The sequence below is a fragment of the Cordyceps javanica genome, chromosome 7 (assembly GCF_051103115.1).
Source record: "Cordyceps javanica chromosome 7, complete sequence".
In the NCBI taxonomy this organism is placed as follows: domain Eukaryota; kingdom Fungi; phylum Ascomycota; class Sordariomycetes; order Hypocreales; family Cordycipitaceae; genus Cordyceps; species Cordyceps javanica.
Window position 1 is genome coordinate 1,695,001 of NC_139301.1, and position 52,642 is coordinate 1,747,642.

At 50.6% G+C, this 52,642-nt stretch overlaps 15 protein-coding genes across 15 annotated transcripts; 9 read left to right on the forward strand and 6 right to left on the reverse strand.

Annotated features, from left to right (window-relative positions):
* Nucleotides 1-597: 597 nt before the first annotated feature.
* Nucleotides 598-2,008, forward strand: V2A60_010018 (5'-methylthioadenosine/S-adenosylhomocysteine nucleosidase family protein; the record flags this gene model as incomplete). The annotated part of the gene is made up of 3 exons (XM_083261279.1): nt 598-1,540; nt 1,591-1,912; nt 1,975-2,008. The coding sequence occupies 3 exons, from the start codon at nt 598-600 to the stop codon at nt 2,006-2,008; spliced, it is 1,299 nt and encodes a 432-aa protein (XP_083117405.1).
* A 1,891-nt stretch (nt 2,009-3,899) lies between these two features.
* On the forward strand, nt 3,900-4,259 carry V2A60_010019 (uncharacterized protein; the record flags this gene model as incomplete). Its single annotated transcript, XM_083261280.1, has 1 exon — nt 3,900-4,259. The coding sequence occupies one exon, from the start codon at nt 3,900-3,902 to the stop codon at nt 4,257-4,259; it is 360 nt and encodes a 119-aa protein (XP_083117406.1).
* A 7,122-nt stretch (nt 4,260-11,381) lies between these two features.
* V2A60_010020 (uncharacterized protein) lies at nt 11,382-12,119 on the reverse strand (the record flags this gene model as incomplete). Its single annotated transcript, XM_083261281.1, has 1 exon — nt 11,382-12,119. The coding sequence occupies one exon, from the start codon at nt 12,117-12,119 to the stop codon at nt 11,382-11,384; it is 738 nt and encodes a 245-aa protein (XP_083117407.1).
* A 2,544-nt stretch (nt 12,120-14,663) lies between these two features.
* V2A60_010021 (S8 family peptidase) lies at nt 14,664-16,047 on the reverse strand (the record flags this gene model as incomplete). The annotated part of the gene is made up of 3 exons (XM_083261282.1): nt 14,664-15,169; nt 15,228-15,672; nt 15,766-16,047. The coding sequence occupies 3 exons, from the start codon at nt 16,045-16,047 to the stop codon at nt 14,664-14,666; spliced, it is 1,233 nt and encodes a 410-aa protein (XP_083117408.1).
* A 2,304-nt stretch (nt 16,048-18,351) lies between these two features.
* Nucleotides 18,352-20,225, forward strand: V2A60_010022 (uncharacterized protein; the record flags this gene model as incomplete). Its single annotated transcript, XM_083261283.1, has 5 exons — nt 18,352-18,802; nt 18,871-19,165; nt 19,222-19,583; nt 19,644-19,710; nt 20,168-20,225. The coding sequence occupies 5 exons, from the start codon at nt 18,352-18,354 to the stop codon at nt 20,223-20,225; spliced, it is 1,233 nt and encodes a 410-aa protein (XP_083117409.1).
* A 2,937-nt stretch (nt 20,226-23,162) lies between these two features.
* V2A60_010023 (proteasome core particle subunit beta 4) lies at nt 23,163-23,873 on the reverse strand (the record flags this gene model as incomplete). The annotated part of the gene is made up of 3 exons (XM_083261284.1): nt 23,163-23,364; nt 23,466-23,715; nt 23,777-23,873. 3 exons carry the CDS (start codon nt 23,871-23,873, stop codon nt 23,163-23,165), a joined length of 549 nt encoding a protein of 182 aa, XP_083117410.1.
* A 440-nt stretch (nt 23,874-24,313) lies between these two features.
* Nucleotides 24,314-26,116, forward strand: V2A60_010024 (ribosomal RNA-processing protein RRP9; the record flags this gene model as incomplete). The annotated part of the gene is made up of 1 exon (XM_083261285.1): nt 24,314-26,116. The coding sequence occupies one exon, from the start codon at nt 24,314-24,316 to the stop codon at nt 26,114-26,116; it is 1,803 nt and encodes a 600-aa protein (XP_083117411.1).
* Nucleotides 26,117-26,662: 546 nt separating this feature from the next.
* Nucleotides 26,663-29,419, reverse strand: V2A60_010025 (SUMO protease ULP2; the record flags this gene model as incomplete). Its single annotated transcript, XM_083261286.1, has 4 exons — nt 26,663-28,370; nt 28,425-28,681; nt 28,955-29,338; nt 29,402-29,419. 4 exons carry the CDS (start codon nt 29,417-29,419, stop codon nt 26,663-26,665), a joined length of 2,367 nt encoding a protein of 788 aa, XP_083117412.1.
* Nucleotides 29,420-31,124: 1,705 nt separating this feature from the next.
* V2A60_010026 (signal peptidase complex subunit SPC3) lies at nt 31,125-32,040 on the forward strand (the record flags this gene model as incomplete). The annotated part of the gene is made up of 3 exons (XM_083261287.1): nt 31,125-31,267; nt 31,381-31,662; nt 31,767-32,040. 3 exons carry the CDS (start codon nt 31,125-31,127, stop codon nt 32,038-32,040), a joined length of 699 nt encoding a protein of 232 aa, XP_083117413.1.
* Nucleotides 32,041-32,438: 398 nt separating this feature from the next.
* On the reverse strand, nt 32,439-36,796 carry V2A60_010027 (XRN 5'-3' exonuclease N-terminus-domain-containing protein; the record flags this gene model as incomplete). The annotated part of the gene is made up of 4 exons (XM_083261288.1): nt 32,439-36,211; nt 36,276-36,585; nt 36,642-36,735; nt 36,792-36,796. The coding sequence occupies 4 exons, from the start codon at nt 36,794-36,796 to the stop codon at nt 32,439-32,441; spliced, it is 4,182 nt and encodes a 1,393-aa protein (XP_083117414.1).
* A 660-nt stretch (nt 36,797-37,456) lies between these two features.
* Nucleotides 37,457-39,041, forward strand: V2A60_010028 (WD40-repeat-containing domain protein; the record flags this gene model as incomplete). Its single annotated transcript, XM_083261289.1, has 6 exons — nt 37,457-37,493; nt 37,543-37,596; nt 37,658-37,709; nt 37,760-38,275; nt 38,325-38,810; nt 38,867-39,041. The coding sequence occupies 6 exons, from the start codon at nt 37,457-37,459 to the stop codon at nt 39,039-39,041; spliced, it is 1,320 nt and encodes a 439-aa protein (XP_083117415.1).
* Nucleotides 39,042-39,459: 418 nt separating this feature from the next.
* On the forward strand, nt 39,460-41,361 carry V2A60_010029 (uncharacterized protein; the record flags this gene model as incomplete). Its single annotated transcript, XM_083261290.1, has 1 exon — nt 39,460-41,361. One exon carries the CDS (start codon nt 39,460-39,462, stop codon nt 41,359-41,361), a length of 1,902 nt encoding a protein of 633 aa, XP_083117416.1.
* Nucleotides 41,362-42,782: 1,421 nt separating this feature from the next.
* Nucleotides 42,783-44,923, reverse strand: V2A60_010030 (3'-5' exonuclease family protein; the record flags this gene model as incomplete). The annotated part of the gene is made up of 4 exons (XM_083261291.1): nt 42,783-43,745; nt 43,821-44,527; nt 44,648-44,705; nt 44,768-44,923. The coding sequence occupies 4 exons, from the start codon at nt 44,921-44,923 to the stop codon at nt 42,783-42,785; spliced, it is 1,884 nt and encodes a 627-aa protein (XP_083117417.1).
* Nucleotides 44,924-49,099: 4,176 nt separating this feature from the next.
* Nucleotides 49,100-50,357, forward strand: V2A60_010031 (uncharacterized protein; the record flags this gene model as incomplete). The annotated part of the gene is made up of 2 exons (XM_083261292.1): nt 49,100-49,116; nt 49,955-50,357. 2 exons carry the CDS (start codon nt 49,100-49,102, stop codon nt 50,355-50,357), a joined length of 420 nt encoding a protein of 139 aa, XP_083117418.1.
* Nucleotides 50,358-51,843: 1,486 nt separating this feature from the next.
* V2A60_010032 (uncharacterized protein) lies at nt 51,844-52,279 on the forward strand (the record flags this gene model as incomplete). The annotated part of the gene is made up of 3 exons (XM_083261293.1): nt 51,844-51,876; nt 51,953-51,994; nt 52,070-52,279. The coding sequence occupies 3 exons, from the start codon at nt 51,844-51,846 to the stop codon at nt 52,277-52,279; spliced, it is 285 nt and encodes a 94-aa protein (XP_083117419.1).
* Nucleotides 52,280-52,642: the final 363 nt, after the last annotated feature.

Genomic DNA, 52,642 nt, shown 5'->3' on the forward strand with positions numbered 1-52,642 from the left:
GTCAACGTTCAGAAGTTGGGTGTTTTACGGCGTGGCCGCGTCGGGTTCCCGGTGCGCGTTGGAGTACTACGCAGAGGTCGCCGCGGACGGGCCGCCACTGTATTTCGGGGCCGGCGGTATGCTGCCGGTCCCCAACGCCGACTCCCCCGAAGGGGTGTCGAGGGTTGAAATGACGCTCGAACAGGCATGCCCGCCAGAATGCTGGCGGGCGCAATGTGCGTTCAAAGATTCGATGATTCACTGAATTCTGCAATTTTCTCCGGCGTAGAAACCAGGCCAATCGTGCCAGAACACGCAAACCTTCCGCTACAAAGTCGAATAGAAATATTATGTCAGAAAATGAAAGTGCGCTAGCTAGTCTCAACTCGATATAGTACTCAGTTCGAAACAGCTCTACAAGCATGTCTTGCATCCGAAGCTCAAATATGGAAACGAGGATACCCTTGGAAAGGATGCGGGGGGAACGGAACGGGAAATCTTAATTCCGCGCTAATATCATTCCCATCTGGTCTGAACAAAAAGCTGAGCCGTCAACCCAAGCTCCGGCTCCCTGTATTCCACCCCGCTCCTCCACCTTTCTCCTCCACAAGCTAGGCAATGGTGATAGAGCTAGACCCCAAAGTTTACACTATCGCGTGGATTGCGCCGCTGCAGATCGAGGCCCGCGCCGCCGCTTGCATGCTTGATCGCGCGCATGTTGGACGCTTCCCTATGCAGCGCGGTGGCGACTATGTTTACAAGGCTGGCGAGATCTGCGGGCATAATGTCGTCATCGCGACGCTGCCAGCGGGCCAGGAGTATGGGACGGGCTCGGCGGCCGCGCTTGCGAGTCAGGTCAAGAGATTCTTCCCCAACTTCTGGTTCGGACTACTCGTCGGCGTGGCAGCCGGTCTGCCTAGGCTGACGCGACCTTCGCCGCGCGATATCCGACTAGGCGACGTCCTCGTGGCGCTACCCGAGGGAGACAGCGCCGGACTGATCGCGTATGACCTCGGCAAGGAAACCAGCTCAGACGGCTTTCAGTCACTAAGAGGTGGCTATGTTCTGGCGATGACAGAGACAGTTGTAAGGGCAGCCATCGGGAGCATTAAAGAGCAAGCGCCAGACGATGCTGACCTGATTCTCCCATACTACAACAAAATCAGGAATAAGCAGCACACTAGTGGGACTTTTGCGGATCCTGGACAGGATGCAGACCAACTCTACAGGACCGACGCGGGGGGAAAGCTGATTATCGAAAGACGAGAGCCTCGATCGGCCGAGCGACGTACGCGCATCTGGTACGGGTCAATTGGATCTGGAGAGAAGCTGATGAAGAATGCATCGAGGCGAGACGAATTGAGGGATCGGTATAACATAATCGGGCTCGAGATGGAGGCAGCAGGAACGATGAATCGCATTCCTGTCGGTGTGATTCGTGGTGTATGTGACTATGGCGACGAGCATAAGAACAAGGAATGGCAGCCATATGCAGCAGCAATGGCGGCAGCCTACGCTAAGGCTGTGTTAGCGCAGATAGGCCCGTCAAGATCAAGCAGCGGTTCGTGGTTAGTCTCTACTCAGTTGATATCCATATTAAATGATCTCTAGTTTCTTATATCCCATTTCGACGCAATCTTAACTTTGCGGGCCGCCGAACACAGCTAGATCAGCTCGAGCGGATGCTCTTCCGCGAGAAGAGAGAGCGAGTGGCGGTGGTGGGACTTGGGGGCATGGGCAAGACGCAGATAGCGTTAGAACTGGCGTACCGAGTGCAAAACATGGAAGTGGAGGATGTGACGAGTCATTCAGTATTCTGGCTGCCGGCGCAAAGCATGGCGGCTCTTCACAAGGCGGCAGTAGATTTGGTGCAACGGCTCAACATCCAGTGTGGCGATGACGACCCGAAAGAAGCTCTTCGGATATACCTTGAGTCAGATGCGGCAGGTCATTGGCTTTTGGTGGTTGACAATGTTGACGATGCTAACGTACTAGACGGAGTACCCGGCCAATCGACTGGACTGTCTAACTTATTGCCGCAAAGCCGCAAAGGAAGGATTCTCTTAACGACGCGTCAGTTCTCAGTCGCTGTGGACGTCGCAGGCAGCGACGTGATTAAGTTATCGCCCATGACGGTTGATGAGGCATTTTCGCTAATGGGGATACTACTGCTCGAGAAAGACCAGGTTCAGGATGTAGAGAGCACCAAGGAGCTGTTGGAGAAGTTGATGTACTTGCCTTTGACCTTGGCACAGGCGGCGGCATATATGAACAAGAACCGGACACCTATTGTTCGGTACTTGGGACTGTGCCGGTCGGCCGACCAGAATATGATCAATCTTCTTAGCAGGCGGCTCCGTGATAAGACGCATCACAGCCAAGCGCAAGGTGCTGTGGCAACAACATGGATTGTATCATTCGACGCGATTCGCGAGACAGATATAAATGCAGTTTATCTTCTGTCTTTTATTCGGTGGATTGAGTCGAAGGCAATACCGATAAGCATATTACCTACAGTAGGATCCGAGATAGGTCTAGAAGACTCGTTAGGACTATTGTGTGGGTATGGGTTTGTTAGTTGGCGTGAGGACGGCGAGATGCTAGATATGCACAGCTTAGTGCATTTGGTCTTGCAATCGTGGCTTGATCTGGAGATAAATGATTTTTTAATGAAGGAAGATGCGGCAATTGAGCATCTCGATAGGATCTTTCCGTCGGACGAGTGGGAGAAGAGGCTAGTATGGCGGCAGCTCTTGCCGCATGTTCTGTGTCTTATAAAGAACGCCAGGCTGCGAGGAAACAACGTATCGCAAACGTTGTGTCGTAGAGCGGGGCTCTGCCTTCGAGTCGATGGGCGGACTACAGAAACGGTTGAAGTATTTGAGCTTCTTGTGGCTAGTCTGGAGGAGACACTGGCAGAGACTCACCCGTCTCGACTTTCATCGCAGCACGAGCTTACACTAGCATACAAGGACAATGGCCAGATCAAGGAGGCAATTCAGATGTTGGAGTATGTGGTGGCTGTTCGAAAGGAAACACTTGCAGAAACTCATGCAGATCGGCTGGCATCGCAACACGTGCTAGCAGGCGTATACCAGACCAACGGCCAAGTCAAGGAGGCGATTGAGTTACTAGAGCATGTGGTAGCTATTCGAAAGGAGACACTAGCACAGACTCATTCATCGCGACTAGTATCACAGCATTCGCTAGCACTCGCATATAAGGACAACGGCCAAGTTAAGGAGGCAATTAAGATACTAGAGCATGTGGTCGCTATTCAGAAAGAGATACTAGCGGAGACTCACCCACATCGACTAGCTTTAGAGCATGTGCTAGCAGGTACATATAAGGACGACGGCCAGGTTAAGGATGCGATTAAGATACTAGAGCATGTGGTAGCTATTCGAAAAGAGACACTTATAGAGACTCACGCAGATCGATTAGCATCACAGCACTCGCTAGCAAGCGCATACCAGACTAATGGCCAAGTTAAGGAGGCGATTGAGTTACTGGAGCATGTCGTGGCTATTAAGAAAAACACCATGGCAGAGACTCACCCTTATCGGCTAGCTTCAGAGCACATGCTAGCAAGTGCATATAAGGACAATGGCCAAGTCAAGGAGGCGATTAAGCTGCTAGAGTATGTCGTGGCCATCGAGAAAAATACAATGGCAGAGACTCACCCTTATCGGCTGGCTTCAGAGCACGTACTAGCAGGTGCATATAAGGATAACGGCCAAGTTAAGGAGGCGATTAAGATACTAGAACATGTGGTGGCTATTCAGAAGGAAATATCAGCAGAGACTCACCTATCTCGATTAGTATCGCAGTATTCGCTAGCACTTGCATATAAGGATAACGGCTAAGTTAAGGAGGCGATTGAGCTGCTAGAGTATGTCGTGGCTATTGAGAAAAACACAATGGCAGAGACTCACCCTTATCGGCTGGCTTCAGAGCACGTACTAGCAGGTGCATATATGGATAACGGCCAAGTTAAGGAGGCGATTGAGATACTGGAACATGTGGTGGCTATTCGGAAGGAAATATCAGCGGAGACTCACCCATCTCGACTAGCATCGCAGAACTCGCTAGCACTCGCATATAAGGATAATGGCCAAGTCAAGAAGGCGATTGAGATACTAGAGCATGTAGTGGCTATTCGAAAGGAGATACTGGCAGAGACTCATCCGTTGCGACTAGCATCGCAGAACTCGCTAGCACTCGCATATAAGGATAATGGCCAAGTCAAGGAGAGCGGCCAAGTCAAGGAGAGCGATTAAGGTGCAGGAGCATATGATAGCTATTCGGAAGGAGATACTAGCAGAAATTCACTCGTCTAGACTAGCATCGCAGTACGTGCTAGTCCGAGACTTACATAACAAGCGTCGCTTTAGGTAGTGGGGAGAACAAGTCATGCATCATGCCCAAATATCCATTAACACGGCGTTTGTCTTCACACGTTATAGACTTGTTTCCTGGTCAATCTTCAAGCCTTGAAATGAGCCTAGAAGCACATGCTAGTATGTATGCTACTTTAAGGAACAAATTCAACTGCACCTAGAAAGGTTTGCGAAAGGAGGTAGGTGCATCAAGCGGATATAAAATTTCCGTACTAGTAAAGTATATATTGCGCAAACCACCCCAGTTCATACTGTGTGGATCGCTCTATCATCTCGACCGATATTTGGAAAAGCGTCAGGCATTTTTGCCCGCGACTGTATGCTACCCAACTGCCAAGAACTCACCGGGCACAAAGCAGCGGGATGCAAGAAGCCTCGAGTCTGTGCCAGGTGTGCTCGGGAAGGTCACCATCATAGGGACTGCACCGAGATGACGGCCAAGTGTGTACCCTGTGGTGGCCCACACGAATCGTTCAGCAAAATCTGCAGGTTGCTCTATCCCGCTAGGAATGAGTAACACGTTGCGCATCATTCAACTAAACGTCCACAAGCAAGGCGAAATACACGACAGTCTGATGAATGACGAGGAGATTGCTAATGCAGCTGTCGTGGCCATTCAAGAACCGCACGCCCGTCTGATCCAAGGCCGGTTGCTGACAACCCCAATAACACACCACAAGTGGACCAAGCTAGTTCCTACGGTATGCAATACGGCGGGAAGATGGGCGATTCGAAGTATGATGTGGATAAGGAGGGACCTTGAGGTGGAACAAGTGGCAGTAGAATCGTCGGATCTGACGGCCGCGGTGGTTACACTCCCGGAACGTAAAGTACTGGTTGTCTCTGTCTATGTACAAGGGGTAGACAAGCAAGCATTGACAGATGCATGCGCTCTGCTTAGGGCCACGATTGTGAAAACGAGACGGGATGAGGGACAGATTGTTGACGTCGTCTTGGTCGGAGACTTCAATAGACATGATAATCTGTGGGGAGGTGAAGATGTGTCGATGGTCAGGCAAGGAGAGGCGGACGAAATTGTTGATCTTATGAGTGACTATAGTCTGAGCAGCCTGCTCCCCAGAGGAACGAAGACATGGCAAGGAGGAGAGTATGAATCGACGGTCGACCTGGTTCTGGCCTCGGAGGGGTTAGCACAAAACCTCGTTAGCTGCAGGACATGTAGCACGGAACATGGTTTAGACCACAGAACCATCGAGACCTTGTTCGAAGCTACGACAGACAGGCCGCACGGGCAGGAGAGACTGCTGCTGAAAAACGCGCTGTGGAAAGAGATTCGGGCGCGGATAGCGACGAACTTGAAGGACGAGACCGGTGGAACTGTGCAGGAAAGGATGGATGAGCTAGTATTTTAGTGTTGGAAGCGCTGCATACGCTGACACCAAAAGCGCGACCGTCACCATACACGAAACGATGGTGGACGTCTGACTTAACGCAGTTGCGGCGAGTGTACACGTACTGGCGCAACCGAGCAAGAGCGATGAGACGAGCTGGGTGTACTGATAACAATATCCACGACACAGCCAAAGCAGCAGCTAAGCAGTACCATGATGCCATCCGGCAGCAGAAGAAATCACACTGGGAGGGTTTCTTGGCAGACCACGACAACATCTGGCAAGCTGCTAGGTATCTCAAATCGGGCAAGGAAGCGCCATTCGGCAAGGTGCCACGGCTCACTCGAGCGGATGGCACGTGTACAAGTTCCAATGCAGAGCAAGCGGGGGAGCTCCTGACTACTTTCTTTCCGCCACTACCGCAGCATATTGATGAGGAAAACGAGCGTCCGCAGCGGACGGCTGTGTCCATGCCGGATCTGACGCTGGAGGAAGTACAGCGTCAGCTAATGGCAGCTAAAGCGTGGAAGGCACCGGGTCAAGATAGACTCCCAATGGTGGTTTGGCAGCAGGTCTGGTCCGCGGTCCAGAGTCAGGTTCTAGCGTTGTTCCAGGCCTCCCTCGATGAGGGTATGTTGCCACATAAATGGCGACACGCGAAGATTATCCCGCTCAAGAAAAGCAACAAAGAGGACTACAGCATTACAGGGGCGTAGCGGCCAATATCACTACTATGCATATTGGGCAAAGTACTGGAATCGGTCATCGCTAAAAGAATTTCTTACGCAGTGAAGACATTTAGTTTGCTTCCCACCAATCACTTTAGAGGGCACAAGCAGCGGTCGGCAGAGCAGGCACTAGTGCTATTGCAAGAACGAGTTTATGCAGCCTGGAGAGGAGGACGAGTGCTAAGCCTCGTCAGTTTTGACGTCAAGGGTATATACAACGGCGTGTCCATGGACCGGTTGCTACAACGGCTAAGAGCAAGGGGAATACCAGAGAAGATTGTCCGCTAGATTGCCGCCTTTTACTCGGACAGAACAGCATCGATTCAAGTCAACGGAAAAGACTCCGAGGTGCAAGCTTTAGACCAAGCAGGACTGCCGCAGGGCTCACCCCTATCTCCTATCGCATACCTCTTTTTCAATGCAGATCTAGTACAACGGCGGATCGACGCCAACGGAGGCACAATCGCCTTTATCGACGATTTCACAGCTTAGGTCACCAGGCCTACAGCGCAAAGCAATTTAGAGGGAATTCGGGCAATTGTTAAGCATGCAGAGGGTTAGGAGCGACAGAGCGGAGTAACCTTCAATGCAAAGAAAACGGCAATCATGCACTTTACTCAGAACGCGCGCAAGGCCAACACAACGCCCATCATAATCAAAGGACAGTCAGTACGGCCCAAAGAACACACCAAGATCCTAGGCGTAATCATAGACAGTCGGCTCAAATTTCGGCAACATGTCCAGGAAGCCACATCAAAAGGCATAGAAGCAGCCATAGAACTGAAGAGACTGCAAGGATTATCGGCAAGAACGGCTCGGCAGTTATTTACAGCCACAGTGACCCCAGTAGTCGACTATGCGTCTAATGTCTAGATACACGCCTACAAGGACAAGCTAGTATAACCAATCAATCGCATCCAAAGAGCAGGAGCGCAAGCTATCGCGGGCATCTTCATGACAGTAGCAACATCCGTGGCGGAGGCCGAAGCGCACATTATGAGTGCGCGTAAGCGGTTTTGGAAGCAAGCGATCAAAATGTAGGTAGACATGCATACGCTTCCGGGAACGAATCCACTTAGCAGAATTACAAAACAGATCAAAAAGTTCTACACAACCTTTCGATCGCCTCTCCACCAGGTGGCGGAGAGGTTAAAAGGCATACTATTATGGCAGATGGAGACCATCCTCCCGGTTCCAGTAGAGCCCTAGAGGGCTCGTCTAAAGACAGTAATAGACCAAACAACCGATGAGGTATGCACAGGGTAGACAATAGCGGTTACTATGAGCAGCTCGGCGAGGAATGGCATAGCGAGAGTTAGGGGAGTCATTCACAGCAAGAATACAGAACGCAACCAGTCCAAGCAGGAAGCCTTCTCTTTCACGCTTAGACCAGGATCAGAGCAAAATCCATGTTCAGGAGAGTTAGTGGCTATAGCATATGCACTACAGAAACTACCCGACAGCAACCGCCAAAATATCGTAGTTTTCTCGCACAACAAGGGAGCAGTAGCAGCACTAAGTCAGCCCTATCAGCAATCAGGACAAGAATTTATCACATACATCTACGACTTAGTAGAGAAGCTAAATAGCAAAGTAAATACTATTTCTATGGGATAGGACTTACCGAGCAAGAACAAACTACTATAAGTAGCTAAGAGATAAGCAAAAACTACTACATAATAAGGCACTATACCCGAGGTTCTATTCCTAGTGATAAAGACAACGATACTACTAAGTAAATAACGAGCAAAGAAGTCTTAGACGTGAACGATATATACCTAAAGGGGTTAGATGTTTCTCTAAGGCTATAAATACGGCACTACCTATGAGCCACACACATATAATTTATAAAGAGTGGTCATAGAGGGAATGCTTAACGCTTACTTAGCTAAGGATAGACATAGCAAGACTGAACAGCTATCTCTATCATATTAAAGGAGTACCTTTAGAGTAATACGCTTATAGGCAGGCGAGGGAAATAATTAACTATTTTCTTTTATAGTACCCGTAATAGGATAAGTAGCGAAAAGAGTTACGAGCAAGCATAAGTACGAGATAGGATAATTTATCGTACCGACTAGGAGGAAAGTCAGTATCAGACAGACCAAAATAGAAGCCAGACATAAGAGCAATTCAAGCAACGATACAATTCACACTCGCCACAGGACAGTTCGACAATTAACAAGCAAAGAACTACGATAGCCTTTTCATCAGACCACGAAGCCACATTCGCGGCGAGCATAACTAGCGACGCTTCAGTCGCTATAGATAGGACGCCGAACACTTAGGGAATAGCCCCCAAGCTGGTTAGTCATTGATAGTAAATCACGCTGAATGTTGGATGCTAGGGACGAGAAGACGAAGTAGAGCGAACAGAGAACGACAGAGATGAAGTAGAAGGGATGAGGCAAGTGGCCTAAAATGTATCTATGAATAGCTAGTGAGCCCTATTGGCCGGAAGCCACCGGGCGTAATAAAACAATGAATGAATATATGCTACCCTAGCAAAACTCCTTACCTAAAAATGTCTTTGACCTAGGTTAGCCTATAAAGGACCTTAAAACTAGAAGTTAGACAAAAATCTAGCCTTACTTTATTAAATAAGTAAAAAGGTAATAGGAGTATATATGCTATGCCCTTATTATAACCTCTTATAGAGCGTACTTACTATATCTATACATATAATATAGCTATGAATATACTAAAAAACTAGAATTTCTTACTAATAGGTCTACTCTATTAGTTAATTATAAATTCTTTAATAAATATAATAATTACCCCTCTATGAAACTCTCTATAAAATCTCTTTTAAAAAAGCTTATATCTATTTTATTTTCTTATCTAAAATAAAAGAGAAAAAGAAAATTAAAAAATATATCTTTTAAATATCTTTTCTAATTATATAATAATATTAAATAATAAAAAGACTTTTTAAATAAAGACATATATAAAACTATTTTTAAGATTTATTTTAAGATTTATAATTAACTAGAAGAGTAGATATTAAGAGGTAGAAAAAAAGAAATCTGTTAGTGTTTTGTATGAGGATTTGCTGTGCTGCACTAACTGTTCGCGGACGTGTTGTGTGCGCGGACGTGGCAAGCACCCCCCACAAGAGGTTGTGGTAGGGGCGTGGCATATGTAGTGGTATTTCACCAGCGCCGAAGCTCCCACCTATTCTATGTCTTTTCACAATGTCAAACTAGAGTCAAGCTCAACCACTTGATCTTTGCAGTCGATTTAAGATGAGTATACACACTACGAGCAGCAGTACCAGCGATACTACGATAAGGTGCGGCAAGAATTCACAGAGTACCATAGGAGAAGATCAGACATTAACCAGGCTTCCAGGCTTCTCAATCGCCTTCCAGCCAAAGAGTCCAGCCAGGCTGCCAGGCTTCTCAATCGCTTGCCAGCAAAAGAGGCCATTCGACTGCCAGCCGCCAGCGATCGCCGAGCGAACCGCCAGCCAGCAGCTGGCAGACCTCATAAAATGCCAAGCCAGCAGTCTTCTTTCTCTGGGCAGGAGCAGGAGCCTGCTGGCTGTCGAAAATAATGTCTGAGGCCAGTCCTGGTCTGATTCTCCCTCCTGGTGATCTCCAGGTAATCATACAATGCCGTCCCGCCCTGCTCTCACGCCCATTTCGGGCAATGTGCCCGATACTACGATCCCTCGAAAGAGGAAGCATGATGCCGACGACGACGACGACCAAAAGACCTTCGAAGAAGGCAACCCGTTCGCCCCCCCTGAGTCCGCCCAACGACCACCACCTCCCTCTCTCTCTCCCTCCCTCCCACACCCGCTCCCTCGCCCGCTCCCGACCGCCCGCTCCCTCCCCCCTCGAATCGGAGACGATGCTCCTTAGGGAGATGAGAGGCTGGATCGCCAGCCTGCCCGCCAGAATGATGGGTGTACTAGGAGGACAAGGCGCCGAGCTCAAAATGCCGGTGACCGCCGCCGACCGCCGCAGGCTGACTTGGAATAAGTTGGCCGAGGAGGTTGGTGACAGGCACCAGAGCATTACCGTCCATACCACAGACACTGACCATTGTCGATCATAGCTCGCTACCAGGATAGCGGTAGAGAGCGCCCCAGCAACAACCAGCCATTGCTGGTTTATCCGGGGCCGGGAGGGCGACGGGGCCGGATACCCCTCCCATAAAATCAACAATCGGGGCGGCCGCAACAAGTGGGGGATCCACCGGATTCTCTTTTCTTTAAAAAATCCGGCACTACTCCCAACCGGTGCCAGCGACAACGAGGTGTCGCACCTGTGCGGCCGCGGCCGGTTCGACTACGAAAAGGGAGTCGAACGGTCGTGTGTCAATCCCTACCACTGTGTGTGGGAGAGCGGCGCCGACAATAAATGTCGGAGCATGCGCCGGAGGGCGTGTGCGGCTTGGTGCCCGCACTCGCCGAAGTGTCTGTGGACGGGGGAGGATGAGGCTCTGACTTAGAGGGGTATTACTATATATACAGAGAGAGAGAGAGAGGGAGGGTGAGGGATCTAAAGAGCAGAAGAGTACAACCTTGTCGTACGCTATTTTATTGAGGGACTAGCAAATAGTAATATAGTAATATTTCTTCTGTCGCGTTACTGGTCCGCTGGCAAAAGGTGGGTACCACACCAGTTGGTGAAGTATTTCGGTATATGGCAGTCCGACATCTTCCTTTCCATATAGTAGGTTTAATAAACATATCTCTGATAAGGCCTCTGGCTCTAAGATCAAACCTCTAATGATGTTGAAATTGGGACTGACTTGATAGTGCTAGTGTATGGCTACCCGCTGACTAGTGCGGCAGCAAAGCAGCTTTCTTCCTCTAACTAAGGGGCATAGTGCGCCAGGCAGGCACGCTAGTCCTTCGCCCACCAACAGCGCGGCAAAGTAGCACCGGCGATTGAAAGTAAATTACTTCAGTTTTAGTGTCCAGAGTAAGCTGAGTCTAGCTTCTCATCAGAAAAAGCTTCCATAAGCGCGTCCATGTACTTTCGTAGTTCGCCTAGCTTTCTCTCGAGGAGGGTCGGGGAATTGCGGCGGAAGAAACGGGAACAGAATTCGAAACTTTTGGCCTTCTCAAAATCTGCTGGAATGAAATCGAAATATCTTTTCAGGATGCGCTCGTAAAATATTTCTGCAAATGAGACTGGATGACAGAGTGTAAGCGGGACCCAGAACCCGCCTTCGTCCCATGATCGCTGCATAATGAGGGAAAGTGACTCTGTGCGCGAATTTCCGCACTTGTGTAGTTCCTCCGCCCGCTGTATATACTCAATAAATTTCGAATTTGTGGTTGAAAATTCTGTAGGTAACACATGCTCAATAAATTCACATCGCAGCCAATGCGGAGTTTGTAGAAATCCGATCGGCCATGAGCAAGCAAACTCGAGGTCAATAATAGCTGTGATATTCCAGTTCTCGTCCACGGAAATGTTACTTCGGTGAATATCACTCAGGGCAAAGACAAAAGGCCCATCATTCAGGTCCTCTCGGAGAAGCTGGGGCAGCACAAGCCTGGCGCCAGCGAAGCCTGTCATCTGGTATAAGGCATCTTCGCGGCTCTTGATTGCATTAGGCTGCTCTATAAATCGAGTTTCAAAGGCTATAATTCGAGAATTAACAAAATCTTGAACCGTGGTGAAGGTAGTGTTTCTCGACATGACGGGAGTCAGCCCCTCGTTCTCGTGCATTGTACTATGAACACTAATTGGGCGATTGTCCAGACGTAGAAACCCGCCGCTATCGATGCGGAAAGTTCCAATACAAGGTAGCGGGTGCCTTGCCATGGAGACCGTGATTCGAGCCATGTCTGTTTGTAAATTGTGTAACCGGGTGTCGTTGCACTTCTCTGGCCAAGATTCAGACAGCATTATCCCTCGGTCTGTCGTGATCATTTCGATAATTAGGTACCCGATGTCCAGTTTCTCGAAGCGAGTGGAGTTATGGCAGACGTATTGCTTCGGTTGTTGGTAGCCAGCGACCGAAAGAATAAAGCGTCGGGCTTCATGGTAGCATCTCGACCACCAGGGAACGATATTTGACTTAGTAAACTAACAAACCAATGAGCTATGAGATAAGGAGGCGGGAGATGGGAAATATAGGACTTACTCTTTCATTTGTCGATAGCCCAAATCCAAAAAGCTTCGGTATCGGAACATCAGGACAGTTTTCCTCTATCCATGCATACGTCGCAGCCTCGCATCTGATCTTTTCGTCCGAGTTGCCAGGGTGTGCTGCCTCCCCAACACGATACGGCAGTGGAAAGCGAATCAACGCATGTGGCGGTACATTCGGAAGCACGTCTGGATCAATTCTCTTCACAATTATGGTGAAGGGCACGCAGAGATTGAAGGATCCGTGTAGCCAGTAGTCCTGAGGGGAAACTTGAATCTCACTCGGTTTGACACTGAAGTGGTGTGCGATAACCTCAGCCACCAGATCCCTGCGCCGCTCGATGTAGTCGTAAAATGCTCGTTTACGCGTTGGGTAATTCAGTGCCTCCAGAACATTGCCTGCGCGACCCTCTGCGTCGGAAAAGGTGATGGGGCCAGAGAGAAGATTGCGTTTCCTCCTGGCGCACTCGTTGGCCGTTGGAGGTGATACGCTGAGCATAGGAAAGAGGGCACTAAAAGGCGAGGTGAGCTGGGCTGCCTATCTCGCGACAGCTTGACACGCGGTCATATGACGAAACAGCCCGGTACCAGGGGCCAAGTCTTACTCAACCACAAACAAAAAAGAATGTGAATTGGGGTAAAAATATTATGATGCAAAGATTGCCTGAGAAGGCGCATTTATAATATTTTTCTGCGGAGTATGTAGCACCGATTTATAACAGAAAGCCTCGTGAATTTAGACGGCGTGAGTAGCTAGTGCAAGCCGCGCGACAAACAGCCCACTGGCACGGAAAAGGTGTGCGAGTTGTTGGGAGCCTGAGATACCTTAGTAGTAGGAAAAACGAAGGGCTTTTCTGGCATACCTCCCAAGGGAGCTGGGGAAATTCGAACCCCAAGGTACAGGTAGGTACTGTAGCTACCATTGCTTCAAAGCCCACAACACACCGCCGGCCACATACGCTCCCAATCAGGTATCATCCATATTCGACAGAAGTGAGGCAGTTGTTCCGTTGGAGTGCTGTGTGCCAATGATCGGTGATTCGTTAGCTGCGTCCCAAAGGTGTTACAAGTCCGTTGGCGAAAACGAGAGCTTGTGTCTCCTGTTGACTGCTCAAGTTTCACATCGCGGTGACCATAGACCCCGAATCCAGGCCCTTGATTTTGTAAATTAAATTATAAGTAGATACTAGGTTCGTTGGAAGTGTGGTGCCTGGACTGATAATCTAAGCGCCCGTTTAGAATCGATGCAAAACTGCAGATTTATTTGGGCAATTAACTCCCGTGTGTGCTGTGCGCGCCGTGGGCAAACGGCCACCTAGCCAAATTACTCCAACACCTCCGAACTGCCACGCTACATCACCAGAATCATGGAGGAAGCAGTACTGGCGTTGACAGAACCGAGATTTCGTGAGCTGCCGGCTCTCTGCGGGCCGCGTGTCCATGATCAAGAGGCGCTCGTTTCGTATATTCATGCCCTCTCCGACTTTGGCAAGTTGCGTCTTGCCTCGAGTTGCACTGGGGGCAGAGGCCCTCCCATAAAATCAACAACCGGGACGGCTGCAACAAATGGGGGCTGCACCGGATTTTACTTATTTTTTTATTTCGGGAATAAAAAAACGAAAAAAAAAAATCTGCGCCTCTCCCTGTCGGTGCTGGCGACAACGAAGTGTCGCACCTCTGCGGCCGCGGCACGATCGGCTAAACGGAATAGTTGACAGACGCGATACTATTCCCCCTTCTCGGAATTTCCGGATCTGGCGTAATCGATTAAAGACCATCAGAGAAGAGGTCACAAACCAAAGCATGAGAAGAAAACCTGACGATGTGTCATGGCTAGAGAACCAATCCGTACTGCGCGAACTTGTCAGCTTGGCGTGCACATGTAAGTGTTATGAAGAGGACTTCCGTTGAAATTGATCGATTTTCTATGCTATGGTTGCTCAATAGTATGACCCCCGTGACGGGGCAGTGGTGGGTGACAAACCCGCTCGCTACCTATGTTGACCAACTCGCATGTCGGCTGGCTCGCTAAGCACCCACTTTAACTATAACCACATTATGTCAAATTCTCCGGCTCTGATGAGCTTGCCATTAGTGGGGATCTTCCCGCCGCTGGGGAAACACAATCGTGTTGTCCTCGGCTGATATAGCGCCACCGTTGGAAGCAACTAGATTGACAGTGTTGGCAGGTAGACGGCCGACTTTGCCAGGCGTAGCGAGGCTCTTAATCCTGTCCACGAGCTCCTGCACCGTGCGGAACTCCTCCAAAGCAGACAGGTAGAGTGCGATGCCAGCAACATATGGAGCCGCGAGGGAAGTTCCAGTGACTCTCACCGGATCACGCGTTTGACTCGAAATAGTAAGAACGTTATCTCCCGGGGCTAGAATATCTATCATGTCTCCATGATTAGAATCTTCCTGATATTGCCAGTTTTTATCAATAGCGCCGACCGTGAGAGCGTTAGGAGCTGAAGCGGGAGTTACCCAGTCAACTCTTTCCCAGCCCGAATTACCCGCCGCAGCGACGGTAAGAATTCCAAGCCGAAACGCAGCTTCCACGGCTCTATTGAGTGGTGAGTCGGCATAAGCGCCACCATCTTTGATGCAGTTAGGTCTTATGTTTGGAGAAAGCTGGCTATGTTGTTCTGTACATACCCTGTGACACGTTGATGACGGCTTTGCCGACTCGCCCACGCTTAATGATATCATCAATGGCCCAGTTAAAGCCGTTAAGAATCGAGGACTGTGAAAGACTATCCTTTTTGTGTGCAATTCGAACATCGATAATCTCGGCATTCTTTGCAACACCGTAAGTTTTTGAGGCAAGAGCGCCAGCAACCATAGTTCCGTGAGGGTCTAAGTCGTCAAAGTTACCGTTCAAGCTGTAACCTTGGGTAACACGGCCACCAAAGTCCGGATGAGAGTTATCGATACCCCAGTCAACCACGTATGCGAATGTTCCCTTCCCGGCAGTATCATCATAGCGAAATACATCAGCCCCAGGACCTGAACTAGATAGTGACGCTAAACCGTAGTCTGCATTCTCCTGCACCACAAGGACTAGCTTCTCGCCCGGTTGATCGAGCACAACGACATCAACCTAAGAAGTCTCTTTTGTGGTTAGCAATATCTTAACCCTCGGTGGGCAAATAAACGTATAGATGGGGTAGAAAAGTGTGTTATAGAGATGTACCTCGGGAAGATCTTGAATTTTTGCGACAGTATTATTATCAAAGGTACCAGAATAACCTTGAAAGTCTCCAATAGAGTAAGTATTCTCGATACCGGGAAGACCGAGGTCTCGACGACCGAACGATTGAGTATGTATTTCGTGCACCTGTGCGAGATGGGAATCGACACTTCGTGCAACGATGCCATTCTTAAGGATAACGATATATTTCTGCTCCGCAGCTACCGCGAGGAAGACTGATAGGAATAAAACCGTAAAGGCGGTTAATGGCCTAGAAAATGGCATTTCGCGATACACGAGCTGGTAGTTTATTTGACAAAGGGTGTAAGTGTAGGCTTGTTGGGGCTTTGTTTTCTGTTGGAGTATTTCACCAGGTAGAGTATGTACCTATGTTGCCTTTATAGTCAATCATGTGTGGATTCTGCTATTGTCGTGTCTCACGGTAGGCTTGTCGGAGGAGCCGAGATTGTTGTTGACATTGTTTAGACCGTTATAGGAGTCTGCTTCCAACTGCCGTAGACTGTATACGCAAGGGTAGTAAGGAAAGATTATACGGTAGGATTGCAACATTGCGCTTGGGTTCTAACCTGGCTACAGTCTCACGATGTGCGGAACTGATAACAAATTATGCCGTACTATGATGCACTGTTCTACTCTGAAACCATTACAGAGGCGCCGTCCATAGCCTTTTGGCGTCTCGCTCTCTCTTCGCATAGCAGCTGACTGCTATGCCACAATTGCTCGAATATATCAATCACTCCTCGATAACCCGCGCCTGGTCCCTCTTCTTCGTTGTTTCGTAGATAGATATCGTCTTCCCTTCGTCTCTGTGGAACTGCTTCCTGTCATGGTTTACAGCTACAATTATTTGATAGACAGTTATCCCCATCATGGCATTGTGACGCTCGGCAATTGAAAAGAGGCTCCAGAGCACTTGCGGGCGTTTTCTTTTGCATCTATAGGAATTATCTAGACGTCAAAAGCAATAACAATAACAATAACAATAACAATAACAACTGTCCTGCTCTGAGGCTGAGGCAGTCCACTTCCAGGAGCAGGAGCTACCTGCATAACGCCAATTTCAGGACTGGATGTTATAATTCGATATCAGTAATAATTGCAAAATCGCCATTGTCCGCGACTGTGCTGGGGCGCTGAACAAGTTGCTAGGTGCTGTTTTCTATCGGGCTTGCGTACATGCGGCTGAGTTCTACTCTCCAAGGTGGGCACAGAGTAGATGTAGGAGAAAGTGATCAATGATGTGCGAGGCTGTGCTCGTATGAGGTGCAGGTTATGAGTCGTAGTTTATGGAAATCAGATCCTTATTTTCCGCCCAAGATCTCGGAAAATAGATGTCGGGCTTTTCGTCCGCCGAGAATCTCGGAGAATAGCTGTCGGGCTTCTCAGCGTCGGCGTCTTGCGAACCACTGAGTACTCGGACCTCCTTACAATCATTGTCTATTACAATGAAACTACCCTGACCGGCAATTAATAATAGATTTGCACCAACCAAAGTGCTTCAATAGTTCTCATCGATAGCGTGTATACGGCGATAGCCGCAGGTTTTACCTGCCATAGCCCATCGCTGAAACTACTGGTCTAACAAATAAGCGAAAACCGACAGTCGGGTTCAGCGCCATTGTACTTGCGTTTCGTAAGCCATAGAATGGCCCAAACATGGTCAGCGAGGAGGCTTGGGAAGGCTATGCCTTGATGTTCTGCAACGTGGGCGCCGGTAACATAATGCCATGATGCTCTCTGCAACGCTGGCGCTAGTGGCATAATGCCATGATGTTCTGCTGCGCTAGGGGTCATTGCGTGATAGCTTCCAGCAAACTGCCCGAATGCGACGGTACCCATCTAAGCCAATAACCAGACCCCGCAAAACTGCATGTTAAATCGCTCAAAAAGTGAGTGCACTAAAAGTGCAGTACTCTATGACGGTGCTCAGTTTATCTGGTATGCGGGCTTAATTGTAGTGCTGTGTTTTGGAAACAATGTCCACGGAAGAGTGTTTATTTTGTTTTTCCCCGATTGGTGTAAGGCTACTCGATTGCAATCTATTACGTGTGGGTCATTTCATCAATAGGCTTTAGCGAGGCACGGCTCGGAAGTTACAGACAAGGCATAACGCATATCCTACGGCTTGTACTTGCTTAAAATGCCGATACTCAAGAGTAAGCATACATCAATTGCCAGTAGCCTTCCAACGAAGATTATAGGGCCCACAAAAAAGGCTATGCCTAATTATGCCGAAAGTAATGTCCGTCTAAGCTTGCATTGGGGAAAGATTCCAGCGTGAGACCGCAATTACTCGTACCAAGCAATGGGGCTCAATGTAGTCGAGTTATTGACCGGATGGCACAGATGCCTTTGACTGCATGTCACGGTACTCTGATATTAATTTTTGAATCAAAGCTATGCACAGGAAAGGGATAATAACTCCTTGGCAATGATTTCTTGGTGCAAAAGTTATAAAGCCATGTTCACATCCGCACTTTCAATGACAGTCTCGAACCACCACATCTACATTCAAAACAAGCAACAGACAAGTCATTCAACTACAATTTCTCAAATATTTAACTCACTATGTCTATTTCGAAAGGATTAGTCCTGTTGTTGACGTCCCAGGCGTTGGCATTACCGCGGGAAGTACTGCAGGCACAGGAGGCTCCCGGTGGACTTATCCATCTGCCGTTGGCTCCCGTGACACCTGTGACTGACGAGGGTGCAAAGTCTGTGGCTCGGCGTCAAATCTTTTCGGGAGTTGATCAATACCAATACACCACTGATGCGGCTATGGGAGTTGTCGTCGAAATCGGAAGTCCGCCTCAAAAGGTCATTGTGGAGCCAGACACCGGCTCAAGAGACTTATGGGTGCTGGATCTCCAACCTGGCCAGAAGCGAGAGGAGCCCGCATCTACATTCTTTGACCGCAGTGGCAGTAGCTCTCTCAAAGCCCTAGGAAACACCCGCATGGTTTCGTTCGCCAGCGAAAGGTTCGAGACAGATCTGTATTCTGATAACGTCAGCTTTGGAGGTAGGCTACGAGAGTTCAGCTTATACCGTACCCCAATTGTAACGAGCCACAATCTAACATGGTCTTAGGTCAGTCGCTAGGTGACGTGACGGTTGGATTGGCCGATTTGAGCAAGCCCAACACCAAGTTGGCACGTCACACTGGAGTGTTGGGCTTGGCACCCCCTGACCTCTTAAGTGACCCAGATGCAGCGAAAGGATCCCTCCTTCAAGGGATGCTTGACCAGAAATCTATCAAGAGCAAGGCCTTTGGGTTAGGTCTTCGCAAGCGCGGTCAAGGCGGCCTTACCTTTGGCGGGTACGATGCTAGCAAGTTCTCCGGACGACTTGAGAAGCTCGAAATCCAGGACAACGGAAGAGGGCGGTAAGGGGAAAGTTTTGCCTCACGCCTGGTCAATATACTAATGACTCTGTCTCTAGATACGCATTCAATCTGAAATCTGTTTCATTCAAGTCCAGCAAGGCTCAGGACCCCGTTGAACTTTACACCAAGACCGAGACTGGCAGACCTTTAAGGATGGGAACCGACAGTGGATCGGTTGCTGTATATATCTCCAAAGGTACAGCGGCAGCACAGGAGTTTGTTGCCAAGACAGGTGCGGTCATTGAAGATAACAAATATGTGTTTGGCTGTGATGTAGTGGACTCGGGAGCGTCACTCGAGTTCCAGATCAGCGACGCCACAGTTGTGTCGATGCCGCTCGCAGATATCGTACTGTCAAAAAGTGAAGATGGCAAGACCTGCACAATGAGGATGGCAGCCGAAAACAGGATGCCAGACCGTGAGTTCCCCATTTTTCCGATATCTAGCATTTCTGCCGCGACTAACATTGACTGCTTAGCTGTTTGGGTTGGCCAACACTTTTTCCGCAGAGCCTACGTCGTTCACGACTATGACAACGGATTTATGTATGTTGCCCGAGGTGCTGATTGTGGTTCGACTCTTGTCCCCATCGACGGCACTGTACCAGACGACGTCACCGGCAAGTGTGAACGGGAAGAAGCAGAGCCAGCTGAAGCACCCCTCCCTGCCCCGACTGTTGTCCCCGCTTAACAAGTAAGCGTCCATTACGATAGAGATAGGACTCAGGAACATGGGCAATGTCGTCAGGCAGAGCCAGTAGGTCTTGGCTATAGAAGAGGTTGCTAATGAAAAATATAGTACTTTTGTGCTACCTTGTTGAAAGCAATTGCCAAAGAAAGATTATAACATGCCTGTGAGGCAGTAGGCATGCTCCTTGCCAGTTATATGACTCAGAGCGGCGTCATTCAAGTAACTAATTGATGGACTAACCTAATTGCTGGTTTTGTCTGTGTAGCTGAGCAACTGCATACCAATTTCGGCAGGTGTACTAACACCAAATAGCCGTGACCTGTGGTACAAGGGCTCAATCACCACCTGGATCATCATCAGGGCGCCGTAACAATTCTTCATGCAGGGTTACTGATGTAGTATTTGGGGAGGCTGAGTATATAGCCCCTGCTGCAACTATCAGCAACCACATTCTAGCAGGCTCGTCCTACATGACTCCTCTATTCCTTTTGCGCCGCAGTAATTTGAAGCCCCTAAGTGTGGCCTCGGATCCATGTCGTCTGGCCCTGCCTCGCAGGGTGGCGGTAGGCGGGTATTCGGCAGAGCCCCTGACCGACCATGAGCTCTTTTACGCAATAGCTGGACCAGGGTTCACCCAATACGACGTGATGTGCTTCCGAGCTCGTTACGCTAGTTCTAGGCCGTGCTTTCAAAACTCCCGAATGGAGCTTAACGGGGTTGTAATGAGTACTGACAATCGACAGCTGGCCTCGTTGCGATGAACAACTGTTTCAGTGATAGAATGTACGAGACCTGGAAGCATGTCTACAGCATTATGTTCATTTTTGACTTTGCTATTGCATTTGTGATGTTGAATCATGATTTTCTTTTTCCCCTGTTGACGATTGATTGATCACTGCCGCTCCATTTCTTTCTATATAATCACCGGGTAGGCTGGTGAGAGAGCCGATCTTGAGCAGGACGCAGACGTAGTTTTAGAAAACTAGTAAGTAATACGACGAGCCAAGATACTACGAACCGTGGTGATGAAAGGATATTCTGAACTAGTCGGCCTCAGACAATCGTCAGCAGAACTTGGCCGCACATGAACGCAATCATTCCAACGTATCAAATTGTCGTTTACATTGCTACTATGAATCGAAGCCAGACAATCGGTGTAAGAATACCAAGGCGCAAAGCATTCCATTGATCAATGCAAGCACCGGCAATCAGAGCCACCCTCTCTGACGAGTAGGCGATGGCGATGACGCTGACTGTGGTTGGCTGTGGCCGCGACGGAGAGCTGCGACGCAGCAATGCTCATACCGGCTGTGCCTTGCACGTGTAGCTAGAGTTCGGCCGTCGCGTTCCGGCCTGGGGCGCGGGACAACGCGTCCGGCGAGACAGCGTGGCCGCCTGCAGCAAGAAAAGCAAAGCTTACTTGAGATCCCTCCCAAATGTCTTGTTAGTAGCCTCGCAACAGGTATCAACGTTACCTGTTGGGGCTGGGAAGCTGGACACAGTGACGCCCCTCCGTCGCCATGTATCACCTTATAATATCACGTTGTGTCTCTCATGGATTAACTTGTGTATATGCGGACTCTTGAGTTTGGATATTGTCGCCAAAAGTGTGCACCTGGCTCCCCCGGACAGGGCAAATCAAAATGATCATTTCAACGAGGAGTGGAGCGAAGGAGAATAAAGTCCTCCTCCAGCCCTCTACTGGGTGACACTGCGCCGCCGTGTGGACTGGTCAAATCCACCAGTGTTCTACCAACACCCATCACACGTTGGCAGCCCTGTTCATACACAAGTTGGCGGACAGGATTTGGCGAAAAGGCGCAATAGTAATGTCAGCCCCCCTCCTACTAATAAAAGGCTCGTCCGTTTATTACTATGCGATAGGGTATAAGGAGAGTAAGCTAGGCAGACGAAAGTTAACTAATATCAGTAGGCGTAATAGCAATAACAATCCCCTTCATAAGTATCAATTGATAATAAGGGCATCCTGAATTATTATCATACCTAGGCAGGTCACCAATCACCCGGCTAGAGGCCAGGAGTGACTCGTAGCACGGCAGTACCGACGAGGCTCTATTCCCTGACTATTGCCGTAGTCAACAGGGCCACTTATCTACATACAGGTACTTCGCTTTGCACAGTGTGCAGTCCGAATTAGCGAATAGACGGTTGATTCAATTAATACTATTAGTGTGTTATAGTAGCTACATAAATAGATGGAACGAGCATTGTGTAGGACATTTTTTTCTCTGTGAAAATCAGTCTTTTGTTTTTTAGCTACTGATAGTTGCTTTACTCCCTTGCGGAAGCTGCGGGGCCTCCTGCATTGGCTGTGGCGGCTGCGGACGCGTGGGTGCTGGTAATAGCTAGAATGTGCAACTCCTCCAAACTATAACGGACAATCTGGGAGCCAAGCTTGATCTATATTTGATCATTTCTCAGTAGCCTGGTTGCCTGGTTGCCTGGCTTCCCCGGGCTGCAAGATTGAACTTGTCGCGGTCTGGTGGGTCGCACCGCCACAGCATGTGGTCATGCCCGTCTTCTTGTCGCTTTGACAGGTAGCAAAACAGAAATCGCAGGCGTTGCAAATTGGAACGTCTTTCACTGAATGTAGACAGGGATCCCCTACTTGCACCAGAAAAACTGCCGCTAGTCCTCCAAACCTACCCAGGTAGATTCCTGGACCCGTATTAGCGTCCTTAGTACAGGGTACAGACAACGTAACGATAGTATTCTGCTTGAAGCAAACCAGGCCCTGCTTTGGTCGAGCTGTTGATCGATCTAGGTAGTAGGCATGCACGGAATCCCAATGAGCCACCAGCTTCTGCCTCGCTGACAAAGCCGCCGCCGCCAACGTATCGCTTTAGCTATGCATTCGGTTTATTTACTCGATCCTACTCTCTATGCAAGTATGATCGGATCTTGACCCCCATAAAGAGCAAGTTTCCAAGTACTATGATCATTTTTTGTCTTAAGGGCTGGAGTAATAAATACGCGCACCTTTGGAATGTCTCAGCAGCACCCGAGGACGAAAGATGTAACTCTGTCTATGTTTACAGCATTGGAGGCTTATGGCTAGCAGCCTCGACGGAAATAGCAATTGCGCTTATAGCCGTCGAGGCTGCCTAATGAAAGCATATTGGGTAGGCTTCATCATGCGGGTTCGGGTCCTACTTTGGCGAAATTTGAAAATCGTCGACGAGAGGACGCAGGTGTCACATCTGCCAGAGTCCTTTCCCTTGAATTTCCTAGGTCTACCTAGCCATGATTATACAGATTTTACCCTGATCCATCCTTACTGGATCATTCACGCACTTTTGACTACCTTATCGTCATCAAACTCTATGTCTATGATTCCATCCGCTTTGATGGCCTTGACAACCATGCCCTTGAAGTCAATCGGTAATCTTCTTTTTAACTCATCAGTGCACAGCGTTAAAAGCTTGATGCCCTGACCGAGATTGATGTCGGGATGATGGTGCTTGTCGAGGATCGAGAGGCAGTAGTACCTGTTGAACACCGTTAGCTTCAGTCTCTTACAGTAGAGCAAGGGACAGTAGGTGCTCCGCGCTTGCTCGGTCCTTGTTCCGGTGCTCGTAGATGGACTTACTGTGCGTAGCCATGTGCAGCGTATGGGACCTCTGCCATCGCTGCGAGATAGTCCATCCAGTACAGAGAAGGTTTGCCCGTGATGGGATCGACACCACCCATCAGGAGATTGACATTGTATGGCTTTCGGGATCGTAGACTGGATGCTAGCTCGCCGCGCACAAAGTGCGCCAGGCCGGACGGGGATAGATCTGTTTCGTTCCTCATCGAATACAGCTGTGCGTTGCGCTGGATGTATTCGGCAAATTGAACTGCATGGGGAGTTGGTATGTCAGCGTCATCGCCGGCTCTATATGAACGAATACGGCTTACCCGTATCGCCGGCTTCTCCAGAGAATGCAAGCAAGGTGTTCTTGTTCAGCTCTCTCGTTTTATCGTCCGATGCCTTGAGAATCGTGGCGCCCCTCATAGCAGCCTTGGAAGCCGCGATGAGGGTAAAGTCCTTGCCAGTAATTCCCAGTAGAACCTCCCTGGTAGGCCCGTGTCAGTCGCAAAAATTCCGGGGTATCGATCCATAGACGGATGGCTTCTTACATGTTGATTGTTTCCGTGTGTCTGAATTGTGGTGTTGTCGTGGGCAGGTTAGCTTTCTAGTTGTGCTGCGTGTCGGATTCCCGCGAGCTACCCAAGCTAGGCTGCTGTAGCCATGCGCGTCAATCAGCTTTCAGTGATGATAACCGCCGGAACCACTATAACCCGGCTCCACCCAATTTGTGCCAATAGCAAGCAGGTGCTGGTGGGGTCCATCCATTTTGGGCAAGCCCCAGATGTCTTTCGAACTTTTTTTTTTCTGGCGTGTAGGAAAAAGTTACTACTTGACTGGCTTTCGAAGTAGACACAGCAGCAAGCATGTCGTCGTTCTTCACAGTCCCCAGCGCTCAGAAAAAGCGCAAAAGGGATGCGTCGTCCAATGCGCCTAAAAAGAGAATTACGGCACAAAAAAACCATGGCATTGTCGGTGGCAGGAAAGGTGCCATTACACCAAAGAAGCGACTAGAGCGGGACGAGTCAATCTCTGGCAGCGACTCAGATGACGGCGATGAAGACTCTGACATTCCTTCCGACATGCAAGAGGACTTGAGCGATAGCGAATCCGAGGAGAGCGAGGAAGAAACCGCCGCCGAACGAAGATTACGCCTGGCAGAGCGCTATCTGAACAATGTCAAACAGAACGTGGACGAAGCTGGCTTTGACGCCGCCGATATCGATCGCGATATGATTGCTGAACGACTGCAAGAGGACATCGCAGAGACCAAAGGAAGAGTGTACCGCCAATTGGCTTCGGGGCTGGCCGTCCGCAAGTCATCACAAACATTTTTTCGAACAAACACCCACGCGATCACTTCGGTCGCCGCATGTGCGCCGTATGTATACACGGCGAGCAAAGATCTGTTTCTCCATAGATGGAGAACGCAGGACTTGCCGGAACATCAATATCCACAGACTACGAGACGCAAACTCCAGAAGCCTGCCGCTCCGCCGCGGCGAAAACCCGAGCTCGAAACCTGGATCAGGGGAAATACCGCCAAAGCTGGACAAAGATTCTACAAGAGACATACGGGTCGGATTCTCGCTGTTGCAGCCTCGCCGGATGGTAAGTACGTTGTAACTGGAGGAGAGGACAAGAAAATGATTGTCTACGAGGCGGCAACACTAAAGCCAATCAAAGTCCTCACCCACCACCGGGACGCCGTCACGGGCCTTGCTTTCCGAAGAGGTACAAACCAGCTTTACTCGTGCTCCAAAGACAGAACTGTCAAAGTCTGGAGCTTGGACGAGATGGCCTATGTCGAAACGTTGTTTGGCCATCAGGACGAAGTCGTCGACATTGACGCATTGGCACAGGAGCGTTGCGTCAGCGTTGGTGCACGTGATCGTACTGCGCGTCTATGGAAAGTCATGGAGGAAACACAGCTCGTGTTCCGGGGCGGCGCTGTTGACAAGAAGTCGAAGCATCCGGGAGTAGACAAACGCTCATTACTCGCCGAAGGCACGATGGACCGCATCGCCATGATCGATGACGAACTCTTCGTGACTGGCAGCGATAACGGCTCTATCTCACTATGGAGCGTCGCCAAGAAGAAGCCCGTGTACATTGAGCCATTGGCGCACGGCGTTGACCCGCCCCTCGACCCTCACTCCGCATCCGCTGAGAAGAAGCCCAGAAGCGACGAGATTCCCGCCCCGACGCCTCGCTGGATCACGGCGCTCAAGACGATACCATACTCTGATATCATCCTCAGCGGCAGCTGGGATGGGAGGGTCAAGGCTTGGCAGCTTTCAGAGGATAAGCGTAAAATCAGTCTACTAGGCTCGCTTGGTGGGCAGGATACGGGAGGGAGCCTCACAGAGGCTGACGGGAACGATGAGGAGCAGGACGAGGATGATCGAAACCCTGCGTACAAACAAATGCCACAGCGCCCAATCGAGGGTATCATCAATGACATTACTGTGTTTGAGCGTGGCGACCGCGGCAAAGACGGGCTATGTGTCGTGGCGGCGGTAAGCAATGAGCATCGCCTCGGCCGGTGGAAGGTACGAAAGGGGGCAAGAAATGGTGGTGTCATATTTGAGGTGCCTCGTATATTGGATGAGGCGGTGAATGGAGATGCAAACGACGGGAACTCGGATGATGGAAACTCAGATGAATAAGACATGGAGCTCTCACGGGAAGGGGCGAAAAGAGGCCCATAATGGTGCATTAGTAAAAGACACAGCATGTGCATGGGAAATGAGATGGGAAGTGAATTGTCATGTACAAATTTCTTGAAAGCCATGTATATTGAAATATCTTCTTTCTCGCTGTCCGCATGGTATGGATGCTGATCTGGTGAAATGATGACGTATTGTAACATGATAAAGTAAATGTACCTGACTGTGTGAAAACGCCATGACAGAATAACCGTATAAATGATAAAAATGTAACAATTGGGTGACCTCTTATCCCTCTCGCTCACGCACTTGCCAAGCAGGAAGAGAGAATTCGCAGTAGCCTCCATCTACCGATTGCCCAGCTCGCCACGTAAGATGCTCCAGATCTCGTCGGGTCGCATATCCAATCTATCTTGGAAGAAAAAAAGGGCTATGCAGTAGTGAACATGTGGTAAGCATCCGATGGCTGTTAGCCTTTGCTCAAAGATCTTACGAATGCGATGCTGAATGGACTCGTGTTGGTTTTGTTGGACGTGCTGATGGTAATTAGGGCGGCGTTACCACAGAGAGAAGCTGCACCGAACTCTGGATGTCGCTGATTTGGGCAGTATCCGGACTGAAAGATGTAGGTTGCGAGTCGTGTAGGTTAGCAGATTTGAGAGACGACTCTGCATTGGTGGCAGGTTGTGTGTTGTGTGGCATTTTGACGATGTCAACGATACCGTCATCGGCAGCTATCCCAGATGCGGATTGGAAGCGCCTTCGAGTCACTGCGTCAGGCGATATTACTCCTTCAATATACCTGGCTGGAGAAGGAGATGTTACCAGTCTCTTCAGTTGGGTGGGTGTTGATGGCTGGTCCCTTTTGCCAGATTCGGGGCCCTTGGACGATTTCCCCTTCACGATTTGGGATGTATCGTTGGAGGGACCGCTGATCTGTCTATGACTTGGTTTCATATCGCATTGCTGAGCAAGGTGCCCAAGTTGCTCTTTTTGTAGCTTGAACAGAAGATGGCGAATATTGTTGCGCAGTTCAGCTGCATCGATAGACAAGTTGAGGTCCTCCCTCGTCAGAATTTTGCGCACGAAATCTTGCGGGTTCTTGAGCAACGCCTCGATATAGCCTAGAACGAAAATTCCGCAGTCACAGTAGTTTTCTTGCTTTGGGATACCGCTAGCGTTCATGCCGCCAGGCAAAGTCGCCAGCTCGATATTTCGCTTGTGTTTAGCTTCCTCGACAAGGTAATCTTTCAGTGCTTTGCACGTAGCTGAGTGATTAGATCCAAGGGAATCGAGTGTAACAATGCGCGGCTGGGAGGCATCCAAACGCCGCGATGGTGCACGAAGCCCCTTTGAATTCCCTACAGGAGAACCTGTTGACAGAGCTACGTGGGCGGGAGACGACGCTGAATTGGATGAGAGCTGTCTGGAAGAGCGCCGTGTTATACTGGCATTTTCCAGCGATATGTCAGACATTTCTCGCTCCACGGTCGTCATGATATGAGATTTTGGCCGCAGTAGATCTGTGTCGGTTGATATATGATAAGACAAGGTGTCGTCGCCTGCTTGCTTTATGAGTTTTGGCGCATTGCATATGACTGCCATGTACCAATGAGCGTTCTCGTTGACTGGAACCACAATGTAGTCGTAAGTAAACAGGTCGAGCTTCGAGGTCCAGCTCTTGACACCGTCATAGTTGATGCCGCCTTTGCGCGATGTCAGCTTTTCAAAGAAGAATGTGTTGAAAATGTGTACTTGGTTAAAGAGCTCCGGTCGCTCTCGCGCCAAATCGATTTGAAGATATCGTAAATAAAAGCTGATTAAGTTATCATTGAGGAATTCACCCTCGTCCAGCCTGGGAATGTCCTCCTTGTCCACAGATGCCCGATTGCGTCCGGTGGCAGGGTACACTAGCGTTTGTTTCCAGTCTTGCTCCCAGCCGATATTCTTCTCGGACCAACGTTCAGCCTCGGGAGATGTTTCCTTGCGAGTTGTCGACATCCTTCTCGTGCGCCGAGTGTCCTTGCCAACCTGACGGGCTGGTAATGAATGATATAATCGTGCTGTTTTACGGCCAGAACGAGTTACGGTTTGGCTCTCTATCGATTGAATTTGCTGTCCATTGCCTTCCGGGCGCGCACTCGTCCCACTGGCGTCTTGAACTTGGGGGAGGTCTACACTCTCTCGTCTGACATGGAGCGAGCTCGCCACAGCATGCTCCCAGGCAACGTCAAGAATCTGTTTCATTTCCTCCCTGTTCTTGTCAGAAATTAGAATATAAAAGAAACATTTCGGTCTGGAAACTTACCTTGTATGGTCCTCACTGATACGCCCCTTGATCAGTCTGGCCGCTTGAGCAGCGCCTTCCGCGCTCGCAAATTGCAGCGTTATTGACGGCGGTCGACCGCGGATCATGGATCGTCGGAAGCTTAGGTAGGATCCGCCGTAGCGAACATTGCGAACATCGTTTAGATTGAATGAAATCCATTGATGTTCTTCATCCCGCTTGCCGTCGGACCATGCTTCTAGAAGTGAGGGTTCACTGGGGGAGTGGTGTAAAAAGAGCTGACCGTTAGCGTGTTCTGGCGGATCGTACATTTTTTTCCCAGAAACAGCCTTCAATATTGTCATCGGTCGCCGTACGGGCTCTCCTCTCGCGTTTCCTTTGAATCTTGTGGGCGCTATATCTCCACGCATTCGAGGCCGTGATCTAGGAGAAGGCTGTATCTGTGAAAATGTGGTTTGACGAGTATTTGAGGTAGTGATTGGATGATTGGATTGTAGTTCATCCTCAGATGTTTCTATTTCGTCAAGCTCCAATTGAACCTTGCGGCGTACTGTATTTTGGGGCTGTACTGGCGAGCAAGCGTTGTCGTGGCGCTGTCTGGTACCACGAAGTCTGCGTGTATTTTCGGACGTGACATTGGCTGGAGCAGACTCTGCATCGGGTCTGTCGATACCAACTACACTGTCGATCCTCGTTTCCGGCGCGCGAGAAGAGCCAGGACGAGCGGCCAAGTTGCCACCGTTGAGTACTGGTCTTGAACTTGGCGGCGAGAGCGACTGTGACGGTTCAGGGAACACAGTGTCTTGGGAAGAAACCTCCAGTTTTTGCCGTTTGGACAAGGTCTGTATGGGTATGGAGGGCGATGCAGGAAACGCACGTTTGTTGCCGGGGTTGGCCAACGTGTTGACTGATGCCCACGACTGGTTCATCTGTCTCTGTGAGTTGTGTGTCAGTTCACAAACGCAAGAGAACCATATTATGCGAAGACAGAGACATACGAGACGTTCAGGGCCCATGGCGGGTTGAGTTGGCCTGTTCTCTGTAAGTGTCTGGCTAGGCAGATTTTGAGAGGGCGGATGACGCCAGCGGCATACTCATAGTCTGGGAACGAGTTGTTGTTGGAATAATACCGATGAATGGCGCTGCAAACTGTCAGTGACGTCACTAACTCGTTAGAAGTGACAATGAGTGGGCGGACCTCCAAGAATGCCTTTGATACTTTGCTGTTGCAACAGTGATATCTCGGCTGGACTTTGCGTCTGGTAATCCAGCCTGTGGCCATGGAGCCTGACCATTCGGGGCAGGCGAGGTGGCGCGAAAACAGCCTGCTCGTGCACTATGGTATAATTGTTCAACAGACAAGAACTTCGACGGACCGTATAGCCCGAGCCTGCAATTTTAAACATACAGCTTCGGTGTATGAGTAGAGTTCGGTCGCGGCGCAAGTGGGCTGTTGGCCGATGAGGGATGGGAACGTTTCTGTTGCGTCTGTCCCAAAAAAAAAATGTCAGTGGGCTCTTGGTCAGCGGGGTATTGGTGGTGAGGAACGCGGTGGGTCTGGATCGAGGCAGCAACTAGGTAGACTACCTGAACGCCGTGATGAAGAGCAAGGTAGTGAATGAGACACCTTATAGGAAGTTGATGTAACAGACTACGTGAGGAGAGCGGGAATTTTTGGTGCAAAATATGGATAAGAAAGAGAACATTGTAAGTATGTGTACCTTCTCGCTTGCACTCTGCAGAGTAGCCGCGGCCTCCGTTGTTCTTATTAATCTCCGCCGATGGTGAGGAGGCATGACGAGGTCGAAAGCAGGGTTGATGTCATGGTAAGATATCGCACTGTCGTGCGCGGACTTGAGCAGGATTCAGCGAGACAGATTCAGTAAACGATGTAGAATAAAAGACAGGATATCAAGCCGCAGACACTCTAGACAGGATCTGGCTCGACCATGTCTTCTGTAGAGGGCAATATTACGATTCGACAGTATGGTGCTTTTGCTTGTGCAGGATGCCAGGCAGGTCTAGTCGCGATGCCTGAAGGTACCCACCCACCTAAGTACCTACCTACCTAAGTAGTACCTTACTTACCATACGGTACTAGCTAGCTTAGTACCTACCAAGGTAGCGATGTAGGTACCTACCTAGTAGGTACCAATAAGTGCCTGCAGACCTACTTCGCATATGGATCCCTGGGTAAGTACTTACCTATCTACATACATACCTAAGTACCTAAGGTATGTTAGGTAAGATAGGTAAGTACGTGCGTGCGTACGGATACCTAGCTAGGTATAAGGTCCGCTTCACTTTTCTTGACCTCGCAAGCAAGTCGGGAAGACCTGAATTGTGTGGAAGCTGGAATTTGTATAATGAATAGTATATAACCATCGAATCATCACTTTGTGCTCCTTCAAGCAGCTCTGTTGTGCTGATCGATTAAATAGCGTAGGTAGCTGGCTAAGTACCTGACTTACGCGCCATTAGCACTGGTGCGTGCTCAAGCAAGCTCCCACCCCAAACGTGTCCTGATTCTCGGCCTTGTCGGCCAACCAAAGCTTACCGACCTACCTTATTACCTACCTATCTACTCTCACCATCCCATCGCCAATCCATCCTCAACTGACAACGCAAGCGCTTGCCGCCCGAATCGAAGCCTATTCCCCCTAGGGGAGTTCGAATTGCAACTGCACTTTCCCACCGGCCGCTCGACGTTGCCCACGCGCCATGTACAACTCTTTTAACCGCATCCAAAATGTCTTTGGCTTCTTCACGACGGTAGCCTGCGTCTTTGGCGCCTTCATTGCGGCCACCGACCTCTTCTCCCCGCGCGAGCCGTCGGGCGTTATTAGGCCTGATAACATTCAAGTGTAAGCCCTTCAAACTTGCGCCCGGGACGCGATACCCTGCGCCGTCGCTGCGCATTTTACCCGCCGCCGACCGAAATCAAGAACCAAACTGACACTATAGTCCCAACTCATAGCGTCAAGGGCCGCCCGCACTACTACAGCACCCGTAAGGAAGAGTACGCCGTCATTCGTTTCTCTCTCGAGGCCGACCTCTCCAGTCTCTTCACATGGAACACCAAGAATCTCTTCGTCTATGTGACCGCCGACTGGCCCGGCCCCGACAACACGACAAATTCGGCCGTCATATGGGATTCCATCATCACGAACCCAAGCGCAGACCACCTCCTGAACATTGGACCAGCCACGCTGAAGAAGTTGCGAAAGAGTTCTGTCGGAAAGTCTATTGACCCAAGCCGGTATGTGAGATCCATTTGCCACTCAGGGTAGATAGCCTCGAGTATACCGCTTGCACGTGGCCTCCCTGCTGTTTTCTTGCAACTAACTCCGTCGAAATTTGTAGTGGCAAGCTCAAGCTCAAGAACCAAAGACCCAAGTATCAAATTACGCATCCTTCTGGCAAGGTTGCCCAGACGCAGGATGTCACTTTGAAGCTGCACTATAATGTCCAGCCCTGGGTCGGTTTGCTGACCTGGAACATGCCACGGGACCTCTTCCTCTGGAAGTCCGTTTCGGGGGGCGAGAGCGACGGGTTTACACTACCTACGCTGAAGATGAAAGAGTCCAACGACGGCAAAACCAAGGCCAAGACCAAAACTAAAAAGGCCATGGCATAAGCCAGCTGGCACTCGTGATCGTGTTCTACCAATTCTCGCATGACTCATGATCCTCAACATATAAACTCGATATTGTCGTGGAGGAATGACCTCGGCGTTTCAGGGTGCGAGTTGCCGATGATCTATGTAACTCAAAATGGTTTTTCTTTTCACTTGCAGACACGTTCGGATGTATTAGTGCTACGGAGGGAAGAGATTGGTATACTTATTTTATCTCAAATTACATCTACTCTAGTGTCGTATCCTGTTCTTCAAGATCTCAAACAGTAGGCCCCAGTGCGTTCATCAATGCATTAGTCGCCGTCTTTTCCATCCTTGATTTGACAAGATACAGGCCACCTTATGATCGAAACTATATCCACCCAACCCTCGTCATTGACATTTGCTTCCTAGACAGGCTACGCTGTTTTGGCTGCCTGACTGCCAGCAGCATCGCCTGCTCGCCCACGGTTGCCGTTGCCCCTTCCTCTATTGCCTCGACCACGGCCTCGGCCACCTCGTGGAGCGTTCAAATTTGGTGGCGGCGGCACGTTTCCGTACCTTTGCTCACTGTGCTGCCCATTACCTGCAGCATCACGATGACCACCGCGACCTCGGTTGCCGTGTCCGTTGCTATGCGAGGTGCCGTTCGATCCGTCACGGTAGACTAAAGTACTGTGCCGGAGATTGGGCTCGCCATTGGCACCACCATGACCCCGACCCCGACCAGCTGAGTGCTTTCCATTAACAGCGCCGCTCCAGCCGCCGCGCAGCGGTGCTGGAGCTTCGGCATCCTTGTACTGTGTCACTCTCACGGAGCCGTAGCTGCCAGTCGTCTTGTTCGGTGCTGCTGCCGCACGTCGCTGCTGTGATTTGCTAGAGGCCGAAAGCACCTGACGATCCGATGTGTTGAGAACGCTCGAGGTTGGCACGGTCTGCCCACGGAACATGGGTGCGCGTTCGCCCAACGTTGTTCCACTCATAAATGATGTGTCCCACACAACGTCGAGCAGAAGTGCTGTTGGAGTGCGGCTGATACCAACCACTGTACCCCTCGTAGCAATAGGCACTTTACCAGCTGCGGCAACAAATGTGACGCGATCACCGAGCTTGAAGGTTTGGTTTCCAAGTACCATTTCAGCATCCGACGGTTTGAGCAAGGCCGTGCGGGGGACAGCACGTAGTTTGCGTATCTCCGAATCCTGCGAAGCTTGGTAGACTTGCTCGCCAACGGTGGCCAACGCCAAGACTATGTCCGAGTCGAGCTGCTCAGCATCCAAAGTGACCTTCTCGAATTTGCTAGTTTCCTGCTTCTTTAGCCAAGCAGAAAGATCTTTCAGTCTTTGAGATGCAACACTTTGATCTGGCCACAAATCTGTGTCGTAAACGTCGCTCTTCTGAGCATGCTTTTGAACCGCAGCGAAGAAGTCGGGGAATGCAACCATGTAGTTGGCAATGAGCTGGATAGCCAGGTTGCTGAACTCCCAGCCAGTGTTCGATTTGCGCGAGTAACCAAGCACTTTGAGTTTGCGTCCCTCGAACTTGAGGTTGAGGCCAAGATTCAGCTTTAGACCGGCAGAGGTCAACACCTGAAAAGAAGACGTGATTTTACTGAGAACTAAAGGATGGACTCCAAGCTGTTTGGCGATCGCAAAAGATGGCGTGTATGGATTCGCTTTCGCAGCTTGCTGGATGATGGATCGTGAAAATGCTGGCTCCTTGGTCTTTGGCACCGAAACTACCAATTCCGCTTTGCCATTGACATGGCCGGTAATCTCGAGAGGTCGACCATAGGCATACTCCCCGAGGAAAAAGGCCCTTGTGCCTTGAGGGAACTCCTCTTCGATTGGCAAAGCAGCCTTTTCAATAAATCGCTCGTCCTCATTCATCACATCGTCAACAATAGTTTGAGCGGCATACATGCTTCGGACGCTCGGGTTTTCAGCATATTCCTTTATCAACGCGCCCTCCTCTGTTTTAAGGAGACCCTTGAGCATGTGAACACCAACAATGCACTCGACTTGGCCGATTGTGACACCAAGGCGTTTCGCGTGCCAGTTCTCGAGATAGTCTGCCTCTTTCGCAAATTCCGCGGATTCGCGATTTGTATTGTCCGTCATGGTCACCTTCACACCATCTTCGCCCAGTGCATATGTGAAGAGTTCATCTTGAACCTTGACAACCTTGGCTTCTTGGAGAAAAGGAAATCCCACAAAACATTTCTGTCCAAGTTTTTCTTTCCAGGTTTCCGTCTTGCTGCGGATCTCAGTCTCAGTCAGTGTCACAATCACACTCGGGTTGCGGCTGTCGGCTTGAAAGACGTTGATGCCATAGCCTGAGATAAGCTGCGCAGTATGAGGGAGTGTGTGTAACGAAGGAAAACCTGCTAAAGCGTCCATCTTTAGCTTTGCGCCGTCTGTCAAGGCTGACTTATAGACTAGCCCCTCCATATTTGGCAGGTCAAAGATGTTCTCGATGCAGCGGCAGTTTTGTACGTCAGGGAAGATACCGGGGAGGGGAGAAGGATACGTGAAATTGACTTCAGATGAGTATGTGAATTTGAGAGGAACACCGAAACCATTGCGAGCCTTTTCTTCTTCACTGAGAAACGCATTTTTTGTCTCCATGGCAGTCAAGAGGCGCTTTTCATCAATGAACGGGATCTTGACGACGGCTTCCCAGTCCATCTTCTTGCCATTCATGTCCAACTCGAAATCTCGCGGGTAGAAGTCAATGATGGGCGAGCTAGGGTTCGTCATGAGGTCGTGGTAAGCCGTAGGTACAATCTTCTTGCTGCGGTCTGGCAAGACTCCCATGAGCTGTTCATATGGTTTGAAAGGCTGCCCTTTCTCGAATGCTAGCTTTGCATTTGCGCCTTTGGATACATCGGAAATAAGCGGCGCGTAATGGTACTTGTAAAACCAAGGCCATGACGCAATCCCACGATAGTAGTAAAAAAGAACCCACTGCAAACCTTCGACATAGTTCTCGCAGAGGCTGGTTTGCTCGTCGGCATAAGCAGTAGACTCCCACTCCGGAAACTTTTGCAAATAGTACTTGGTCTTCCAACCCTGATACTTCTGCTGGTAGAGCTTGTCGTATTCCTCTTGAGATGACTGGCTAGAGACATTTACGACTGTAGCCTTGTCATATGTTCTGATGACGCGATATGCAGCAAGATTCCCTTCCTCATCTTCCTCATCTTCCTCATTATCACCCGCTGGCTTAGGAGGGAACGAGATGATAAAGTGTCGGAATCCATTCTCATCTTCATTTGTAGACCACTCAAGATGCATTGCGTCGGCAATCTCTTGAATAAAAGTCTTGTCCGTAGCACTCAAATCCACGCCAAGGTCCAATTTATCGTCCGAGCGCTTGGAGACGTAGGGGCGTATCTTTTGTTTCCAAAGATCTCGCTGTGCTGTGGTGATAATCCGTTGGCCGCTTTTGGAGGTCTTTGCAGTGGAAGTAGTTGCTCTATTTTGCGACTCTTCCATCTTCTTAGAAGCAAACCATTTCTCGTCGGCGACATCGTGTTCGAACTGCTTAAGCTCGACCTTGCCGAGCTCAGCAATCATCCTGAGCGCTCGCTTGATGTTTAGAACACCATTCTCGTGAAGGTAACCTCCTTCCTCAGGCAGAACTCGCTTATAAATTTCGAACATATCGGCAAGTGCACCTTCATTGATATGAAGCCCAGGGAGGTTCGGCAAGAAATCATTTCCGACGAAGAACGCCATGAGAATAAAGTCGTCAATCACACGTTCCAAGTCGAAGTCGAAGCCCAAGTCTGTATTATGCTTCAGTCCCTGGAACTCCATTTCCAGGTATTCCCTAACCATGCATAAATGCAGTAAGAAGAAATTTTGGTGTTCGAGCTCCTTGGATTTATTCTTGGACGCTCTGCCGAACGTCACTTCTTCGCGGAGCAGAGAGAAGTGGGGGTCGTGACTGAGGAGCCCCAGCATGATGAGGTCGGCATCGAGGCCGTACAAGCAGTGTCGCACATTGGGATTATAACCAGGTTGCGATTTCGCGTTTCGGATGTACTCCATGATTTTGTGTTCGCCCTCGCCGGGGACTTCATGTCCGGATAGGACGATCTCACAGCCCTGCCAATCGGTATCTTCGGAAACTTTCTTATTGACGAAGTATTGTAGTTGACGAGAAAGTTTCGCCATAAAGTCGGTTCCTGTAGATGAATGAGGCTCCATGTCAACACAAATTTGCGGACCCAATGAAAGGATATTGCATACCTGGCGTAATACAGTTGCTGTCAAAGGGCTCTTCTTTTGGCATCTCGACGCCTTCTTTGATGGCCTTTTCACGGGCCTTTTCCACTTCAAGTGCGGTACGAAATCGACGAGCTCGCTGCTGGTTCATTTTGGCGCGCGGCGCGACACCGTCAATGGCCATGAAGAAGAGCTGCTTGGGTTTGATCTTGCCAAAGAGATGCTCGATGTAGTTGAAAATCCGAATAAACATTTCTTCCTCGCTTAGACGGAATGTTGTATCCTCACCAGCGTCTTTGTGCGTGCAGTTGTGGATAATACCGTTCATATCGAGCTGTTGGGCGCATTAGCCATGCCTACTTTATTAGGCGTCGCAGGACATGTTCGTACATAAAGACAGTCAAACTCTGGTATTCTATTTTCCGCAATAAGCTGCGAGATCGGGGGATATCGCTCGGACAGCCATCGGAAGAATTTGGGCACACTGTCCAGATGTCAGTCTACCATGGCAACATTGGAATTCCGCGCCACGTCACGTACCCCATGATGGCGACGCTGAGCCACGCTTATGCCGTGAGGTAAAGAATTGATAGAAGGGTCTTGTTGCTGTCTTGGTTTAAACAGGTTCGATACTGCGTGGCGAGAGAAAAATGAGACTCGCTCGAATCTGAAGGAAGCCAGAGGCGTTGTAAAAAAGACAATTGCCGTTCGTTGAGGTTGTGTACGAGGAGAAACGAAGAGGCAGTATGTGCCTTGAAAGAAAAAAGACAGCTTAGAAGCTGTCACACCCAATGTTGACGAGCGTGTAACGCAATCTGCTCGGTTTCCTTTGTATGATGAAAGAGTCACTTGCCGTGGTACCATGCGCCGACTGGCCGCCTGAGGGGCAATGGAACTGTGGGCACAGCCTGCTAGCTTGCTTGGGCATGACAGAGCTGTGGGTTTTAAGGTGCGATCGCCGGTTTTGGTCCTCCCTGTGAGGCTATGACTAAGCTTTTGAGCAGTCTTGCGCCGTCCCCACCAGGCTACATCGTTCGCGGCTGGGCCGTCACTTTACGCGCGACGCGTGCTCTCAACTTTCAGAGCTTGCACCACAGCTAATCTTCGGTCACTTCGAAGAGCAATCCGCTACCACAGCACTTGAGGCTACGCGCCAATCTTCTCAGAGGCTTTCCGCGCACACTGAATCGACCTATTCGTGGACTATGGCTCCCCCTCCTAGCATGGATCCTGACTCTCTTGGTATGTTGGCTTGCGATCTTCAGAATGTTTCTGCTAACGGATACTGCAGTCGATCTGACGCACGATGAGGAAGACGACCAGGGCGAGAGACTTATAAATGAAGGTATTTCTGCTCCAGTTTCAATGGTTTTTTTTTTTTTGAAACAAGCTAAGCCGCCCGGTAGAGTACAAAACCTGGAAGAAGAACAGCCCGTTCTTGTATGATATGATTCTTGGGTAAATACGGCGTCTCCAACATTGCTTTATCTTTCTTTAACACCGCATAGCACGGCGCTTACATGGCCTACTCTTACTGTACAATGGTTCCCCGACGTCAAGGAGCCCCAGGGTAAAAACTTCCGCATGCACCGCCTGCTACTGGGCACTCACACTTCCGACGAAAGCGTCAATTTTCTGCAAATTGCAGACGTTCAAATCCCAAAAGCACTCGCGCCGAACCCAGATGACTATGATGAGGAGCGCGGCGAGATCGGGGGATATGGCAAGTCGAGTGATGTTGCTGCAATCAAATGTGATATTGTCCAGAAAATTGAGCACCCCGGCGAGGTCAACAAGGCTCGCTACCAGCCTCAGAACCCAGATATTATTGCCACACTGTGTGTCGACGGAAAGATTCTGATCTTCGACCGCACAAAGCACCCGCTTCAACCCTCAACTTCCGGCAAGATCAACGCCCAGATTGAGCTGATCGGCCACAAGGCTGAGGGCTTTGGTCTTGCTTGGAGCCCACACGAGAAGGGCTGTTTGGCATCTGGAAGCGAGGACAAAACCATGTGTCTTTGGTAAGTTATGCTCGGATTGTCTTTATGTCGAGTGCTCATCATCTCTCAGGGACCTGAAGAAGCTTGAGTCTGATGTTCGAGTCCTCAAGCCTTCGCGGCGTTACACCCACCACACTCAAGTGGTCAACGATGTTCAGTACCACCCCATCTCAAAGAACTTTATTGGCTCGGTTTCCGATGATCAAACGCTACAGATCGTCGATACTCGTAATAGCGATGCGAGTAAGGCTGCAGTAGTCGCCAGAGGTGGCCACTTGGATGCTATCAACGCCTTGGCTTTTAATCCCGACTCCGAGGTCCTGGTAGCCACTGCCTCTGCTGACAAGACGATCGGTATCTGGGATCTTCGCAATGTGAAAGAGAAGGTGCACACTCTAGAGGGTCACGACGATGCCGTCACATCATTGTCGTGGCATCCCAGCGAAGCTGGTATTCTGGGCAGCGGAAGCTACGATAGGCGCATCATATTTTGGGATTTATCTCGCGTCGGTGAGGAACAGCTTCCTGACGACCAAGATGATGGTCCCCCAGAATTGTGAGTTTTGCTGTATTGACTGGATACTTCTCGTTGTCGCTAATATTATCTTGCAGACTTTTCATGCACGGCGGTCACACAAATCACCTTGCTGATTTTAGCTGGAATTTGAACGAGCCATGGCTTGTGGCTAGTGCTGCAGAGGATAATCTTTTGCAGATTTGGAAGGTTGCCGAGGCCATTGTCGGCAAGGATGATGGAGAGCTACCTGTAGACGAGCTTGACAGATAGGTCTGGCTGTGACTGAGGATTTTCAGCCTCAGTATAATTGTAAGACAAGGAACCCTGGCGTTTGTGGACCCAGTTGGGCGACGATCTTGCGGTTGGAGCTGTGATACTGCTCCGAGCTCTGACGTGGCATTTTTTAAGCACAAGTGTTTTTGCTATATTTCTACGTACGCAATCGTCGATGCAAAATATTTCGCCAAACGCTTTGCGCTGTTTTAAACATGCTCCTACAACGAATTCATTGACTGCAATGTTCAGATGGTCCTCAGAATGGTTCACGTGAAGTGCGCATATTGGCACGTAGCCACTTGCCACCTCCTTGAAGAGTAAAATATAACGCGAATACACCATCTGCTCAATTTTTGTTATTACCCAGTTCCAGCCGCGAGATAAATCACAAGTCTTTGACACCAATATCACCATGGACTTCTCTACGCCAGATCAGTTCATCAGTCATGCCTGGGATCCAGAGACCATTGCGCCAGAAACTCTCAGCGCGTCAGCCGCCATGGGCTCTTCTATGCAGCATGAGAAATGCAGAATTGACGGCACACACGCCAAACGAGTCAAATTGACGGACATGGAGACGGAGCGTTACTTTCACGGCCACGACCCAGGCGCCGCACAACGATCAGGTGGTGTCGCCGAGAAGCTTGCAGCGGAAGAAATCGCACGGCAGGGCCTTCTCACGCTGTTGTGTCATAATTCGGAGCTGGCCGTCGAAATCGGCAAATACCTGAACCCCGACGATATTGTGTCGCTATACAGTATGAGTAGGGCGTTTCACGAGGCAATCAACAAGTACATGCTTGCCAGCGTCCGCGCCTGGATCGCGCACAAGGCGCCAGAGGCGGGCAAGGTGTTTGACTTTCGCTTTTACAAGCGCAATCTCGTTGCCGACCCGGCTGGTCGCACTTGGGGCTACCAGTACGACACGGCCACAGCCGCAGCACGCAGCAGCGGAGGCGACGGTGTCGGCTCAGGACAAGCTATCGGCGCGGACAAGGCTGAGGAGGTCCGCGCCATTCCCGGTCTCAAGTACCTTCAGCTCGTCGTCGGCCGCGATCGGTACTGCCGGGAGATACGCGCCATCTTGGCGCGCCACGGGCACCGCACACCGGCCTCGATGCACTCTACGCTCCTGAAGCTCTGGCTATGCCTCGACATTCCGACGGGGCCGCGCCGCGCAGCCCTCTTGCGAAACCGGGACGTGTGGGCTGACCAGGACCTCTACAACGCGCAGCTGCTCTTTGTCAAGCTCGGGATGCACTTCAATGACCCCGTCTACGGGCCCAACACGTACGAGCTCCTGCACCTGATGATGGGACAGAGGGGTCTCTACCCGCTCTGGCAGCTGCTCGCGCGGAAGCGCTTTACGCGCCTCGCCGAGGTGCTCGCCCTCAAGGTACGCTACGACTTTCCAGTCGCGCCCTCGCCGTCCGACCCGCGCGTCCGCGGCGCGTACCACTGGAGCGCCGAGTACTTTGGGAGCAGTATCCACGGGGTTCCGTACGCCGAGATCGGCCGTGGCCACCTCGAGTGCTGGGGCCTGGGTCCGGGCTGCTCAGCAAGCGGTCTTCGTCACCTCCCGCGGCCGGACGAGCTGGTGCCCATTGAGGCGGTGGCACGCGGCCTTGAGCTCGACGCCCACCTCATGGGCATGATGATGTGGGGGTACGTGGACTGGACGACAGGCGAGAACCTGGTTCCCTCGGCCGAGGAGCTTCACGTCGATGACGAGGCAGCGCTGCTGGGCGCCGCCGACACCAGTCACCACTGGCGGCCCCGACATGCTCTCAAGAAGCGCTTCCATGAGCTCTCACCCGCCCAGCAGCAGCGCATCCTCGACGAGGATGAGGATGAGCGCCTGCGCTCCATGGCGTGGTGCGGTGAGACGGACGATTACTCCTCCGCGAGCGAGGACGGGTCTCACGACGGAGACGACGAAGAAGACGACACCATGCCGTGCTCGCTCGAGGATGAAATGACAAGGGGCTATGTCGTCCCCCCGCCGCCGCTGCGCACTGGCTCCGGCAGCGATGACGTCGTCGTCGTGCCAGGCCTCGACGACCAGACCGCCTGGGTGGACTTTGTCAACGACGTGGTCATGAGCGGGCTGCCGCCCGACGTCAGCGGCGAGGCGGCGCTGCGCGCGGAGGCGTGGCAGTCCTACCAGGATGTCGAGATGGACTCGGAGTGGGATTGGGGACTCTGGCTGCGACAGCAGCAGCAAGCAGAAGGAGGCAGCGAACGCGACGAGACCGAGGATTTTGATTCATATTCCGAGGCGGAAACAGAAATAGCGGATGGCAATATGCACTGAACAATGGCTTTTAAACGACTAGAAACGGCCAGGCGGGAAGGGATGTAAGCCTTACTGGGTGGGCTTGTGCTATGAGATTTCTTTTTTGCGCAGAAATCGCTATTGAAGTGAGAAATCCCAAAGGGAATCACGTATTGACTTCCATGTCGGCAATGTGTTTGTTTATCCACGGATCAAGCAGGACGGTCCCTCCACTGCGGGAAAACATGAGTCTTTATGCATACGGGACCGGCTATAGCAACAAAAGAGGCCCGGGAGAACCAACACGTTCCTGATGGGTCGGTGTAATGCTGCCGCACCGGAACCCATGTAAGCGCCAGATACGGAAGACTATCGTGTCTGTTCCTGGTGGCCAACGAGCTCCAGTGGCGACTCAAAGCTCGCAAACTCGTGCAAAATACGAGTCATGGCTCTCGAGGAGCCCGACACTCCATCGAAAAACCAGCTGGATGGCGCGCACACTTACAGACGCGCCATCACATTCCAACCGTCGGAATACAGGCAAGAAGAGAGCAGTAAGGGAGACTAAAATTTTGTAAATACCAGATGAGTGAAATGAGAAAAATAATGAAGAGTAAGGAGAACTGAGAGAATAGTAATTGGACAATGCCCTTGCCTTGACCGGGTTTAATAAGAAAACCAAACACCTTGCTAAGAAACTGAATCAAAAGTATGAATCGAGTTCACGCAAGACCAAGATACACCGTTAACGCACCCTTTCGCTATGCATTCATCCGGAACAATTTCTTTGACCCCTCTTGTCGCGGTTGTCGCCTTCAACCGCCGACAGACACACCCTTGCGTCGTTCTCTGTCCACAAAATGCCAATCCCGACCCAACAAAAGAATGTTCCAGTCCAGTCCAAGTCCAAGTTCCATGTATGTGTTGTTGTTTGTGAAAGACGCGGAATCGTCCCCGTTCTTTCTACTTTGTGCAAAAAATTTCGAGGCCTACTAGATTCCCTTTTTTTCTTTTCCTAGCAAAAACAAAAGTCCGTAGATTCCTCTCTCCAGACTTCATCAACCCAGAATAGCCATGGTATAGTCACTTTTGTCTTCCAGCCTCGCGCAAAATGAAAAGAAAAGAAAAACAAGAAAAACACAAATTTTGTCCCACATCTCGCCTGAAGTAGTGTCCGACACTCCGTCCGAAAACCTCCCAAAATAATAAGAGAAAAATATCACGAATCCGATACACACCTGACCCCTTTCCCTCAAACCAAGAAGCAAAGTCTGCGAGGTAACTTCCGTGGCCAATGCCAAAGTTCTGTAACGTCCATCATTCAATGTGGCATGGCACATGAATAAAAATATACAAAAGTGTCTGCCACTCTGTTGTGCGATTCAAGATGGCCACATGTAGTGTTTGACAAGTCGTCCATCATTACCAGGCTCCACGATCAAGCGATACAGTCAATTTCCTCACGCGGGCGACTTGCTTGAGGGAGCGGCACCGCCATTCTGGCGAGAATCAGCTCCACTGACGGACAGACCGCCAATGCCGCTGGAAAGGAATGCAAATGGGTCACTCTCGTTGCCAGCAGGGCCGCTGCTGTAAAAGTTGTTGTGGGCAGGACCGGCCCCAGAAGCAGGACCGTTGGTGGCGGACTGGAAGGCAGCCTCGGCAGCGCGGCTATCAAAGGGACCAGCTGCGTGGGAGCCGGGAGCAGGACCAAAAGCCTGGTTATTCATGGAGCCGGGGTAGCCACCGGCGCCGCCGGCCAAGCCGGAAGGAAGGAAGTGGCTGGGAGGGCCGGCAAAATGCTGGTTGTAGCCAGCCCCAGCGTTGAAGGCGTTGCCTGAGTTGAAAGGGCCGGGTCCTGGCGTGCCTCCCATGGAGCCTTGTCCCATGTTGTACTGAGACGAGTTATCCATGGGGGACGGGTATCCAGAATCGGCCACAACAGCAGCGCTGGCACGGCTAGCCCCGCAGCGCAGGCAGCACACATTCTTGGCAAAATTATGATAGCCGCAGACTTCGTTGCCGCATTTCCAGTCACCAGCACGAAAGGGAACAACGCCGCCGCCGCCGCCGCCGCCCATGCGTCCACCGTGGCCCATGTGGGGATGGCCACCGTGGTGCGGAGGGGGCATGATCTGAGGAGGGCCGTAGCCGCCGCCGCTGCCGCCGCCATAGCTGAAATTGTCACCGCCAGGGCCAGAGCCAGCGGCAGGGAACGAGCATCGAAAGCAGGCGGTTCGACGCTGAAAGTTCGAAAAGCCGCATGAGGGGCATGTCCAGTCACCAGGACGAGGGCGGTTCTTGCTAGGAGGGAACGGCGTGAGGATATCTTGGGCACGGTCGAGGACTCTGCTCGAAGATGGGGAGACCTCAATGGCCTTTTCGTTAAGCGCTCTGCCGTTCATACAGAGACTCTCGGCAGCCTTGGCAGTGCGTTAGTGGCTGAGCATCAACCGTGTTTGAATGGGTGGCTAGGAACAACATGGGGAGAACCTTACCTCCTCGTGAGACGAAAAGACAGCAAAGCCAGTGCCTGTGGGCTTGTGCTGCTCAGGGGTTCGGAGAGTCCAGAATGCAATGGGGCGCCCACCAAACTGGGTGAACCAGCTCTCGAGCTCGGACTGGGTGGTGTCGTGAGGCAAGCCAGACATGTGAAGGACTTTGCTTCTCTCAGAGAGGAAAGCGCGAACATCGGCTCGAGCATCCATCGGGCGGGTCAGAACATCGGGGTGTTCTTGAGGAGGCTGGGACTTTCGGATCAGGCCCCTTAGGACTCGCGCAAGGGTAATAGCCTCCTCCATGGCACGGCGAGGCGAGGCGGGAGCTAATGCCTGAAGGTGGAAGGGAAGGTTATGCTTGATGGGTGCGCTGGACTGAACGGGCTCGACTTCAAGAGCGGCACATATGTTGGACAGCATTGAGGGGCCGAAAGGCAAGGACTCGGGATGGTGCTGCTGCCAGCGCTGGTACTCAGTGCGGAGGTCGAAGGTTCGGGAGTGCTGAAGATAAGGGGGGAGGACTACAGCCTTGTCACGAGCTTCGCGGGGAAGCTGAACTCGAAGATCCCATGCATCAAGAGTAACGAAGGCGAAGTCAATGTTCTTGGATGTCAGGTACTCGGTAGCAAAAGCGTCGAATCGAGAGATTGCGTCTCTAAAGGTTCCTGCGTTTCGAACGTGCTCCCAGGTAAGAGTCGTCAGGCTCGCTGCCGAGGGAATGGGTCAGCAGGGTACTAGGCCGTCACAATCCCAGGTAACCGAGTCGGGGGACGGGGTCAAAAGATTGGGAAAATTGGAACAGGGGCTTGGTGTGAATGAGTACGTACTGCACAATGGCGTAATAGGCGTGTTGACGGGTTTGACGAGGACACTTTCGTGTGTAATCTAGCATTGTGCTGCTGTTAGGACCATATGGGGTGTCAAGTACGAGGAGTTGGTTGGCATACCTCCTCGAGAGTGTTGGCATCAAGCAGGATCCATCCAAGTTCAATGACCTCGGCAGAATCCTTTGTTACGTAGACACCGTGCTCATCGCAAGTGGTAGCGACGTGAATGACGACGTAGCGATCCACGCTGAACTGAGAGCTCTGCTGGGAAGACATTTTCTTCAATCTCTGGCGGAGCGTCGGAACTGGTGAGCAAAAGGTGGAGATTGGGCGAGGCAAAAGAGCGAGGCCTTCGCGGCGTCGAGAATCAGGCCAGGCAGTCCCAGAGGGTAGGAAAAAAGCTCAACGTCGACAGTTATAGAAAATCGATATTGTGACGGGCTGGAGGAGGCGGAGGCACAAGGAGAGGGAAAGCGACGAGGCGGCGGGTTCAGGTCGCAACCAAGGGTCGAAAAGGAGGCGTTGTTGGAGGATGCAGATTCGAAAAGCAAGCGTGAAGAGAGCTTCTTCAAACGACGCAAGCCAGGCGGTGGGGGCAACGTGATAACCAGGGGAGAGGTACGTAGCAGACAAGACAGGGAAGAAAAAAGTGAGCACAGGATGAAAGTGGCTGTGGAAGAAGACCAGACCAAAGTCGAGAAGAATGCGCAAACAATCCAGCACTGCCGAAACAGACAATGGGGCCAAGGGACGAGAAAAAAAAGCTCTAATAAAACGAGAGAGAGGATGGGGATGCAGGAGAAAACAAGAGTCCGCGAGGTGACTGAAGGGCTGACTGGCTTGGCTAGCTGGTGGTGGAAGAAAAAGATGGGCGGGCTCTGAAATTTTGGAGGGCCTGATCGGGGGAAGAAGGGTAAGTAGGTAGGTAAGTACTCCGTACTACTAGTACCTATAAGTATGGTGGTTCAAGTACTTACTAAGGTAGGCTGGGTCGGCAGGTAAGTACCTAGGTAAGGTAGGTAGGTAGCTTTCTTTGGTCCAAACCTGCGAAGGGTACTTGTCCATCTGGCGAGCTGGATGCCAATCAAGTTTAATAGTACCGCTATCGAAGCAGCTTACAGTAGAAGTTATTTGCATATCAAACTTGACCGCATGTCCGTCTGTTTGCCAGCTACCCGTCCAGGTATTTGTTTACTCGGGGGCCTCGTTGAATTGTAATAATTTGACCTGTGTAAGTACCTAGGTAGTACGGTTAGAGAGGCCAATACCATGCCAGGGTCCCAGCGTAAGTATGTACAGCGAGTGGGTGTTTCAATGGGGTTGAAAAGATCTGTACTCAGAGGTACACGTCGTTAGCTACCTACCTACAAGTGCCTACCTAGAACTGCCTGCAATCATCGCACTGGGCTCCCCAGGCGAGCAGTCTCTTGCCAGCCTCAAAGAAACGGATGCCTAGCTTGGATGCATGATGTATCATGGCGCGGCCGAGGCCGAGTCCAGGTGCATCTTGTCCACGCGCGCAGGTTTACAGTCTGAGTGATAAGTTGGGTAGTAGTGAGTAGGCAGGTACAGGTTAGGTAGGTACAGATTACCTAGGCGGGGATTGATGAGTCGACGGAGGTTGGCTGGTTACTTTTACTTATGGACAGCTTTCCCACGCCACTGCCTACAGCCTGGGGAAGCTCCTTGACGGGAAGCGAGCGGGCATTTGGCCGAGGGAAAACGTGCAATTTCATGCAAAAAGGCCACGGCTGGTTGAGGATGGTCGGCAACGCCAACAACAGGCGGGAGTCGAGGGCGTGCTATTTCCGCACGACACCTTCAGGGGACCCAACCTTGGTAGTCGGCGCGTACCTAGGTACCTACCTAGGTACTTACCTAGGCCAGGTAGGCACCTGATACGACTACGTGGCATGCGGCTGGGGCGGGAGGGAACTGCCCTGCGAGGTACCTTCCAGGTACCTGAGAGGTGCCTGGGGCAGTTTCGGTTTGTTCAGGCACGGCGGTCGGGTCGGTGGGCCGTGCTCCCCTGCCGGCTGGCGGTTAGAGTATCCGCACCTCTCAACTAGGTAAGGTGGTGAGAAGTAGGTAGGGTACGGAGTAACTAGGGTATCAGTAGTTAGTTAGTTAGGGATGTTTATTTCGTTTTCGCAAAATTTCCTTCGTTCTTTCTGTTTTCTATGTGGACCAAAAAGCAGATTGGGAAATACATTCGACTTACACAACAAATTCCGACATGATATAGGAATATGTACCTATGCTACAAGGCAAGTATGTGCTGACTCTCGGCACGTAGGGACATTGAGATACCCAGGTCTCCCAAGAAGGTACTTACTGGCTGACCTATGTATTTTGGCTCTACTGGTACTCCGTACTTACAGGTCGTTCAGTTAAGTATTGGCTAGTGTCTACTCCGTACCCGCAGGCACAACAGCCAAGGATAACGGGCCAACTGCGTGAGCCCATCATTTATTACACTGGAGCCTCAATTCCGGGCATACTGGTTGACTGGTAGTGGCTGGTACGGATACTGACGCGCCACCAACTCCTCCGTGTGTCCACACCTACAACACCATCCTTCGCCATGAATCAAGACAAGACGAAACTGCTAGAGATGGGAGAGAGCGAAAAGATGCTCAAGGATGTAAATGTAATGTGCGAACCAAAGAATCTCGTCTGCTGCTTCAAGTGACTCCTTCGCCTTGTACATTATTGCCGCCAACACTTGCTGTGTTGCCTTGTGACGAGCCCAGACTGCGAGCCTGCAGCACTCTGTCCATCAATCCATCCGGTCCCGCTCCCGTCCCCGTCGTCTGATCGACTTGCCTCTCATGGAGCTTTTACCGACAGCAACGGCAGCCCTTCGCCCATTGTCTATTGATCATCGTCATGAAGCTCTACTGGATTGCCGCGCACCATCGACTGGCGCGGCCCCTGCCCCCGCAAATGGACACGGCTCAATAACCAGCCTCTTGGATGCTTGGGTGCCTCTTCGTGGCTATGGTACTCCGTACTCGGCCCCAACTCGGCCAGGGAGTTGGCTTCCCAAATTATAGTTGTGCTTCACCCGTTTCATCCGCAGCACAACCGCCTCTGGCAGGGCGCACTGCTCCGAATCGCCGCAGGGCAGTCTTTACTGTTCTACTTAGTAGGCGATGAATGCCTCGACGATTAACCTGTTGGCAGGAAAAAAGGGGCGTGCATGTTCATACATTGATTAACTACTGAGTAAGTACTATGACCTACCGATTCATCGCCTATGATGCAACCGTGCATCGATCCGACCTCCGCATTGTCTGCCGTAACTGGCGAAATCCTGTTGCATACTGGTAGGTATGCCACCTAAGCTTCGCATAGCGCCCGCCAATGATGAGGCCTGTTTTTCCCGAGCATGGCAGAGACTCTCAGTCTCAACACACAGACCAGTGCTATAGTAAATTTCGTGTTCAGTCGCACTACCCACCTGGTGGCCCTGTCTGCTTCTATATAGAAAGGCAAACGCTGAAGACCGAACAATGATACTCGAGCATGCGCCGAGTGAACAACCCCGACCAGCCTAAGCAGCCAGTTTGACATGCAATATTCAGGTAGCAAAGTAGCCAATTGAAGATGTGCGCGAGAAATATTACTTTACAATAGGAAAATAGCTAGTGAACAGAGAAACTTTTGCTCTTACATGTGCTGTGTAGCTGGCATAGGAGGTCAAGATATAAATTCTCATTCGCCGGATCGGCTCTCAATGCTACCCTGCCTTGATGCGCTGCAGATGATGGACCAAAACTAAAAGGCTCACTGACAATAAAAAACAATTTTAGACGCATCTTCAATCGTACTATTATAGAGCAATTCCTACGCGACTGCACTATGACCCAAGCATGCAGCAGCAAGCAGTTTGCACTGTCCTCCAACTCGTCGCTCGGCTGGTCTCTGTTTCCTCGATGCCCTGCCGAAATTTTCTAGAATTCAATGAAGTGCTGGGATGATTACTGAGCCCCAATAGGATGAAACCCATTTTGTCACCCGATAGTGAGCGCTCTTGCGTCCTACCTAGCACAGCCTCCGTCCTACCTTACCGCCGTCTCGAAATAAGTCCACCAAAAACAAGTCCGCAGTGAAGGAATGAATAGCAGCATAATCAACTCATGCTATGTCACATCCAATTCTGTACCTCTCTTTGGCCCAGGCCTCATTGGCCAATGCAGTAGGCATGCAGCCTTGACACGATGCTTTTTTGAGTAGGTTACTCAAGCAGCCACAGGTTGTCTTCCCTGTTGCGGATTGCCATTCAACCGACTAATAAACCGTGACGGCCCATTCTTCTGCTTGAGGATAGGCGGTGACTCTAGCCTATGGCTTCTCAAAAATACAACAAGCCGATCCTAACCAATAACATTTGCAGTTTCCTTCTTTTCGCGGCCAATTTGTTCTCAATGCGAGCTGAGAGGAAATAGAATGGCCGCTCACGATCTGTAAGCTGGCTTTTCATAATACGAGGCCCTTGCAGATAACCGCAATTTTCAGATAAGGGTATTACAAACAAGGTGTATGGTTACGTTTGGCAGGAGCCTTGACACTCTCAGAGTGGGTTGTAGCCAATTCCTGCAGGAACACGCAATAGTCTTGGTGAGACTGTGTCGGTGACACCTTGCTACCCATGAAGTTTGCATGAGATCAAATTGTCGATTCGACGTCGAAAAGCAAAACGGTACGGTCTTTACTCATGCGACAAGCTCGATTTCTTCGTTGCTTTACTCCATAGACCGACACAGTGACGTGACTACAACGTCAATGGAACAGCAGGACCGACAGCATCGGGATTTTTGGAGAGCTCACATACCTCTCTTCAAAGTCGAAACCAGCAGAAATAGTATTCAATCTACCAGTGCTTTCGGGCCGACCGTGCACGATCCAACGCCGGCCTGGTTGTAGCATAAACATTTCCCAGAACGCCAGGCGATTGGTAGGAAGGATCGCGAACCGGACGTCACACCGAAAAGGTGACAGCTTGTTCTAACATTCTTCATGTCCTATCCGACAGGAACCTAGCAGCGGAGGCTTATTCCAACCAACTCCTCTTTCCTGCGGTGATGGACATCGCAAGAACGTCTAGGAGTGCGTTATTGACACTGATGCGGATAAAATCAAACGGCCACAGGCCAGTACGTCCTCCATGCTGAGTCTCACAGTCGCAACCGGATAAACCGTATGAGCCAGGTGCTGTTCCCTCGCTTCTCTAAGAATGTAAATCAGCAGCAGCAGAACATCAAAGCAGAGCTAACGCCTAATCTTTGCTTCTCTTGCCCAAAGAAACTCTTCCGCTAATCCGCCTGATTCTTCATCATGCATTTGGCTGCCGCTCGCCGCCGGCTTTTTCTCCGCCACTGCACTGGCTCGCAACATCCCTCATGCCTACCCCAGCATCAACGAGGAGCGGAGCCGCAACGCCGGCGCTGCCATCTGGCAGGTTCGCAGCTTCAGACTTAGCCGCCAAGCCTGTCTAGCCGTCATCAGCACCGTTCTCCAGGAGTCCGAGCTTGCAGCCTACGCCAGCCCGCGCGTTCCTGAGTCCAACAACTACCCCCAGAAAAGCGAGGATCGTGACGAAGACTCCATCGGGAAGTTCCCGCAAGAAAAGGGGAGGGCTCAAGACCGAATCTTTCGAATGTCACCTGAACAAGGAAAGTACATGGACATAATTTTCCGTGAATAAGGATAAAACAAGGCATATTCCAGCATCGCAGGGCATACTAGCCCGACATCGCCGCCAACATGGACCCTGCTCACAGCACTGGTAGGTTTTTCCGATGCTATACTCTCCGCGTGCATGGTTGGGAGAACGTAGAGATCCCCCAACTGGATCAGGCCATCGTCCAGCACAACGAGGCTGGTAGCGTATGCGCGAAGCGCATTCCTCTCGCCGCCCAGATTTGCAGCGCTGCCAGGTCCTGAGTGGCACGTCGTCTATTATGAGCTTGTTTCGGCTTTTTCTTATCGATTCTTCTCTCAATATTTGAGCTGCCGATTGTATTTAGAGTTGTCCTCTTTGATTATATATCGGGACATTCACAGGATGCTACCTATACGAGTGTTGCTAAGCGTAGTATTGGAAACTGAATTTAGTGTACTTAATACACGGTGCTCCTATAGGATGAATCAGGTATTTATTCGCGCTTAGTTGGGACACGTTATGATTATAACATGAACCTGCTGTGGCAAATTAGATGGACTGTAAATGGCGGCGAAAAACTTTCTTATGAAAGTGTCACGATACTCACCAGAGCTGCCAGACTTCTAGTTGGAAAATGGTATATCTGTCTGATTTCCTGGGATTTCTTTCTATTTTGTTGGAGTACTACATGATTTTGTCCGATTGCGATAATTTAGTCAATAGTCAGAAACAAATACTGGTATATGCCTTATTGCTACGATCATCGCGAACGACAACAGTCACGGGCAGGGTGAGATTTACTCTGAGGGAATGTAGAGCACCGCCAACAAAAGTCGACATATGCTCATTTTCGAGGCACGACAATGAAGCTAGGTGGAAAGTCTTTGATAACACAAGAGTATGGTATTACAGCTCTCTGTATGATTATGAGTTTGCTGTTCGCCGGCCGCCTACTCTGTACCATATTGATTGTAACATATAGCGACGTCACATCTGGCTTTGGAGAGTCGCAAACTCCACTGACGTCTGTGATAATGGTCGACTCACCCACGAGCGCACCGCCCTTTCTGTGCCTTCTCATGGTTAGCAAGGCACTGGGCTTTCGTTTATTCAATTGCCCGTGGGAATAGACTGATAGAAGTCAGGTGACTGGGTGCTCCTTCATTGCGCACAGGTGCGATTGGCCTGTATTTGGTTGCCTTCCTGCTCGAACTTTCGGAAGCAAGCGCGCCACTCTCTCAATTCCCATTAGAGGGCTGCCCCCCCCCCCCCCCCTTACTTCACTGGCCAAGGTCCGAGTAGTTGACGACATCTTCAAGCAATCGCGACGCCTGGTTTCGTCACGCTCTTATCCTATTCTTCATCATTACGCGTCGCGCATTTATTCTTCCCACAACCTCTCACGACTTCGTCAAGCGCCTACGTCTTCTCGCCGTTCTTCACATATCTTGCCCTACGCCGTCGAGGACGTTCACACTGCACAAGCCCACTTACCTCATCCCGTTCGTTTAACGCTCTTACCGCCATCATGAGTACCGCCACGGCTTTCATCGTCATTTTCGTAACTTTATTGTGTGAGCGCCGACCACACTGAGAAATGCCAGCCAATTCTACCAGCTGCTAACCTCGCATCAAAGTTCCTCCTGCTGGAGTCTGGGCCGTCGCAGGATGCGGGATGGGTAAGTTTCAAAAGAGAGCTCGTTACCTCGCCTGCAATCGCACGCCTGCCTTCTGTTCCTTGCTGACGCCGTGAGGCAGATTTTCTTCTCAACTTAATCCTGACGTTGCTCATGTTTCTCCCGGGCTGTCTGCACGCCTTTTACATCGTATACGTCTATTACGATCGCCGAGAGCGGGCGCGCGAGGGCCGCTACCCTACCAAACCGTCGCGGGGTGTGTTCTCCAAAAAGGTGCAGACTTCCGGCCAGGACTATCTGCATGGGACCATTGCACCGCAGACATGAATGGAGGAACCACTAGCTATGGTGGGGTAGTCTTGCGTATGTCAGCGCGGGAATACTGCTCGATGATGCGGAAGCGGCTGAAAGGGATAGCACTTCTAGGAAAGGATGGCGTCAGGCATTTTGTATCCTCGTGAAGCCTGAAATGGCTCTATGCTTGTATCTGCTGGACTCTTACGAGAGTCATTGATCATGCTTTATTAGTCAACCGCCTTGAAATTATTACTAGATCTCATGCTTAAGACTACTGAGTTTCCATGCATTCGTGAGGATGGCGTTAGGACGGCCTGGTCAACGTCGTGATGAAGCGACCGTTGGTTCGGCCCTGACTGGACGAAGCGATCGACAAGTCAGACTAGTCTGCGG